The following is a 70444-nucleotide window of genomic DNA, read 5'->3' on the forward strand; positions in this document are numbered from 1 at the left end:
TAATGTCCTTTTTACTTTTTGACATATTACAGTACAATCAACTTTTACTGAGCTGTGAATTTTTTTTTTTTTTCCCAAGGACTTTTGATTTAGAGTTTAGAGTTTATTTATTTAGCACACAAATTTCAATGGTGCAAGGAGGGAACGAAGCTGGTTGGCTTGTACATAGGTTCCACCCCTATAACAAATTACAACAAGACAAATTTCAATGGCTAACAAATAAACAAAGGAAAAAAAGAGATAAAGTGCATACATAATCAATGTTATATGAGCAAAAATGAACAGAAATGAGAAAAAAATAAAGAAATAGAGTGCAAAGTGATTCGGTAACAAATAAAGACAAGAGAGATAATATACAAAAAATTAATTAATTAAACTCATAAAAAGACAAAGTAAGGATGTGGGATATGGAGAGAGCGAAAGAGAGAGAGGAAAGAGCGGGAAATTCAAGAGAAGTTGAGATGTATTTTTAACTGCTTTTTAAAAAGTGAATAAGAAGAAATGGATCTTAGTGAAGGAGGTAGTCCATTCCAAAACATAGGACCTCTCTATAAGTCATATTAAACTGATGGTGTGATGTGCGGGTGAAGGGTAAATATAGAGTAAGATTATTACTGTGTCTAGTGCGGTGAGAATGTACATTATAAGTGAAGGTAAAGAAATTTTGAAAAGTGACAGGGAGATCTTGGTTCCTGTAAATAAACTCGTCAATAAACAAACAAATCTGATAGTTATTCAATTTGTGAATTGGTAGAAGATTTAAACTATTCATTATTTCAGAGTATTATGAAATAGTAGTTGTATCCTATATAGCACTGAATCACTGAGTGGTGGATGTGTGAAACTAAATTTCGTTTTCATGTGACACATAAAAATAATAATAAAGGAATCAATCAATCAAATATTTCTGGAGCTCCAGGCTCTCAACGCTGCATCTTCTATTTTTCTATGCAGTGTGTAATGAAGCAGTGGTGTTTTTATTCTCACTGGCTTGTGTATGATCTAAAAAAAAAAAAACAGGAGAAGAAGCTGTTTGCACAGTGGAGACATCAACTTTATTTCATACAGATGTTTGAATGTTTTTTTGTTTTTTTTGTACAAGACAGAATGTATTTACACTGACGACCCTGCAGGGGGGTGTATGTACAAACAGAGGTATGACAGCGTACAGTATCATCGTTAATGTATAAATTATCTAATAAATACACAGGATGGATCAGAGACAACAGTTCGTGGGTTGTGTGTCATATGGAACAAACAGCAGAGGACGAAACCCCGGTCCTCAAACAAGGCACTGATGTGTTTCACCGACACATCTGTTATTGGTCAGAATAAGAAACTACGGTCTGACTGCAGCAGAGTGCTGAGGGGAGCTAAAAGGTGTCAGCACACTAAGAGTTAAATCACTACACAAACTAAACTCTGTTACACTTATCAAACACCTGTCACTCTGCTGCAGCGACACATCTGGTCGCAGAGTGAAGGTCATACAGCTGTTTCTAAAACTAAAATATATCAGCTTTTCTCCGAGCGTCTGCGCTCCTCAAGACATTTTACATAAGAACTTTTACAGGATGTGAATCCTGGTGAACGAGATACAAACATGTAAGAACAAGATGGATGTATATACGTATATCTTAATACATGAACTTAGACTATTATCCTGTTTACACATGGAGATAAACACACACACACACACACACACACACAACATGATCAAGAGAACTTGTTCAACAAGTTTTGATCTTTTCCACATTATAAACAAAACTGAAATCCGACCACTTGGATTAAACGTGAACTAAAATCATTATGATGTCAATCTCAATTAAACACACTGAGTTCTGTTGTGAGGCAGCGCGACTGAAGGCAGTGACCGTTTTCTCTTCAATAATAAAATATATTTCCTGTTTGACACTGAGCAGAGTGGAGCTGAGGTCTGAACTGGCAGATATGTGATCAAGGGTACGTTTAAGGCAGAGTCTGATATAGTTTGGTTTTGTAAGTTTCATGTTTATCAGGAGCATCAGCTGTTCCTCGATCATGATCCATGTGGTGCTGCGCCAGAGTTGTGGAGCCGCTCCTCCTCCGGTCCTGATCCCGGTACAGCATCGTCCATGTGTCCGGGAACTGATTGATTACAGCTGTTTGTTTCACCTCACTTCAAACTGACCTGGCACCAGCTGCTGATAAAAGGCCACACTCTTCCTGTGAACGTCACAGGGTTTCACAGCAGAGGAGTCAAATTCAAAGGAAAAGCATTAGATGACTATGTTGTTATGACGTTAACATCACACGGGAACGGGATCCAACACCGGGAACCAGCAGCGGATCAGTGTTCACAAAAAGGTCCACGGGATGAAAACGCTCGTGAGCTGTCGCTGCCGAATCTTCAGTCAACTCTTTGTCAACTTCGTCATCATAGGAGTTCAGGTGCAGAGTTCAGTCTAGTAGTTCATCTCAACACATCAAAGATAAATCAAAAAAAAAAAAAAGCTTCAGTCCAACTGAAATTTACAACACTAACAACATCTGGTCCCTGAAACATCTGGACTCTAGCCCCTTCAGGACTGACAGAGCGAGAGTGGGACACAGAGAAGGAGACTTTAACTTTTTACTTTAAACACTATTAACTATTGAAACAGTTATTCGTCACACAGAACAGATGATCCCAGCTGAGCATGAATGAATGTGAAATGAAACAGGCAAAAAAGCAGATTTCTCCACTGGAGCAAAGAACTAACGCATCCAGTTTATCCACTGACTGATGAGAAACATATTCAACATTTAGGACCAATCTGTGCTCTCTAACTCTCCACCTGCTTCCTTGAAATTCAGCACATCACAGACACACCTTTATCCTCACCAGCTATTTAGGACACCATGAGTCTGGGGTCCTCAGAGATAACCTCCCAACAGCCCACCACAGAACCCAGAGACTTTTCACGCTGTAACGAATCTATAATATCTGATTGATATGGCGTCCTGAAGCTGTTGTGTAGTATTGGTTCCTCCAGAAGCCACATGCAGGGCGACACCAGCATCTCTGATATGACTCAAACCCCGCCACACCTCTTCTAACCTGAACAGGAACAGTGGGTTAGCCCAATGGTTCCCAGGGGTCCTTGAGAGGATTCAAGGGGGACCCCAACTTTTTCTTGAAATTTTACCACTTTTTTCTAGAATTTTTAAACTTTTTTTTTTTTTTGAGAAATTATTTTTATTTATTTATTTATTCTAGACATTTTTACCAAATTTTTTCCACTTTTTTCTAGAAATGTCTCTACAATATTTCCAAAAATTAATGCAAAAAAACCAAAAACATAACGTTATATTCAGTTTCAGAACAAATATTTGTGTATTTCTGGTGTTTGCTTCAAAATTTTGTCCAATGGGGGTCCGTGGTCTAATTTGTGTCAATTTAGGGGTCCTTGACGTAAAAAAGTTTGAGAACCACTGGTTTAGCCCATATGACAGCTGAGCTGAGGGATAATAGTTTGACGGCCTTGCTCAAATCTTTCGCCACCTCCTGGTTTCTATTAGGTTTTCAAAGTCGTCCGTACCCAGGTTCATTGTCACGCTGTTCACTTTTCACTGCAACCCTAAAGGAGGAGTGGGTGTCCTGCCTCACATCCAGCCCAGAGAACTGAAGTAGCGGAGAGGCTCAGACGGAGGCAGTCCACTGAGGTGCACACGTCTGTTTGGACAGTGATTTAATATTGACATCATCGTCCGAATAAACAGACTCTTACTGGCACAGAGACAGTCCTTTAAGTTTGTTCCTGACTCTACAGAATAATGGTTCTAGGTCCAAACTGTAGCGGACCAGAGAGGGGACAACCCTGTCTTAATCCCCTTTGGACCTGTAGAGGTCTGCTCAGCCCATTGCCCACTTTCACCACACAATTTGCACTGTTACATGACAATGCTATGAACATCTCACTAACACCAAAAGCAGAAACCAGTGATCCACCCTGTCAAAATCTGGTTCCCTGCCCCTGATCCAGCTTTGTCCACAAACTGTCTCTGGTGAAAGTTTCCAGGCTGCAAATAATCTCCAAATAACAGCACAAACTCTTTCTGTGTTAATGTGGCTGTGAACCTGCTGCTCCAACCTATGAAGGTGTGAGTTCTTACACAAAGGGAACGTCAACAGATTGCCAGTCCCTGAAAACCAAATTTCAACCGTGTGCAGGATTTGTTTTTCATGGATGAACAGCTGGGATCATCTCACCTGTAACATCATGTCAGTCTCTTAAAAACAATGACATCGTGGTGACACCTGTGTGAGGTGATGGTGTCGTATAGGTCCAGTGACCGTCTATAGAAAACTGCCTCGCCTTAAGCTCGTTCAGTTTGAGTCTTTGCTTCGGAGGAACAACAGCTGTTTTTAAAGCAGCTGTTCCTGGTCCAGACCGCTGTCACCATAGAGACAGATCTTAACCAGCTCATCTGATCTGGATTCATCAGGTCCTCACTGTCTTTACGTTTTTATGGGTCAATTTCTCCACAGCTGATACTCCTCCTCAGAGCTTAAAAAATATAAAGGGAGCTGTTGGGACTGAATAATGAACAAGCTGTTAAGGTGAAGGTCTTTTTTTAATGGTGTTTTCGTGCAGACGAGGCCAGGCGTGTTGTCTCAGCCCACTCTCTGGCTCTGGTCCTCTGCAGACAGAACACCTAGACCTCCACCTTCAACACCCTGGATGCTGATTGGTTGGTCAGTGAGGTGACAAGGCACTAGTGGATCATCTGGTCTCACTGTGAGGACGTTTGGTTCGGTCTTTGGAGGGTGAGCACTCAGCAGACAAAAAAAAGGTCCGGGGTCCAGTCGGAAAAAAAGTCTTCATGTATAATGTCAAAGACCCAGTTCTGGTTTAGGGTCAGAGGTCGGCACTCAGATGGGGTTGATGAGGTGGTCGATAGCAGCGGAGGTAGGAGAAGAATAGGCAGTGGTCACTACAACAACAAGAAGTTAGATCAGTGAACTGAGACAGAATATAAAACAAAAACATCTATGAAATTATTAACAGATATTATATACATTCAGATGTTGTATTAGTGAGTTTTTCACAGACCTGTGACTATAATGGTTAACTGCATGGATATGTACTATTGTTTGTCTTACTATAAAATGTGTTGTATTATATGCGTTACTTATTCTTTGTGCCTCTCAAAAAGCTCTTCAGCTTCCTAGGGTGTCCCGTTTCACATCATGTAAATGCAGCTGAATGTTTTCAGACCTGGCTTTTTAAATAGATATGTGAATAACTAAATGAATGAATATGATTGGCTGATGATGCTGGCTGACTGACCTGGCAGCAGTCAGGCCTCGCTGGCACTGCTGTTCCTGTTCAGCTCTCTGATGCCCTGCAGGATCCTCTTCATGTGACCCACCTTCGTCACTCCCAGGTCCTAACACACACACACACACACACACACACACACACACACACACACACACACAATCAAATGAGCTCCAAATATCACAGAACTGTCATTCCATCCCTCAGTCCACAATCGTCCCTCATACAGTGAGTCCTCCATGCAGCGTGCGATACCTTCAGGTCCCTCCTCTCCAGGTGGATAAGCTCAGCTCCGCGGACATCGTGTCCGATGAAGATGTCCTTGTACTCAGTGAGACAGAGGAAGTCCAGCCACGTCCCCACCTCCTCCGTCCCCCACTGGTGAACTAAGACACCGAAATGAAGAGAAACCAACAGGAAGTGGTTCAGACCGACAGGGAACAGACCGGCACAGAGAAACAACAGGCAGAGACAGACAGGGAAGGAGAGAGCTCACCTGGCAGCGAGAGAGTTGCACACGTCTCCTTGTTCTTGTTGTTCTTGTCTTTCTTGAACTTGGGAACAAGACGAAACTTGGCACCGCGGCTGCGTTTGGAGAAGTCGATGAGAGGACCCTGAGACACGCAGAGGGACGGGGAGTTTTTAAACCAAAACTTAACACAAAAAAAAAACATGCAAATCCTGCAAATCTCAGCCCAGATCCTGCTTCAAGTCCAGGACTCAGGTTCAGTCTGACAAGTCCTGGTTTACCTCGTGGTCTGAAGGGTCGATGACGGGACACAGCCAGGGAACTTCAGCCAGACGACGGAGCTGCTGAGCCACAGAGTTCAGAGCTGCGTTCAACTGCTCCTGCTGCGGAGGATCCAGCTGCTGCAGACACACAGACACACAGACACACAACGGTGAGGAGCAGCACCAGAGCAGAGGGAGGATGAAAACCTGTGAGCCCAGAATCTACAGCAGAATACGTGAACTCAGTGACGGTGAGCGGTGATTGTGTGTGTTGTGATTTAAACAATGACCACACAGTTTACTTTGTCCAAACACACAGACAGAGACGGGACATAAAGAGGATCCAGAAGTGACGTTACCATTGACATCTTTCCAGCCAGGAGCAGTTCAGTCTCACTGAGCAAAGCTTTGACGTTGCTGACCATGTGAACCACCACACTGCAGCTCAGAGCCTGCACACAGACAAGAGACAAGAGGTCAGACCTCAGACAGCTCAGGACGGGAGGGACAACCAAGGACCAGGACCAGGAGAGTAAAGACCAGAACAAGAGAGCAGAAACCAGGACAGTAAAGACCAAACCCTTGTGTCTCGTACCCCAGAGCTCTTGGAGTTTGCGTAGACCACGTCCATGGCCTTTGAGCTGGCGTTGACAGCGTGAGCCAGTTCCTGTTCCATACTGTGGTGAGACTGAGCAACCTCACGGATACTGAAGGGTCGAAGCAAAAACAGAAAACATCATCATTATTATTATTATTATCAGTATACACACAAGAGAATCAGTAATGGACAAATATCCCACTGAGTCTATAATAAAACTAAAGTCTGGTATGACTTAAACAATTCAAAATACACTGATCTGTGGTGATGATGATGATGAAGATTGTCTGTGACACTTTTAGTTTTAACAACAAAGTTATTCTGATACTCCTCACATATACACAAATCTTCCAGCAGATTCTGTCCCATCAGTAAAATTATTTGATCAGTTAATGGATCATTTTAAGATAAACAATAATTGAATAGCTGATGAATCAGTCATCAACCCCCGTGTTTACCTGTGTATGAGCGCTCCTGCTGCCTGACCAAACTCACTGACGAGCGACGCTTCTTCTGCGGAGACGATCTCGGGCTGAGAGGACAGGGGGGGCTGCGGGGGCTGCGGAGGGGGAGTCCGTGGAAACTCACATTTCTGTTTGTCCTCCCATGACTTCAGGGTGCTCTCAAAAGCCTGAAACACACAAGATGTAAATAATAATAAAAAAACACTGCTGACTGATGAATCCTTCTCGTTGTGAGCAGCTCAACTCTTTGACAGTGAGACGAGTCCCATGAGTTCTCTATGATGTAACAAAACAATTTATTGAACTCAGATGTCTCAAAGAGTAGACTTCAAATGATAAACACCTCTCTGTATTTCAGGGCTGATGGACTAGTCTGGTTCTGGACCAACTAAAACCGGACGATGAAGAGCCTGAGGCCTGAACCAAACACACACATGAGTGTGGTACTCACCCTGTCTCTGGTCAGGGTCTGGGTTCGGTTCTTGTGGATGATCTTTATGTATCCTGGAGGTTGGATCCACGCCTCCCCGTCCACCTGAACTGGAACACCTTCATCTCCCAGAATGGTGATCTTCACCATCCGACACTGGGGACAGAGAAGACCGCGAGGAGACTGTGAGCCTGCTCCGATGGACAGACAGAGCGGGTAGACAAAGACAGACAGGGGGAACAGTCAGGCGGGTATGGATTTACCTGTGCAATGCGGTGGTGTTGCAGGTTGATGACTCGGGACACGGCCATCTGCATGCTGCCAAACACCGCCACCACCTCCAGGATTTTATCATCAAAGGACGGAGCGGTGAACGTCTGACGAGAGAAGGGAGAGACAGAAGTGTTGTGACATCACAGACAGGTAGAGGAGGCAGGCGGCCAAGGTGGCGACAGGCTGGAGCTCATCTTACGTCATCCTCTTTGGTTCCTCCCCAGAAATTGGTTCCTCCTGCGTAACTTGGGATGTTCAACACCGCAATACCCTGTAGACTAGGGAGAGGGATGGGACGCCCATCACACTGCAAACACACACACACAGCACTTTTACACACAGTTGTGTTGGAGTCCTGTCACATTGACAATTATTTAAATACAATCGATTGGCCTGTTACTTTTTATTCTAAACTGCAATCATAGAAAAGATCTCATCTGTACAGAGTCTCACAGAGAAGTCAACACTGGTTGTTTCTGGATGAGAGTGAACCTACTTTACTCCTACTACTGTACTTTCATTTGTGGTTAATGGTGTAAATCAAACCTCACCTCCAGTAAAACTCTCTGCTCCAGGTTCTTGTAGGTCCTGTGCAGCAGCTCTTTGGTTCCCAGGACTCCATACCACATCATGTTCTTTGTCCGGCTCCTGGAAATATGAGTCATATACGTTAGTGTTGAAGTGTTTAAGTCGGTCAAACAGAGAAGAGTTTTTAAAAGTGTTTCTTTCTGTATAAGAAGTAGACATGAAGATTGATTTGTTTGTTGCTGTACCTGCACTTTTCTGGATGTTCATCCCTCTTGTTGTTGAAGTCCAGAGAGATTTTGGCATCCAGTCCGATACCAAAGTAGTTATTCATGACACACTTCTCAGTGTAGCAGTCCCTACAGAGACAGACACACACTCTGGGGTTAATGTCAATCAAAAAGGTAAAGGACAGTTTATTCACACAGCAGCTGATGATAAAAGCAAACTCATTTGAGTGAGCAGTGCTCAGATTTACAGTGTCACCCACAATGATGAAATATAAACATACAATACAAGAAGACAAATGTTTGTCCATGTAGTTGTTTGAACCTGTTTGTATCAGTAATAGATCATTATATTCTCTAAAGTAGAACTGCCTCCTTTACAGGAGATGTGACTCATGCTTCATTCAAAACATCTCAATCAAATTAAGGGTAAAATTAGTTCTACCTTCATTTATGGTTTAAATTAAACTGTTATAATATAAAATGTAAGAAGACAGACTCACATGTTATCAGGGTCACAGCTGAAGGGGTCGGCGTTCACCAACAGTCGGCTGATCACAGAGCTGCTGGACAGCGAGCCTGAGATACCTGCTCTAAGACCTGCACACAGAGACGAACATCAGACTGCTGCAGTGATGAACAGACGCTGCGTTCATGTCGCACGATTTAAAACAGTTCTCGTCAAGTTCTTGGTGAATGAACCATCTTTCAGCATGTCTACAAATGCAACACCACAAGAATCCAACATTAGCGCTCATATAGTCAGTAGCAGTTTCTCCGGCCTTAGAGCTTCTTACCAGGATAGAGGATCTTTGCGTTGAGCATGGGCATGGTCTCTCTGCTTCCTGTCTGGACAGGAAGTGACGCTGAACTGCCCAATGACAGACTGCCTTTGCTGATCAGCTTCTCGCAGGGCGTCTTGCTGACTGAGGAGACAGACAGACAGGTTCACACCGCTGGACAAGACTGGACAAAGACAATCAGAAAGGTGACGTGAAATGTCAATCACCTCAGATACACTGAGCTCGTCGTTCTTGGAAAGCACATGCACACATAATATCCAGTTACTGGTCTAAGTTTCATGTTTGCATCTCATAGTGATTAATAATATTATTGATGACAAACTGATTTCCTGTCTGTTGCGCAAAAACAAACCATGGATAGGAAGTTCATTCAGCTGTGAGTGACGGATCTAAACCTGTGACTCCATCTGGTTATTACACCTATTACAGCTGGTGACAGAGGTAGTGCAGCGTTTTTCACCTCTGCGTGTGTTGCGGTGTTTGCCACTGTAGGACGAGTGCAGGGACATCTTGTCCTCCTCCAGCTCTTCCTCCTCGTCCTCCTCCACCAGACCCTCCTCTTCCTCGGCGCGACTCAGGGAGAACACCTGCTGCTGCTGCTGGGTCTGTGCGTTCTGCTCGTCCACAGCTGGAGAACAGAGAACAGGTGTTTAATGACCTCCTCCTCCCCGAGACGCTCTGTGTGTGTGTGTGTGTGTGACGTCTGGAGGCTCTCTCAGACCTTTCTCGGTGTGTTCGATGATCTGTCTGATGGCTTTCTTCAGGCTGTTGGCTCTCAGCATCAGCTGCTCCCTGGGCTTGAAGAGGGCGGCGGACGAAGAGGAGGTGTTGGTGCGCGGGGAGCACTGGGCGGAGCAGGGTGGGGCGTGGACAGGGGGAGGGTGATGGAGAGGGGGAGGCAGCAGGACTCCCTCACCCTCCTCCTGCTCCTCGGCGATGGTGGGGGGAGGCACTGAAGGGAGGACGGTGGTGGCCTGAGACTCCTCGTTCAGAGTCTTCAGCAGAGAGTCCAGTTTCTCCTTCAGGATGCCACACTGAGACAGAAAACATGACTCGTCAGAAACAGAAAAGGACTCAACATAAGCATGACTCGTCAGCAACTGAAACATGACTCGTCAGAAACAGAAACATGACTCATCAGAAACAGAAACGGACTCAAAATAAGCATGACTCGTCAGCAACTGAAACATGATTTGTCAGAAACAGAAACATGACTCATCAGAAACAGAAACGGACTCAAAATAAGCATGACTCGTCAGTAACTGAAACATGATTTGTCAGAAACAGAAACATGACTCATCAGAAACAGAAACGGACTCAAAATAAGCATGACTCGTCAGTAACTGAAACATGATTTGTCAGAAACAGAAACATGACTCATCAGAAACAGAAAAGGACTCAACGGAAACATGACTTGTCAGAAACAGAAACATGACACGATATAAAACAAACATTTAACACTGACTCAACAGTATAAATTCAGACGACAGATTGCTGTACCTTCTTGGCCATGGCCTCCGACTCCTCTGAACTCTCTGTGTTCTTCTCGTAGGCCTTACCAACACGAGCCACAAAGTCCTTAACCGTCTCACACAAAACCCTGAATATAAGGAGACACACACAGATGTTAATTAACAAACTAGGCATAAAAAGATGAAGAGTACAGTAAGCAGATTGACCACAACAGTTGGTCTTACTTGGCGGAGGAGATGACAACAGAGTGCTGGTCTGAGGTGAGGATCTTGGACAGGTGAGCAGCCACTGAGTCCTCATATGTGAGGATCTGCTGGACCTGGATGAGAAAACACCAGGGTCAGGACAGTCTGGGAAGGTTTAAAACATCTTCCTTATTCATACCAGGTTGACTATTTCTCTTCTCTTGGTTTTTATTTTTTTGCTTTTGTTTAAGTATATTTTTTGGCTTTTTTGCCTTTATTCGATAGCACAGTGAGATAGACAGGAAAGGGGGAGGCAGAGAGGGAGAATGACATGCAGGAAAGGTCTGCCCGACAAGGGATTCGAACCGGGGACGCCTGCGTTGAGGACTGTAGCCTCTACATGGGGCGGCCGCTTTAACCACTGCGCCACGCACCGCCCCCTCTTGGTTTTTAAAATGTTGTATAAACTATCTTAACGTCAGACACTGGGTGCCGGTCTCTGTGTTCGTGCATGTTAAAGCACTGAGTGAGACTCTGAGGGACAAACTGGATCCAAGTTACAGAAGCTGAATGAATCATGACACATCTGTTATTTTCAACACTTTTCAGCATCCTCACTGCACTCTGAAAACATGATGTCATTTCCTGTTACCTCAGAGTCATCGCTGCAGTCCTCAGTGACAGTGGAGGCAGAGTGTTGCCGTGGGAACTTGGTCTCATAGACCATGATGCTCCACCTGCAGCAGGAGGAGATAAAAAAAAACAAATACAGTTTTTAGGGCTCAATGTGAAGGTTACTAGTCCTGATGTGGCACCATCATATAACCAGTGTGACCTCACATTACCTGTCTAACATCTTGGTGCTGGCTCGCTCCAGTTTCTCCAATATCTGAGGCAGCTGAGTGTCGTCGTCACAGGCTGAACCCCAACCCAGAACCCGAGCCAGATCGTTCCCTGTCCCCAGAGGGAGAACGCCCAGCTGACACTGAAACAGACAGAGACACATGTTTAAACTCACACGTTACAGTGCTGAGCCATATTTCCTGTCATTTTCTTTGCAAGTGTTTTGTGCACATCACAGATTATTCATCTTTAAACAAGGTTTAGACTATTTAGGATCAAGTATGAATATATACAGTATATATTTAATTGTCTAAAAGCAGATGTGACAGCTTCTCAGACTGTCCAACCATCAGGACACTGAGGATCTTTGGAGGTCGGACAAAACCAGAACAACTGCTACTCATTATAACTGAGAAATAACCCTGAAACTGTGCTAAGTTCACACAGAGCTGTGTTAACATTGCATCAAAAATCCTGTGATTATTCTAAGTGAAGTATGGCAGGACGGTGGCGGGGCAACAGGTGGTGCTGTTGAGGGAGCACAGACATAGAGCTGAACCTTCTGGATCACAGAGCTCTGAGTCAGTGATTTATTTGTCTGTAGAGCGAGACTGTCAGGTGACCTAGCACTCACACTGACAGAGTCCTTTTCTGTCTCATCAAAGTGTAGCTACATGTGTAACCGTGTGAGGTCACAGTTACTCGTTCCATGTTGAACTGTTACAGACGGACTGACACTGTAATGGACATCAGGTGAGACAGGTGAGGAGGACAGGTGTGGGTGTGTCCTCTGGATCTGGATCATGTCACATTCAACTGTTAAATTTCTCTCTTAAAGGGACAACGAGGAGTTTTGGAAAAGCGAAGTGTTTTCACACTACATTTATGAGCCTCCGCGCGCACCGTAGAATTCTTCGACCGGCGCAAGACAGACTCATGTTTTCATTCATCAAGAATTAAAGTCAGAGGTTCAAAGAGGTTCACATACCGTGGTAGTTCCGACCATAAACAGCGATTCGGCGGCGTTATTCTCATGAGCGTCCGCGAAACCGAAAGTAAGGAAACGCTGGTCGGCTCGACCAGCATTTCCGCCACCACTAATAATAACAAAATAACGATAGAGACAAAACGATATATTTATCGAAAATGGGCCCATTAACAAGTGTGGGTAACGTAGATTCATCCACATTAACGTGAGACTTTTTTTATAACCAAATAGAAACTCCTCGTTGTCCCTTTAAGATCTAAAGTATCAAACGTGTGTGTGCGTGTGAGTGTGTATACCTGCTTGTGTAGCGTTAAGGCATCAATCTCTGACAGCACCCACCCGACGCTGCCATCTCCTCCACATACCAGGATCCTGAACGTATCAAACTTCTGGAACAGCCGCAGCCTGACACACACACAGACAGATTATAATATATTATATACAGAAGACAAGTTGTGGACTTTTTTTTTTGCCTTTATTCAGATCAGACAGTGAGAGAAAGACAGGGAAGAGAGAGGGAGAGGATGATGCTGCAAAGGACCACTGGTTGGATATGAACCCAGACACATTGACTTTGTCTCACCCCAGGTGTGGTCCTCCGTTCATCAGGTCAAACACCTGTGCTGGGTTCAGTAGCTGTTTGAAGCGCCGCAGGAACTTGACGCCCTGATTGTCTCCACTTTTGGAGTTGACGAACACCAGCAGAGGACTGGTGCAGGACGGAGGACACGACGCCTTCCAGAAACCTGAGGACACAGCAGTGGATCAGTGTGAGCCTCAGTGTGAGCCGTCGACAGACTCAGATGTGCTGATGATGAGTGTGTTTGTCGGACGCCCACCGTCAGAGTCGATGCTGTTGAGCGCGGTCGGAGGTATGACGGACACTTTACACTGTCCCAGAGGACACTTGGAGGACAGCTGCTCCTTGCAGCTCGAATGCACCTGGAGGACAGAAGGACAACTTGAGACAGAAAGCATCACCTCTGTATACCTATATGTAAAAAGACACTGAAAAAGAGACACATGAGATTTAAAAATGGATTTTAAGTCAGGAAGCAAAGAGTGTAGCTCGGTCTCTGGTCTCTGTCTCTCATCAGAACCCACACGGAAAGAAGGTTAGGTTTTAATATAGGTTTGAATATATGTGACATACATACAATTGGCCGTTTTCATATATGCTGCATATGCTAAAATATATGCAGCATATATGCACAGATAAATTGCATATAGGTTTCATATATATATATATATATATATATATATATATATATATATATACATATATATTCATATATGCACATATATATTCATATATATACATATATGTGTATATCCTCATGAGGATATATGCGCATATATGAAACCTATATGCAGTTTATCTGTGCATATATGCTGCATATATGTTGCATATATGGTGCATATAAGCACCATATATGCAACATATATTTTAGCATATATGCATATATATGAAAACAACGGCCAATTTTATGTATGTCACATGTATTCAAACCTATATTAAAACCTATAGGTTCTTTCCGTGTGGGAAGAGACAGAGAAACCTGTGACTCTCCAGTCCGTCCATCAGTCTCTGCTCACCATGGCTTTACACCACAGACACCTCCAGTCCTGAAGACGCAGGACGCTGCCGCACGTTTTATCACAAATATTGCATTTAGCCGAGACTGGGAGGTTCCCCTCCAACCACTGATGAGGCATTGACACCTGGGGAGAGACAGCAGGGTTCAGAGGTCAGAGGTCAAATGACGCGGCTGAATTAGAAACAAATGATTGCTGAGCGTGTGACCTCACCCCATCCTCGTCCTCAATGATGTCCTTCCCAATGGAAGCCAGTGTGGTCCACTTACAGTTGTTGGTCGCTCTGACTGCACAGCGTTTATGGGCCTTAAATTTACACACTGGAACGAACACACACACAGAACACACAGTTTAAGGGCCGGGATGATATGCTTTTCTCCCGATTCGATTTTTCTACGATTTTTTGGATGCCGATTCGATTTAAATTGCGATTCTACGATACTGCAGATTTTCTCGATTTTTAGTCTGCATTTTTAACACCAGTGAAACAGTTGAATGATTATGATTGTCTACAGACTATTCCAGGAACCATATTTCCCCACAAAATACAAATCACATGTAAGTAAGTTTTTAATATATATGTTTACTCTCTTTTCAAAAGCCTGGACTGCATAAAAGAGACAAAAATAAAAGAGTATAGAAAAAACTGGCTTCTGAAACCTTTCTGACAAAATGAGATATAGACTGAGGTAAACTGCTACATTTTAACATTTATCTGCACACAAATACTGTAGGAGCCTATACTCCATTATAAAGTGAACTTAAACCCTTTTCAAAACCTGGACTCTCTATATGTAAAAAAGGCTAACAAATGCACATTGCACAAAAAAAAAAAAAAAAAAAATCGATTTTTGAAAAAAACGATTTAAAAATCATCAAAAAAAAAATATTGCAATACTTATGTGAATCGATTTTTTTCTCCCACCCCTAGTGTGTGTGTACCTTCACAGGACAGGCCATGAGACGTGACTCCAGATAGAGCCTCTCTGCAGACGTTGCAGTACGTGGGCCTGGCGTGGGAACAGGCGTACCAGTTGTGCATCCCACTGAAGTGGTCCATGCTGTACTGGGTGGACTGGAGGAGAGAGCACACACACACACACACACACACACACAGAGTCAGTGTGTGTGTGTTCCCGGGGCTACGACTGGTCTAACTGCTAACACCACAGACACACACACACACACACACACCTCATAGTTCTGTCGGTTCTGGACGCTGCGCAGCGCTGCCATCCACTCCTCCATCTCCTTCCTGTTGTCTGCGCACAGAATCAGACGTCGACACGGGGTGATCACCTGCACACACACACACACACACACACAGAGGTTAGATTAACACAGAGTACTTGCCCCTCATGTTTGTCAGAGTTATTTAAAACATGAAGCTGGTTCCTCTGAGCATATGACTGGAATAACACCACACGCACACGCTCACGCACACAGCGCCACTCAGTGTGTGTTGCCTTTTCCAGAGAAACAGACGCGGATGTCCACTTCCTGTTCGGCTGCTCCACAATGAACCTTCTGTTCCCACATCGACAGGAATAGACCCAGATGCCCCCCTCCACCCCTCCACCCCTCCACCACACACACACAATTTTCTGCTCAGTGTCTCTAATGACACAAAAAACTTTGTTTTAGTTTGATGTTACACACTACATTTACTCTGAGAGCAGATGGTGTGTTCGAGGTTCTTGTACTGTAGCTGAGGATTTTCTGCTCAAACAGATCCACTGAACACTAATGTGTATAAACATACATATGTATTTCATATGTTATATATGTATATGAGATAAACCTTTACACTTATTAATCTGTTTCATCTTTAAATACGGACTGAAGCAGGTTTCCTGTCTGGTTGGTACAGACTGACTTGAGTCTGGATTCCTGGTTAGATTAGACCAGTGTTTTTCAACCTTGGGGTCGGGACCCCATGTGGGGTCACCTGGAATTTAAATGGGGTCGCCTGAAATGTCTAATAATTGATAAAAAAAAAAAAAGACTGATAAAAATATTTTTAACTAATTATTATTATTTTTTAAATTATAATTAAAAACACCACACACAATCTTAAACAACTGTATTCTAAACGTTCACTTTGTCGAATATAAATTGAGTTCAAATAAAGTGCAACATATTAAAATGTCTGAGCTGGCACGTCTTGATTGACGGGGTCGCCTGAAATTTGTGAAAATTTGTCAAAATGGGGTCACGTGCCAAAAAAGGTTGGAAACCACTGGATTAGACCCTTTTGGAAACAGACAATATCACTGGTCGTTGTCATCATCATCATCATCATCATCATCATCATCATCATCATCATCGTTATTTGATTTGTTTCATCGGTCCAGATTCGTCCTGCAGCAGGACAACGAGTTCAAAAGAGTAATAACAACTTTCTCCAGAGACCAGAAGAATCAGGAGTCCTGGTCCCACAGAGTCCAGGTCACAGCATCGTGGACTCAGGTTCAGACATTAAAGGGATAGTTCACCCAAAATTGAAATTGCACTCATTATCTACTCACTCTCATGTCGACTAAGGGCTGGGAGAAGTTTCAGAGTCCTCCGTGGCTTCTCTGAGTTACAGGGAGTCTCGGCGTAGCAGTGCATGTCCATATAACGGTTGCAAATGGATACCAACTGTCTTCGTAACAAAAAGACACACCAAAAAACATCCAAATACCTCCATGCTGCTCGTATGTAATGTCCGTCTTGTATTGAAGCCCCGAAATGTGAAATTGTCCCGAAAAAAATTAAATAAGTCTATATTTCAAGCTTGTTTTGTAGCGGAAGTTTCTCGAAGCTCCTCTTTTTGTTACGAAGTCAGTTGGTATCCATTTGGGTGACATGAGGGTGGGTAGATAATGAGTCAAATTCCAAGCTACCTGAAGACAAGAAACCTGACCAACTGTGAGCAGCAGGTCAACTGGAGAGAGAACTGGAGCTGGTTTAAAGGCAAAGGAGGTGTTTAATAAACCTTAACTGAAGTTCAACAAAATAACAAACTTCCCGTCCCGGTTTTATTTTGAAAGCATCTTCGCCGACCCTGTTGCTCAGACCTCAACATGCAGAGCTCTTAAGCATGAAACAGAGCAGGTTCATTCTGATATGTCTCTGCTGAAATCTAGTCTGCAGCCTTTTGGTTGTTTTTAGCTCAACTCAAGACTGTAACGTTCAATGTGTTTTTTTGTTGTTTTTTTTGGTCCTAAAACACTTGATGACGTGTAGAGAGGAGCACTAGAAATAAAGCGGAGCTCAGACTCTGCTGTCCTCTAAAGTAGCTGCACCATTAGCTGATGAGGAGCCACTCAGTGTGTCAGTGTGTGTGTGTGTGCGTGTGTGTTTCAGAGTGAACCTGCAGGTAGCGTCACCTCCACCTGCAGCTCCTATCACATTAACCATAAACAAACAGATGATGGCGCTGAACTGGTGCGACTGGAAATAATGAGCAAATATTTAAAGAGCTTCATCTCTGAGCTCAGCATGTGACGGTGTGGAGCCGGAGGCCGGAGCCACCACTCTCATCCCTACGCACAAACACAACCACAGCCACACAAAGCTAGTACACACTGACTGACACACACACACACACACACACACACACACACACACACACACACACACACACACACACACACACACACACACACACACACACACACACACACACACACACACACTCTCTCTCTCCTGACTCCACCTCTCTGATTCAGCTGTGACTCTGCTGCTGTGATGGTTCACACTGACAACATGTCCAAAAAGATTTACAGGAAGGAACCAATGCGATGTCATGTATTCTGAGCCGCTCTCCCACCTACTGCATTTTAAAATTCACTGAGGTGGACAGTGACTCTTACTATGTAGAGAAATATAGACGCTAGTTTCATCAATTTGACATAAAGTGAGTCTGCAGTCATTTTAATGATCAGTTTAGCCTTTCACGTGTATTTCTAAAATAACAAATATGTGTTTTCCAGTGCCAATTAAATATCACAACCAGGAATCTCTCTCTTCCTCCGTAAAAGAACATGTACTGGAAGTACAAGGACATACGTCTTACATCATCGTACTCAGAGACACTTTGTATGGTGAGTTAGTCTGTAACAACCACAGGTGTGGAGAAGACTCCTGTGGATTTGGCCACGACCACCTCTGTCAAGCCTGTGTGACTAAATCAATCCACACCTCTCAGCCAATCAGAATGAACAACAGTGAAGATGTAAAAGCCAGGTAACGGTAACTCCCTCCACATTCAATCAACAGACAGCAGTAAAATACAACTCAGAACGACGGCTGCTGTCAGTCCGTTTGAGATGAAATGTCATCACTGTGTCTTTAATTTGCTCCATCCACCGCTCGCTGGGTTTAGTGAAATCTGAGAAACGACCCTGAACAGTCAGCGGTTGTCTACGTGACGCATTTCTGACGTCCGAGACACAGGCGACCTCTGACCTCCCTGCGCTCATTCCACTCACCCGCTTTTAAAACTCCTGTTGAAACTCTCACTGCGTCTGAGGAACGTCCGTCTGAAGCTCAGCACCAACACACAGACCACATTCTTGAGTCCTGAGACCACACACACACGGGGTTCAAACTGGGATTGAAGTCACGGCTGATCCCTAAAAATCCACTTTGAAATCTGGTCCGGGTCACTCAGTCCTGGTTCGAGTCCTGATCCAGGCAGAGTCCGGTCTCCAGAAGCTCTGGTTCTGGTCTTTAGTCCACTGTGATGGTCTGTCGCTCGTCTGCTGCTCTCTTTCTGCCTCTCCCTCTTGCTGCTCTGTAGCCCCTCCCACATCCTCTCGTATAAATCGACCTACTTCCTGTCTGTCGTCATGCCGACCCCCCCCCCTCTCCTCTGGAGAGGGGGAGGGGGATCATGAGGAGCAACACTGAGGAAGATGCCCCGAGATACAGTGAACCAACACACAGATGTGTAGTATACATAGGTTCCCTATACCATCACACACACACAATGAGATGTATTTAATAAGAGCCGGTCAAAGCGTCATTCACATTTCCTATAAATAAACTCAGTCACATGTTTACAGTTTGATGCAGCCTGACCGTTGAAACACACACACACACACACACACAGCCCCACCCTGCAGCTGAACAGCCCCCAGTCTCTATAAATACACATCAAAGTCAACTCTTCAGCCTCACTGACAGGAAGTGACAAAGTTTACCAAAATAAGACGAGGAGGAGGTGGGGGAAACTCTGAAGAACTTTTTAGTGTTGGATCCTTTCCTGAACTTTTCCCCTCCAAAAAACTGGGACAGAAAGAAGTCTCTAAAACCTTTGAGTGCAACATGAAACTGAAAACGGAAAGTGTGAAATGTCTCCTGGTTCCTGTCACACATGAAGATGCTAAACTGAATCAATCAGATCCCATTACCGACATTTTATAGAAAGATGGATTCATGTTGCTCCATATCCCCGTGGAGCTCCTATCAATACGCGGCTGGTCAAGGACACACTCTCATACCGACTCACTCTGGGAGCTTAGGAGAGCATCACAAAACTCTGGCCGTTTGACGACACAGAGAAAAGCGAGCAGTGAGGCGTTCAGGGTCTGCATGTGTTTCTATGTGGGCACACAAGTTGTTTTCAGACTCACAGTGAAGCTGTTGTTGACGTTCTTGGTGCTGGACTCGGCGACGCTGGCGTCAGTCAGGTCCACCTCGTCAAAGATGATCGACTGGAGACAGAGACAAGACGCACACTTAGGAGTGAACCTGAAGACTGAACCCAGATCAGTCTGTCCTCTCGTTAAGGATTAATGGACAGGCAGTAACACACCAACAACATTCACATCAACATCGCCCTAAAACTTATCATACAATTATTTGTTTGATTGATTGATTAAAGCTGGGGTAGGCAGGATTTATTCTGAAAACAGGCCTATCTTTGACCAATCAGATCAGGAACCCCCAGACCAAAACAGATTTGATTATTGATAGCTGAATAGGAAAACATTCTTTAAAGGGATAGTTCAACATTTTGGCAAATTGGCCCATTGCCATAATTGCTATAGTCATAGCAGTAGGTTCGTTACCTTTAATTGTAGGTGTAAGTTATTTTTAGTACAGCGGAGCGCAGCAGCAGGCTGCTCAGAGCTACGCTATGGAGGCTAGGGGTGCAACGGTACAGGTAGCCCACGGTACGATATGTACCTCGGTTTTTGGCCACGGTTCTCGGTACAGTTTCGGTATGTGTTTTGTGCAGAGAACTTTTTTTTTCTCCCAAAATAATGTTTATAATTTATAATATTTCTAATACAGCTCTCCTCTCTCTCTATCTCACTCTCACACACACACACACACACACACACACACCTGAACTGTCTGTGAACAGCCCCTAGCTCCTCCCTCTGCACACTCCTTTAGTCTTTCAGTAGGTGAACACTCTGAAGCCACTTTCAAACAGAGATCGCGCTATATTGCCGTCACTATGCTGCAGCCACAGTCTCTCACTGGGAAAGAAGGAGTTAGTCTATTGTGTTTTTTTTAAACAGCCTTTCACCACCTCTCATCTCTGTCAGTCAACTCCTGCTCGACCTCGGTCTCTCTATCGCGCGCGGGCACGCGGGCACGCGGATACGCGACCACACACATGCAGTGTGCATGGACAGAGTCCTGCTGGAACTCTAATAAAAGCTAAATGTGCTAAATCGCGCTAATAACTAATTAATTTTCCCCGCGATTGCGATCAGCGACCGCTCATGCTGCCGCCTGTTTGTTTTTTTGTTTTGTTTTTTCCCCTCTTCTGCGTGTGAGGCTGAGCTGCTGCACTTTCAGTTGCAGGGGGGGAGTCACTGTGAGTGTGTGGAGGCTCAACAGTGATTGGACATCGACTCGCGGGGGCGGGCTTTCGCCTTAAACGGCCAGGCACACACATACACGGCACAGCTGCCTGTAAAGCAGGAAGAGCTGATGGAAGCTGAATCTGAAATACCGCGGTCCAAGAGCGTATTGCACCGTGCAGGCCGTACCGAACGGTTCGGTATTTTACCGAGAACCGTTGCATCCCTAATGGAGGCTAAGGGAATTTCTTGGTTTCCCTCATTAAACTCATCAAATACAAAATCCCAAAACTCCACAGCGCTTTTGTAGACAAGTTGTGACCTGCACAACCACCACGCTATGAGATAATGACGGAACGATACGAAACGGAGCCGTTTTCGAGGTAAATTCATACAAAACCGCTGATGCGCGTTGCGTTCAGGGACAGTTTTTCAGCAAGCAGTCTCCGTATTTACCCTGTATTTACCTCGAAAACGGCTCCGTTTCGTATCGTTCCGTCATTATCTCATAGCGTGGTGGTTGTGCAGGTCACAACTTGTCTACAAAAGCGCTGTGGAGTTTTGGGATGTTGAATTTGATGAGTTTAATGAGGGAAACCAAGAAATTCCCTTAGCCTCCATAGCGTAGCTCTGAGCAGCCAGCTGCTGCGCTCCGCCGTACTGAAAATAGCTTACACCTACAATTAAAGGTAATGAACCTACTGGCAATGGGCCAATTTGCCAAAATGTTGAACTATCCCTTTAAAATAAAGTTATTATTATATATATATTCTGCCTACCCCAGCTCAAATTCTGTGATTGACATAGAATTTACTGCCAACTATTTTGGTCATTCTTTAAAATAGGCAAAAAAGAGAACTGGCAACACTGTCTTCTCCCGAAATAGAAAATATATTTATTCAAGGGCTACATAATAAAAAAGACAATGGGCCTCATTCACCAATATCTTCTTAAGAACCTTCTTAGATTCTTTCTTAAGTTGTTCTTAAGAAGTTCCTTAAGAAAACCCTACGTCAGATTCATCAACGCGTTCGTAAGCCTCAGAATTGTTCGCAGCTGTGTTCCTACTTGATGAATGCCATCTCCTCGTAAGTTGAGGGCGTGTGCCAGGTGAGTCCAATTAACATATGATTAGCATAGGTAACAGCCCCATCAAAGCCCGTAAAAGGGCATGAGACTGCAGGGCCGTGTGCACACAGCACCCACAGGCACTGAGCAGAGGAGGTGAAGTGAGAAAGAAAGTTGAAATGCGCAAATGAAAATCTGGGAGGGAGCACCAGACTCCAAACGTAAAAAGAACTTAAGTAGTGAAGTGGCGCTACTGCGGCAGGAATGAAACAAAGAAACAAACAAAAGGCTTATATTTAGTTTATATTTTAAATTTATATTTAGTAGCGTCAGCCGTGGATGCAGCTCTTCGGTTGTTATCAGAGAGATCACACTCTCACATGTGCCACCATAAATATCATCATATTATCACATATGAAAAAAAAAACAGTTGTATGTAGTGTGAACACTTACAGTAAGTAACTGTTGCAGCCCGCAATTAGGAAAAAAAAAATCATATCGGCAGCTGTATGCCCCCCCCCCCCCGCCCCCAAAGAAAAGGGGGGAAAAAATGATATGAATTAAGTGTCTATAATGTTTTTTAAGAGACTGAAATGATTCGTCAATTATTATTATTAATATATATGATTATTAAAAACATCATAAAAGATAAGAAAATAATTCTTATTCAAATCATATAATATCATACAACTGCAGAACAAAAGAAAACGCTATAATCGGTTATTTTTGCAGAAGTCTCAGCACTTAAAAGTGCGTAAGTATACTCCTGACTGTTCGTAGATTTTGTTCTTAGTTAAGAACAAATTCTGGATAAGAAAACATTCATGAATGCCACAATCTTCGTAAAAACTTCGTAAGTAGGACTTAAGAACAAATTTGTTCTTAAGAACGGTTCGTGAATGAGGCCCAATGTTTCAAGCAACATACATATATATACAGCGACATATATTTCAAGAGACAACATTTTGAGCGACTGGCTCATTGTCAGGAAGAAGAGCCAGTCGCTCGAAACGTTGTCTTTTTTAATATGTAGCGCTTGAATAAATGTATTTCGGGAGTGACAGTGTTGCCAGTTCTCTTTTATTGCCTTGTTTAACTTTCTCAGATTCAGCAACTACTGCATTTTGGATGTGTGTGGGTATTTTTCTTTGTTACATTCTTATAAAATGCCAAACAGTTGATATGTAAGGTCACTTTATGCTGTTTTACATCTTTTATTGACAAACAGTGGGGACTGATGGGGAAAATAACCGCTGGATTAATCAATAATGAAAATAATCAATGAATCTGACTAAGCGGGGTGTCTGAGTCAGCGTCCTCTGCAGCGGACTGGGAGCAGTCACCTTGGCGGTCTGAGCGTAGTACAGAGTCCTCCCTCTCAGTTTGAAGTATCGTCTCTTCCAGCGCTGGAACGAGTTGGTCTGTTTCATCAGGTTTCCCTCCTTCAACACCGTCTGAAACGCACGGGGGGTTCAACATGAGCCACGACACTGACACGGTTTAATCAACAGCAACCGTTTCATCATTATTTATGAGCCGGTGTGTGTGTGTGAGTGTCTGTCTGTCTGTCTGTCTGTCTGTCAGGACCCTGTGTGAGTGAAGCAGCTCCACTGACTGACACCTTGTTACAAACAGAGTGTGTCAGTGGTAAAACAGAGTGAGACATCTTCTCTAGAGATAACATCATATTCACAGCTTAAAACCACATCACGCTTTGTTGTTATGTAAAACATTTGAAATGTTACTGGTGGTAACAACATGAGCGTGCACAAGCGTAGCCAGTTACACACGCTGCTTTTTTGCTGCTTTTGGTTATCTGTTGTATTAATTTCCTTTTACTTCATGACAACATGTGGACTGTGAGACTTCTGGTGTTTTTGTTTGTCGTGGAACAATCTTTTTTCAGCGTGGTGCCACGCAACAACTCCACGCAGCCTGCATTGTTTACACCAGGGCTGCTTATATTTTAATAATAATATTTTTATTTATCTCTTTGATCCTTTCCAACTTCTATGTATATCATATTTTTTTGTTGATTTTTCTTTACTATATTCTGTTCTGCTTCTGATATTGAAATTTTTAATTGTAAGCGCTTTGAGACTTGTTAATCAGGTGAAAAGCACTCTATAAATTACTATAAATGTATTATTATTATATAAAAATATATATCTTAGTTTGAACTCATTTGTACAAGTGTTTCTGTTCATGAATAAAGTGAACAACTCCACTGCAGGAGACAACTAAAACTTCTTTCTTATGTTTAAACTGATATCAACAGAATGAGAGTGATCATCACCTGACAGGAGCTTTGATCACATGACAACAGGTGAAAACTACCGGTCAATGTTCAGTTTGACCATTTGAACAAGTTTATAACAAGCTGTTTCCATCTGATCTTTAAGAACTCAGACTAGACTGTGACCACGTTTGGATTAAAACTGTTCAGATAACAACTCAAACCTGTTCACACTTTGTTAATGATGTGATGAAACCGACATAAAGCTCATACCAACGTACATCTACACCGCTCATCAGTGCATGGTCATACTGTACCACAGGGCCAACATATAGAGACAAACAAGCTCACACAGTCACACATTTAAACAGTTCAGGAATTACAATGTGTTTTTACATTTTTAGTAGTGTGTAAGGAAAAGTTTGATTTTGAGCTCAGATAAAACTGTTTTGAGGTGTTTGTTTTGCAAGAAGAGTCAGAGGTTTGGTGAAATAAGTTAGAGTAGTACGTAGTTTTGAGAAAAAAAGCACAGGTTTTAATAAATGTTAGTGAAGAACTTTACTAAGGTGTAACGGTGATTCAGAGCTCAGTAACCAGCTCGCTTTCCTCTCCTCCCACATGACTCACTCCTCATGTTTTTGACTCTCACTGTGAAATCTCCCAAACAGGAGCTTTAAATAGAAACTGAGTGGCTCTGAGCAAAACTCTCTTCCTGTGACTCAAAACATCCACGTCAGTGTGAACCAGCTGCTGCTGCCTTCAGGGCCCGACAGAAATACGGGCATTCAGCACACAAAACAGCCATCTCTCCACAATAACACTGGTGCTGTTGTCTTATCTGGAGATGATTTGAATTATTGCACAACACTTCTCAGATTATTATAAAACAGAGTGTGTGAGGTAAATAAATCAACCACCATGTTATTACTTAAGTCTCTCTTTTTTTTATCAGTGAAAGCTTTTCAATTGTTTTCCCTCAGTGGCTGCAGTGGTGATGGAGGGCTTAGACCTTTTACTTCAGTAAAACTGCAAAGGGGAAAGTTCTGCATTCAAAATGTGACCGTTACTGAGTGAAAAACTGAAAATCTACTGAGAGAATTTACTAAAACTATAATACCAGATTATTATTCACACTATGCAAGTCACTTCACAGACTGGTGGTCGATCAACAGATACTCAACACTATTTAAGTGATTGATTGATCATTGATTCAAGGCCCTTTTTTTTTACGCTAGGATCAGTTTTTTAAACTCGTTTTTACTTTTAATAATGTGATGCTGAAGTGTGTAAATTTAAAAAACATAATTGACAAATTAATTGATAATGACAACAATTGTTTGTTTGAGTCCAAAATAATGAATTTTATTTTGTATTATAGATTTGAATTGACACATTCACAGCAGCCTTGTGAATGCAGTTGAGAGAGTAGGGCCTACTTGGTTGTTTTCCACCTGGCTCTGTATCTGCTTATTCACTACAATTCCAAGCTTTTGCCGTGTCCTTAAAGGCAACACAATGCAGGTCCATGTCTCCTGTCAGAGACACACCAAGTGTATCAAAGTGAGTCTCACTTTAATCACAGTTTAATAAGAGATTTATATATGGGTACTATTGTCAAAGCAGCAGGAATTTCCATTTGTGTATGTTTCTTTGTCACTTGGTGTTTCACAAAACATCATTAAAGACAAAGACAGGGTGATTTATGATTTCTGTTAAAGAATAAATCTCATTATTCAAGGAATGGCTGACTGTGTGACACCAAAGACTGTGGTGGTCTGGAGGTTTTAGACTTTAGCTCTCCCACTTGAGATCAAGCAGATTACTGAATATAAAAACAACAAAACAAGACAAGCATGTGTAATATTTCCCCCAATTATCTGTTTGATCCAGTTGATCATATCAACTCTCAACTAAAATGTTGATAACAAAAAAAATCCCCAATAGGAATAGGAAACATTTAATCATCAAGTACTGACAGCTTGTTTACTGAGTTGAAAACATATTTTTCTCTCCACAGAATGGAAACTTGACTGAACATGTTGTAGGTAGAAATTTTAATTATTTTGGAAAATCCCACACTCAAAGGTAAAGAGCCAAGCAAACTACACTGCAACAACACAGCACCACTTTAATCTGATTATTCACATAAAACAAACACATTTCCAGGGTGAGTCTCCATAGTTACCAACTCTCTGCTCTTATCACCAGGTAACGGTCGAACGCTCAGAGCAGGTGAACACGGAGCAGGGACCGTTACATCCCACGGAGCGGACGGACCGTTAGAAACCGTTAAAACACAACAAACCGCTACACAACAGAACCAAACCGAGCCCACTGAGCCCTACCACCGGCCGGGGAAAGAGCTCTCTCTCCGGCCTCAACTTAACCGTCCTCCCCACTGTGTAGCCCTCCTCTGGAGGGGGAGGGCGGCGGTGGGAAACAGCGGGGCTCATCGGGCCTGAGGACCTCCGGTTAGCAGGAGCTAGTTAGCCGGAGTTAGCCTAGCTTTTCCATGACAACCCGGGATATAATATATTATGTATTTATTAACTGTGTCCGGGCTAAACTTTACCCCGAGGCCACAGTCTGCTTTTTGTTTCTTTTACTCGGGGGAACTTGAAGCCACACTTTATGGCAGAAGAGAGACAAGTTTAGACCCGAGTCTTCACACGATACATGTCTCCTCTTTTGAACCTGGACATCAGACTCAGAGTTTTATTTTACTTCTCTTCGTGTCATTTAGTGGGAGTGTTAGTTCAGCAGCTGTGTGACTCAGATCCACAACGATGAGCTCGATGGACTGAGGCTCAAAAAACTCCGCTCAAATCACTTAGGATTTTAATTTTACACAGCTAATTAAAAAAAAAAAACTACTACTAAAAAAAAAAAAAACTATCCAAACCAAAGAGTGAAGAAGATCAAAGTTCAGACACATCCACTATTTCAACTCGGGGGGATTCATCACATCCACCAAAGCTGCAGCTCTGATTTTCAGTCGCATGCCTCTGATTTTAAATATTTTCACTGGTCAAAAGAGGATGTGATTAAGTTATAGGTGTCACTCAACAAGTTAACTTGTTACAAAAACAACTCCTCGGTCTGGTCTTATGCCGTTTAAAAAAAAAAGCGGATCCTTATTGTGCGTGCATTGCCTTATCTGGTTTATAACACCAGATTTAATAGGTCCAAAAGTGAAAGTGTTACACTTTAGTAAAGGCTTTATGTGCATCGTCCGGTCCGTGGCTCACCGTGGTGTAGCCCGTGGCTGGATGTGGCCCACCGCCGCTGAATGAAAGCCGACACGGACCACAGATACAGCGGGTGGATAAACGGCGGGATTTGGACGCCACTCACCTTGCTGCGGATCTGGCCGGACGTGGACACTTTTCGGATGAGTTTCTGCGGCGTTCCGGGCTCCTGCTCCGGCTCGCTGTCCGATGACTCGTCCGGGCACCGGGCCGCGGCGGACTCCGGTCCCCCTGCCTCCGCCATCCTGCCATCAGACCCCGGAGGAAGACCAGTACAGGGAGCGCCCCCCAGCGGCGCACAGCGGCCAGCACAGGGACAGCGTTCAGGGGCGACTACCGACCTCTGGTGGCCACACAGAAACATTACAACAAAACATTACAAGATTTTCGCGAAAGCTAAAACACATTTCGTCAAAGCTTCTGTGCTTTTCAGAACAGTTTTTATCTGAGCTCAACATCTATTGAAGATCATACATAACCAGTTAAAATAAAACCAAACCTGATCCACAACTCCTGCCTGTACAGACGCATCAAAAGAATAAAGTGATCAGTTACAAACTTTTATTTACAGCAATAAACAGCAGTTATACGTTTTTGTTCCTATTCTCTTTGTTTATACATAATTTTGATTATCCAATTGGGATTTTTAAATTTTGATATGCACATATAATTTTGCTAAAAAACCTCAGAACAGACAAAGCTCTGTGCTGTGGACCCCCTGATCTGGGGTCCTGACTGGGAACCAATGGATTGTAACTGTTATTCTTTATTGAAAATGGAATAGGAATTTAATGTTGTTGTTTTTCTGTTTCTTTTTCTTGAATCTGAGTGTTAATGTTACAGTGTCAAAGTGTCCCTTTCCCTGTGAAGCAGAGGAGGCTCAGAGGGTCTGGCAGGGTCTCATAGTGTGTCAGGGTTTCACAAGAAGCTCAAAAGGTCTCAGATGGCCTCACAGGAGTCTCAAATGTAGGGTGCCAGCAGGATGTTTCTGAGGGTCGAGGTCAATAAGAGAGCAGCGAGATAAATCCCTTGGGAGTATATAAGTCAGTACATTGTCCACTATGTGTGTGTCTTCAGAAACAGGTCAGTAGAGGGGTGTAGGCTTCCAGATTAGGTTCTCTCTAGGATCCAGTTTCACCAACAGGAAAAAGGGAAAGTTACAAACAGCATACACACACACAGTCTGTCTCTGCTGTGACACTTTCCTCTGGGATCAGTACGGTTACATCTTAACATCCTTGCTTATGTAACAGGTCGACAGGCCCATGAGAAGATTATGGCGCTTTTCATTAAAGAGTTGTAAACTGACTGTAGGAGATGAGAGCTCAGCCTCATCGGGAAACTGCTGATGTTGATACCTTCTGATAATCATGATCAAGTAGGCTATGGTTGCAGTCTTTCCCACGCCATCAACATCTTCTTGGTCTTACCCACATTCAGCTCAAAACAAAAAAGTCATCACAGGAACTCATTGAAGATGGGCCGTAACCCTGTTTTGGGTCTAAGAGCAGAAAGAGGAGCATTGGATTGGATTGTCCTTTTACTGTCTAGCACTGTCTGCGTTTGCAGGGTTAAGAGGACCTCCATCATCCAGGATTACCTTGTAATAATAATAATGGCTTGGATTTATAGAGAGCTTTTCTCGGCACTCTAAGCACTTTACAGAAACCATTATTCATTCATGCCACATCCACACTGGTGGATGTGGGGCAGGCTGACAGAAACGGCCCCTCTGAACACCGCCAAACATTCACTCACATTCATACACATTCACACGAGGCAAGGTGGATAAGGTGTCTTGCCCAAGGACACTATGACAGCCATCGGGATGGAGCGGGATCCAAACCGCCAACCCATGGTTACTAAACGATCCACTCTACCTGTATAGTTTTGGAGCCTTGCAGAGGGATTGTACAATAAAACTAATGATAGGACGGTGAAGTGTCATAGAATAATAGGAGTGCAATAAAATTATTTGTACAATAAAATTAATGATAGAACAGGGGAGTGCATTAGGACAAAGGGAGAGAGTGTGTATACTGTATCTGTGTGGGGTTTGCAAGATGGAAAGCCTGGATATCTGGTGCTATGTTTCTATGCTTTTATGTTGATATATGGATACATGTCTCGTGTGTCTATGTGTTATAGGTGAACAGACATTTTGGTAACCCTTTAATTTACAGGCCGTAAATTACGCGATCATGTACAGAAACAGCCAAGAAATAACAGTCAATTTTCATAGCGTAATGTCATGTTTTTCACAAAGGCAAAAGATTGCACATGTTTTTCATGCTTTGAATTTTATGGGAAAGGCCAGAATCTTTCTCCACCAAGTCCTTGCAATTGACCATTATTTCTGGGCTATTTCTGTGCAATCGGTCATTATTTCTTGGCTCTTTCTCATCATGAAATTGAGGCTATTTCTTGAAGCAATTATTTGTTAGCCTATATTTCTTGGTTATTTCTTGACATTATCACTTAATTGACGGCTTACCCACATATTTCTCCCAAGGGAGACAATAAAGTAGCTAAACTAAACCAAACTACCTCCTGAGTCACTATCGCTATAGGTCGAAGCAGTTCAAAAGTTTAGTCATACAGTGAGGGTGTTGAAGGCAGATGAAAAACATGTGTGTGACAAGTTTAGCATCAGCAAACCCTCTGAGGGTCCATGCAGCTTGGTGACCCGGTTAAATCCTCTTAGAGGTCTTTATGATGAGAGAGGTTTAAGGTTTTGCATCAGTGATTCAGTGATTGAACCAAAAACTACACAATAATCTCAGAACAAAAGGTTAGAGCTGCAGCTGGGGTGAGACAGTATAACACACCTGTCTCACCTTGCTCCACCTCTGTCATGTGTTCACCAGTCCCACAACAACATGAAGCAGTGAATATGTTTATTTGTCAGAGGAGTTTCAGGTGTTCAGTGTGAGGTCTGGTTTAAACTGCTGCTCAGTAAACACACACACACACACACATAGTTGTGGTTGGATAATGAAGCTCAAGTGACCTACATGACCACACAACTCCACAGGTGACCCACATTGACCAACATGAGTCGTGTCATCCTAATTCCCAGGATTCTGCATTAATAAAGTCACACCTATAGACTTTGTCTGTGTGCAGGATCCGGTGACAGTCTTCAGTCAGCCCGGTGGACTGATCACAGTTACAGTTGTGTATTGTCAACTTTTTGAAGTCATGGCCAGGTCACCTGAGACCTGAATGAAACTCAGAACGAACAAAGACCAGGAGGATCCTATCTAGGGCTCACATAAACATTTATAGTGTGAGACCTGTCTTTGTCTTCACCACATACCAGGGGGCAGAAAGGATGAATGGTGTCCAGATGGTTCACTAATGAAAAAAGGAATAAACCACCAGTCAAACTGACCAGAAGTCAGTGGTTCAGTTCCTTTCTCCTCGCAGTCTATGGGCAGGACGTTACAGTACATGCTCCTGCCTGACACCCATCAGCAGAGTCCACTCCATCTCCACAACATCACTGGTCTAATGGATCAGTTTGCTGAGCCCATTGGCCTCCACAGCCGTCAACCTGTTGACCCACTTCACGATGTCATCATCTTCTTTTCTTTTGTCAGAAGATGAAGTACCTCAGCTTCTTCAGAAATTAGATACAACTTTAACCTTTCTTATAGAGGACACCAGTGTTCCTGGATGGAAACAGGATGGACTTGGATGCATTGTTCCTCTGAAGGTCCACCACTCTTTATGTCTGTCACATTGAGCTGCAGATGGTTCTGCTCAGTCAGGACACATGGGGGGCATCCAGCTGCAGTGCTGTCAGTTTCTCACCCACCCAGGCATCCAGCCTGATGGGGTTGAATGGAAGTCAAAGAACATGGCCATGACCCTCGTAGTGCTCGCACACTTGTCCATGTGGCCCAGACATGGACACAGCAGATAGATGGTGTCCTCAATCTAGGCTGGTAGACAAACTGGAGGGGGTCTGGGGGTCCTCTGACCATGAGCTGACCCAGGATCAGTACAGAGCTAAGGGTCTCTACATGGCATGAATAAGGGGGACCTTCTGTAGACTCAGGTTCATGCTGCCACGTGGTGGAGGCCTCTTGGTTATTCCTGATGTAAAGCTAAAAAACCGAGGTGATAGAGCCTTCGGTCTAAGCTCCTGTCTAAAATGTCCTTTTGTTATTGCTAGGGTATCATTGCACATGCCACTGTACTAAAGTTGCTACATTTTTGGAATGATATATTCGACACACTGACTAAAATCATGGATATAACAATTCCATTAAATCCAGGACTTTATCTTTCAGGAAATGTAACAAACATGAAACCAAGTCAGAGTTCCAGGAAATTTACTTATAGCTTTTACTGTTTCCAGAAAATGTATCATGTTAACCTGGAAGTCAGATTACACCCTTTCTATATATTAAAATGGATATCCGAAATGATGACCTGTTTGCCCTTAGAGAAGATTACGTGTCTTGTCATGAGAAACATATGATGCCCTTTTAAAGATCTGGCAACCTTTTAGTGAATATATAGAAACATTACCCCTAACAGCTGTGGACTCACTGTAAACTTTGAATAAACCAAATACTAATGTTTGAGATGTCTTAGATGTGTTAATGAATATGTTTTTTTCTTCTTTTCAAAAAAAAATTATATTATTGTTTGTCCCTATTATTTATATTACTTTGTCAATTTAGTTACTGTTGTTATTTTACCTCAGTCCTTTGTTATGTATTGAGTTTCTAGTGGGAATGAAGTTTACTATTCTTGTACAATTGAAAACTTCAAAATAAAGTATTTCTTTTAAAAATTACTTTTATTGTTATTTGCCTGATTTATTCAATCGTGCTTGATTTTATTGACTTATATTGTTCTTACTGACATCTTTTTATTTTTTGGTGTTATTGATTTCTACTGATTTCCCTACTGCTAATGATAGGCTACTGCAGTGTATTTCCACTCGGTTGTTTCAGAGTTGTGATGTGCATGTTTTTGTTCGCTGCCTTGTGTAAATCACTGTGTACTAACATACGTTTACAAGAGTGCTCCATGAATAAATCTTATTATTCCTATCATTATTATTGTGTGTGTGCTGTGATGTGACACCTGTGTGTAGTATTGTAATGAGGTCACAGTATACATTAAAGACAAAAACACAGGCCTATGTCTTATTCAACAAAGACACACGCACACACACATTAGTTTAGGTGGGTCATCAATTGTTGAGCTGGGTGGAGTCCAGGTGCTTTATTAACAGCTGTGAGGGTGACGGGTGAGATGAACTGCAGGTGACAGCAGACCTTGAGACAGATTGAAGCACTGACTGCTCGGTGAGTAATTGATCAATCTTATTTTTAAAAAATATAATTTCTTTCTTTCTTTTTCCAGAAAAACTGAAAAAAAATGAATGCAAATCTAAGATTGAAATAGTAAATGGAAAATTTATTTATTGTTTTTATTATTAGAAAGCATTTCACATGAGCCATAATTATTATAGCCTAACATCAATGTGGCCATTCACTTTATGGAAAAAAGTGTAAAATAGAATAATCCTGTATAAATATAAAATATCTGATTGTTTGAATTATCATCATCTTGAGATGAAATTAATCATGATACTATGTTGAAGATAATAATATTGAAGCTTCATGGTTATATTTTTCTGTCAGGAATTCTGCTAAAAAATTTTAATTGATTGATGATAACTGAAACACTGAAATGCTCAGAGATGCAGTCTTTCTTTGTCTTTTGAGAAAATATAATAAATTAAATAGATTAAATACATGGTGGATGAGTGGCCAGAGAGCATGTCCCATATGGGCTCTAGCTCTTATGCAGGAGATTGCTGGCTTGGCTCCTGACTGTCATGATTATTCACTGCGTATCTGTTCCCTCATTCTCTCCCCTGTTTCCTGTCATGTCTCCACTATCTAATAAAGGCAAAAATTAGAATGAATAAATAAATAAAAAGCACCATCCTTTTAAGAAGATCATAACGGAATAAAACAAAAAAAAAGTCTCATGCTGATCAAATGGCCTGCTGTGACCAACTTCAGGGTGACTATTTCATTGATTAAAAAAAAAAAAAAGTAATAAAATCATTTCCTTTTGCAGCAGTGCCGTGACACACATTGTGTTGTGGTTAACACACAGCACATCAGTAAACAGAGTAAATGTTTAGTGCAAGAACGTGATCCAGTCTCTGAGCAATTTGGTTTATAAATCAGGATTAAGTCTTAGTGGTGATGAAGAATCGGCTGACATTCACTCAGTGAGGCTGTGGGAGGAAGAAGATAATAGTTAATGGTCCTTTAACATGTTTGCAGACTGAAAATGGCAACCTTTCCTCCTCACTTCTTGTTGATGGTGGCGTCCTTCCCTTTCATCATGGGGATGCCTGAGCCACTGACCGAAGACGGCTGGGAACCCCCCCTTGAACCTCCTCCTTCGCTCCCATTCCCACCCATGGATGGATCGGGACGGACTTTTAACGTTGATGGAAACGATACGTCGCTGCCTCCTGTTGGGGTCATGGAAGCCTACTGTCAGATGCTGATGCAGGGCCCGATCCCCATCCCTGCGAGCCAGTTACCTTGGTACTGTCAATGCACAAGCTGCCAGACCACCCCGGGGCCCAAAGGAGACTATGGAGAACGGGGACTGCCAGGTAAAGGAAAAAATAACACAACTCTGCAACACTGGGATCTCTATTCAGAGGTAGGACGTTTCAAAGCTCCTCCTGGTCTCATGTTGACAGAGTAACACGCCGAGTCCTTAGTCAAGCTTCAACCGTCAATGGTTAGACCTTGTATGATCTCACTCCCACTGACACTTTGGATAAAAGTAGCTACTATAACAACAAACCCTGAAAAAGAGATTTCCTCCTCACCTTTGACTGGAGGTCTATGATTGATCCAGTAATGCAGATTGTGGTCATCAGGAGGTTTTGGGTCCCAGGAAGTGGTTCTTACCCCAGACGTATATGAAGCATAATCTAAGTGTAATATAACTACTCTCAGTCTGTCATCGGCAGCACTGATCCATCTGATGATGCTGAGCTCTGGAAGTGAGTGACCTGTGTTGTTTGCTACCTGACACTATACACTCAGTTCATCTCTCTCCCTGTCTTCCATCAGGTAGCCCTGGTAGTCCTGGAAGAAGGGGGTTAACAGGGTTCAGAGGCCCTCCAGGTTCTGTGGGCAGACCAGGGATCAAAGGTAAGCAGCTACTTGGATCCTGATTGTGCACAATCAGCTTCAACTGCAACAATTACTTTGAGTGTTTCTGTTTGTTCAACCCTCAGGACAGAAAGGAGATGAGGGTGAGAAGGGACAGCGAGGACCCTCTGGACTGGTGGGACCCAAAGGAAGCCAAGGTTTCAAAGGTAAGGGCAACTACCTTCATCATTTCACTGGCTCCTCAAGTCCAGTACCTGACCTGGGCTCTGTTGAACTGCAGGTGACAAAGGTGATCAAGGTCTGGTGGGAAACCCTGGGCTCATGGGTCCTAAAGGAGATGACGGTGTCTGTCCAGAAGCCTGCGAGTCCAGCCTTGGCCCACCAGGAAACCCAGGTCTGCCTGGTCCTGCAGGGCCCAGAGGCTTGTCTGGTTCTGCAGGACCAACAGGGCCCAAAGGCTACAAGGGTGATATGGGTGATATGGGTACTCCTGGTGCCCCTGGATCGTTGGGTATGAAGGGGGAACCAGGGCCCCAGGGGGAGTGTAACTGTACAGATGGGATGGACGGGAGTCAGGGGCAGAGGGGAGAGAAGGGGGACAAGGGGGAGGAGGGCAAACCAGGACCTCAAGGGGTGATGGGTGTAGCCGGGGATCAGGGAACTATGGGGCCTATGGGGATGATGGGGCCTCCTGGTCCCTGCATGCCCAGTATCCAGTCTGCTTTTGCTGCAGGGTTGGCGTCCAGTTATCCCTCACCCAACGCCCCTGTGGTCTTCCCCACTGTCCTCTACAATGTCCAGGGGAGTTACGACCCCACCAGCGGTCTCTACACTGCCCCCATCAACGGCACCTATGTCTTCAGCTACCACCTCACTGTCCATGAGCGAGTCCTCAAAGTCGGCCTCTTTCATAATTTTACCCCAGTTGTTAAAACCACAGACCCCAAAGTGTTAGGCACCACATCGCATTCAGTTGTCCTTCACCTGGCTCGGGGGGACCGGGTGTGGGTTCAGGTGAAGGACGGTGTCACTAATGGCATGTATGCTGGTCCTGAGGCCAGCAGCACCTTCTCTGGCTTCTTGCTCCACCCTGATACTTGTGATATGGCCTTACTCAGAGCACCCGTGCCCCAAATGACAGTACCTGCTGATGGATACAACTGGGGAGGCGAATAAATCCCAACTTCACCTGCTGGTGGAGGATCCAACCGAATGATCCAGCTAGCTACATGATCCTTCTTCACCTAGAAACTGCAAGATTAAACTAAAACCTCAACTTTTCAGCAGAGATGAAACTCGTCACTTACAATTAAATGAGTTTCAGCTGAATCATTTGTTTTTTTTGTCTTCTCAATCTATATATTTTTTGTTTTAGACAGTAGTTTAATGTTTTGGCTTTCCACTGTTTGTTTCAGTATTGTGACCTTTTTTTAAATTTTTTTTATTTCGCCCTTACAGATTCTGTTTCTCTGTATTGTTTTTGCGTTACATTATTGTCATTACAAAGCTTTGTTCAGTATCCTGGTTCATTCTGTGCCGAACAGAGAATGGGCTTTTGAACAGGAGAACATGAGTACCTCTGCTGTTGTAATACCCCACAATTGTGTGTGAAACCTTTATCTCCCATCTTGTCTGTGTGTGTAAATTGCTGAGATTTTCAGCTTGTGTTAAGAGTTGTAAGGACAGAAAGTCATCTGATAATCCCTGGACACTGATCCTACAGCAGCAGTGTAAAGTGATATACCTCCTCACTTTAGATCCACCCAACCCCTTAAGGCCAGAGTTTCCCTGAGGGATCTCTGTTCTCCAACAACGGGACAAAGAGACTATAGAATCCATCGCACCTGAGGAGTCATTAAGGGACGTTCTCACAGAAAGAATCCAGCCCAACAACGAATAAACGTCTGATGTACTGGTGTCCATCCCCTCATCTGGAATCTGAGGGTAAAACTAAATCCACAGACATCTCAGAAATCCAATTCTGGGCAAAGATGGAGCTTTTTTGTCCCAGAAAGTTGATCAGAAACTCATTTTGTTGGCCTTCGGAGACTCTGTAGGTTTTGTCTCTTGGTGTGTAGAGCTTGTTTGTTTATGCAGAAACAGTAACAGCAGCTTCGGCTCTGAACGAGAGATACACTCTGGGCAGCATTACAGTGTTAGTGTGAGAAAATTACACTCAACCGCAGTAGAAAGCATCTCTCCAGACCCACAACATGTTTGTTGGTTTTCTTTTTATCTACAGCAGCTGTTAGTCTGAGATGTCCTGCTGTGTCCCACGTTAACAGAGCAGAAATCTGAGCAGTTATTGTTTACAGAAATTGTGATTGGGGGGTTTCACTCAAAAACAGCTCAGCCCGTGTTGATTCAACTGACATGAATGTGAGCACCATATGTGTTATTCTGCAATTCAGTCCACAAAACTATAACGTGAATGACTGTAGCAGTGACCCAGCAGCAGTTTGTATCAAACTGTCCACAAACACAAGTACATCTACAGCTACAAAGCAGAATTTAAGGTTACCAAGGTAACTTTGAAGTTACAATTTAGTGATAAATAACAACCAGCAGCCCACCCTGCCTTTTTTCAAATAAATGGAAATCAGAGAGGAAAACCCCAGAGTTAACTGAGCCAGTTGATAACCAGCTTCAGAGTACGGATAGTCCAGGATGGTTTCATTAGTTTTAATTAACCCAGATAACTAACAGTTATCCTGGATATGTTGAACATGCTTCGTAATGCAGGCGTCTGGTCACAACATCCTGAACCCGACCATGTTAAATACAGGACTCAGTGGAGAGTGAATGAGAAGTGGTTAGTGATAAATGAATTTCAGGTATGTGTGTGTTATATAAGTTGACAGATGGAGGAGGAGGTGTGAGGGTCTCCCACTGCCTGGGCTGGTTCTCTAAGTTCAAAGGACTAGGTTAGACAAGGATCTGGCATTGTAACATTTAGAATGACATGACACAAGGTGTATTTAAATCAGAAACTTTAACTAGCAGAAAGTCTTTTGTTTGTGATAGTTTTGAAAATAAATCATCTGATTGTTGATTATTTGTTTCTGAGAAAAAAAATCTTCAATAAAACATTGAAAGAAACGTTTGTGTGTGTGTGTATGACACTAAAGCTACATGTTTCACACTGATCTACAGCCACTGCTTCCATTTCACCATCCACAGAACTCACTAAAGATCAAACAGGCCGTCAATGGCTGAGACTGACAGTGGAGCAAACAGGCTGTGGCTCTTCAGGCTGAGTCAAACTCACATTCAGACTGGTGGAAGGACTCACAACCAGGATCAGACTCACAATCAGACTCAGATTCCTCCAACTTTTAGACTCAGACTCCTCCAACAGAGTTTGTTTTATTCTCAGACAGGAAGCTCAACACTATCAGTGTATGCTAGACAAAGCTTCATCTGTTACTATGACTCATCACAGTTTGACCTGTGACCCTTCAGCGATTATAGGAGATAGAATCAAATAGTTTTGTAAAGAAAATAAAGACAGGCGTCATGACAGACTCCTTTACATCTGCCCTATCCACTAGACTGTTTTGAGGTCAGGAGGCCAACAGATTTACATTGGCAACACATGGCCTGCATTGCATGTGCTTGGTGGCTGATGTTGCTGACTGCTGTGGAAAAGTGTGTGTCTATGTTCACACTGACTTTATCTGTGCTGCGATACTGCTGCTGCAGCTCTGTTTCTAGAGTTTACAGGGTTAGTGGATGGTTGGACGATGCTGCGCTGTACATATGAGGAAAGGTTACTGCTATGATGTAACTATGACATCAACACATCTTTCTCAGTCTACTTTTACTTGGAGCTATGTGTGACATGCATGAAAAGTATGTGAGAGGTGGAATTCCTAGATCTCACACCAACACACATCTACTCTCATCTGCTAACAGAGGAGCCAAAATGAAAATCAACATCTGCCACAGCTCCCACTGCATCCAGTATGCTCTGGGCCTTGGGCCAGTTTTTATTTAATAATGGCAAGAAATCAATTCTTCCATTAGCCTGCTGCGAGCTCTATGCAGAGAGGCGGAGCTGGCAGGAGCAGCACTGCAGCAAGTCAGTGACATCGGCCACCACCACACTCATGCAAAGCTCCCTGTGTTGCTTAAAAACAGCATCATTTACACTGTTGTTCTACTGCAGCAGTTACGTCATCACAGGACTCATTAACAGAATAGGAACTACACATCAGATTTGTTTCTGTTGAGTAGAGACTCCCTGATCTCTTTGCATGGTTTGATGGAGAAAGAGGTCAGACGGTGTCATGTTGCTGTTACAGTCAGTTAATGTGAGTGACAGAACCAGGACTGGGACAAAACTAGAGGCTCTGCTCTGGATTCAGGCTGAGACCCTGTGGCTTTGAACAGAAACACAGGATGCAACACTGTGTCATTGTCTGATCTACCGTGTCTCATGCGTCCATGTGACATGCGACTGATATGTCCCGCTTCACCACAGGATCCCCTACAGAGTGTCCTACAGTCAGACTACAGCCGAGCAGAAGTCATCCTGATGATTGAACTGAGGGCGGCACTAGAGGAAACATCGCTAACATTAGAAACCATCGAGACTTTGGACCAAAACTGTGTTTGTGTTCAGTTCTGCACAGTGACGGACGGCAGGGACAGAGCCGGAGGTCTCAGGCCTCGGTGGGGGACTCGTCGTCAGAACCGTAGACCACACCCTTCAGGTACGCTCGTTTGAACTCCTCAAAGACCATGTCGTCTGTTTCACTGTGGGACAGACAGATGGACAAACAGAGAGACAGAAGGACCAATGACTTGTCATTAATTAAAGCCTATTTTCAATGATAATGATGGAATACATATCAATAATAGATCATTATACTGCCACACTGTTGATCTGAAAATGACAGAAACAGAAAACAGAACTCTAATCTGTAGTCGAACTCTGCCAGTGAAGTAAAAGTGGCCTCACCTCGCCTTGGCTGTTTCTTCAGCCCAGTGCACACAGGACATGAGGACAAGTGACGGGAAGACAGAGACAGAAAACAAGTCAGTGGTCTGGTAACTGGTAAAACTAGTCAGTCAGTGACTATAAAAACTGGGGTGAGGAGTACCTGGCTCAACAGATTTAGGATTCATCAGTTTGAAAGGAAGCTCCAGAGACACCTCACTGTAAGACACACACATACAGAGAGACAGAGACTTAACACTGTGTCCAGTGTGTATATCATCTGTTAGTATCTATCTCTATCTATCTATCTATCTATCTATCTATCTATCTATCTATCTATCTATCTATCTATCTATCTATCTATCTATCTATCTATCTATCTATCTATCTATCTATCTATCTATCTATCTATCTATCTATCTATCTATGAGACAAACGTACCTGGATCCAATGGTCCTGTTGTCACCAGACACAGAGGAAACAGACAGAGATTCAGAGTCCTTGAACATTTTGTTTGAAATATTTCTACAAACAGACTTAACTGATGAAGTCACAATGACATTGAGATGTAAATGTTTGACTGACTGACTCACCCAGAAGCCGTCATCCGCACCACCACCTTATAGGAGACCAGCATCCCCTGGACCTCCTTCAGAACCTCGTCTTTCACACTGACACACGGAAACAAAGACATTTCAGTCAGACTAATGTGTTCATAATCACTGTCTCACTGTGTTTTTATCAGTGTGTGTGTGCGTGTGTGTGTCTCACATGCTAGATGAAGCCAGGTTGGTGTCCTCATGCTTGAGTCGTCCATCAAGTGCGATTCCTCTCCGGTCTTTGTTGTGAGCCAGCAGAGGATGCAGGGTGTAGTTCTTCTTCAGAGTGGTCCCAGAGGGAACTGAATCACTACACACACACACACACACACACACACACACACACAAACACGTACGTTACATTATCACAAACTTTACTTTTGATCAGTTTTACTATCAAGTTACATTTCCTTGCTTGTTTTCCATTTTCCTTTCAAATGCTGTTGTCAGAATAAACACAGAAATACTGTGTGTGTAGGTTCAAAAAAAGAGTCCGACTCACTCTGTCTCCTCTTTGGCCACCGACTTCACATATTTGTCATTGGAGTAAAGAACGACGTTGGTGACCTGATCCACTAAAAACACACAGACAACATGTTTATACCAACTGTGGTAACATTACGTAACTCTCTCAGGTGTTTCCACCTGTATGATCTGTCATGTGACACCATCGAACACAAACACAGGTCAGACACACACAACACGTATGACCTCACCTGTCACACTGATGTTTTTGATATTCCTGCTCGATGAGTTGTTGATCTCGACGTTCACTTTGACCGGCTCACCGTGGTAATAAGTCTGTGGACAGGCAACACAGGTGAGACAGGTGAGACATGCAGGAAAGCAACAACATGTACAAGCAGATGAGTCAGGGGAGTCAGGGAGGAAGGGACACACAGGTACACACACACAGGGACAAACAGTTCTGTCATCCTGCTGGATCAGGGATCTGTGCACTGCAAAAACTCAAAAAATCTCTCCAAGAATATTTGTCTTATTTCTTGTCAAAATGTCTCATTTCTAGTCAAAACTAATCTCTTTCCACTTAAAATAAGACTCATCACCTAAAAATGAACTTGTTTTTAGATCATTTTCACTTGTTACAAACAAATTTTCACTAGAAATAAGTAGAAAAATCTGCCAGTGAAAGCAAGTTTTTTGTGCTTGTTATAAGGAAGAAAAACTTGTTCCACTATCAGATTTTTCTACTTATTTCAAGTGAAAATCTGCTTGAAAGGATAAAAAGTGTCTAAAAACAAGCTACTTTTTATATGATGATGAGTCTTATTTTAAGTATAATGAGATTTGTTTTGACTAGAAATTACATTTTGACTAGAAATAAGACAAATATTCTTGGTAAGATATTTGAGTTTTTGCAGTGTGGTGAAGGTCTCAGGAGAACCAGGTGTGTGGAGCTGGTTTTGTGGTCTGTTGATGACCTGACTGATCTGAGGACAGTGTGAGTCAGTCTCACCTCTTTGGGCAGACTCATCTTGACCTGCAGAGGTTTCTCAGACATCAGGAACTCAAAGTTGGTTTCTACAACCGGAACCACTTTACTGTTTTCTGGACTGAACTGGATCTTACGGATGCTGAGACGAACTGAGCTCCTGCAGAGAAGATAACGTTTGTGAATGAAAAACACAATGGCTGCTCACTATTTACATGGATTCATTCAATAATGCTGAACAGGACCTGGACCTGATGAGTGTGTCTGATGAGACTCACTGTTTTTCTATCTTCATGTCCTGGTTTTCACTGCAGAAAGCTTTCACCTCAAACTCCACCGCACATTTCTGTCACACACAAGAAACAACTCAGTTATCTGTGGAACCCTGAACGGACCTTTTGCTCCAGCATCAAAGTTCTGGATCTGAAAGTTGTTTCTTTATCACACGATTAACTCAATGTTCACATCTAATTAAGTTGAGACAATGATAAATGTTCTTCTCTCAGCAAGTTCTCAGAACCAAAGCTCTTTAAACTCGAACCACAAGGTAAATCAAAAACATGAGAACCCAAACTCGTCTACAAAGAAGATGCTGCAGTGCAACACGATGAAGCTGTGATTTACCTTCCCCTCATCAGATGGTCCAGGCTGCAGCGCAACAGAACACGGCAGGTTGTCGGGAAACTGAAGCACAAACACAAACATCTGCTTAGATACCCATTCAAAGTGTTGGAGCATTTTCTATTCAGCTACAACACATCACTGTGCACTGATCAAAACATCTACAGTAAGAACCCAGACACATGTAAGAGGGTTCATGCTGTAGGGATCGGACGGACTGGTCTCAGGTCAGAGGGTTTTCATCTGATTAGCATTGACATCAACAGTATTTCATGGAGACCCTCTAGTCTGGACCTGAGACTACAACAGTCAGAGAGACTTTGGTTCAGTGTGTTCAAGGGTCTTGTTTGGGAGTGATGCTCCTAATGAAACCAGGCTGTTCACCAGTGTCTGACAGCAACAGAACTGGGGTGGGGGAGTTGCTGACCATGCCTGATATGAGGCCCACTGGAGATGGAGCTGAATTTAAAGTCTGAGCCTTGACAGGAGTTTCCTTGGCAGGGTGTCAAACAGACCAGCTGAGGAGCTTTTATGATGAAGGAAGTCCAGTATTTGAAAAGGATGGCAACTAGACTCCCTGCAGTCCCCCACTGGGGGGTTAGGGGAGGCTGAATGTGGGGTCTACCTGACAGTCTACCCTCACCTCAAAGAAGAAGGGGAAGGCGTTGTCTCCCAGCTTCTGGAGGAGTTTCTTCTGGACCTTGGTGTGGGTCAGGGTCTCCTTGTCCTGCAGCTCGGGGTAAACCTGCCGGGTCACCAGGAACAAGTCCCTCCTGAAGGACACGCCCATCACATCCATGTCCTGACGGCCGTACCGAAACGTGCACGACAGCATCACGTACACTATGGACACAGGAAGGGTTGAATTAAGGCGAAGTACCACAAATAGCAACAAGATACTGGCTATTTACTGCCACACCGTTGAATATTATGTTCACAATCTTTTTGTTTCAGTTGCACATTTTCTTTTATGTTATTAAAAAGAGAGACTCCCTCCACTGTCTGAAAATGTTTTGAAGAAACAGATTCAGCTTGGATTAAAGCCATTTTCGTTATTGATTAATACAATTCCCTGGTCTAAAAGAGAGCTGCTGAATTAATGATTTAGGAGAAGCTCCTACTACTAACTGTAGGACTCTGCATTTTTCTGACCAAGAACCATTCGCTGAACCACTCGGCACTAAATGTAGCCAGAGGAGAGGAGGGTTAGAGGTAGTGAAGAGTCCTCCTGACTAAAGGCAGCTTCATGGCAGCGCTGCCATACATGGAGGACATGGAAAAATCTATCGCAACATGTAAAGGGAATTGTGAACAGGACAAAAACACACCATCAACACACAGGTTGTGTTTGATGCTGCAGTTGTAGACATTGGTGGTGGAGATGACTGAAAGATCTCAACCCACAGCTGAGCTGCATTACCACAGGAAAGAGGTTTTTGTGATTATAAAACACTTTATCAATACAAGCTGGCCAGCTTTTCGTATTCTTGATTAATTTATTTATAGAAATGTATTATAGAAATGGTGCTGATGTTGACAATAACAATAACTGAGTTGTTGCTATGGCACAAAGTGGACCAGCATACAGGAATCACTTTGTCCATGTGCACTTTGGGTAAACTATCACATTCACACACAAATCAGTGGTGCTTGATGTTTTTTTAATCCATAGACTTTAGTACTATGTCTGCTCATGTGCATGGACACACACACACCAATCTCTAAGATACGTAAAATGTAAACCTAATTAGTTTTAATTAAGCAAGTGAGGAAACACTAGAGAAGTCTAGAAAGGTTTAAAATGACATAATGTGAGTGCATGGACACCCGTGCTGTCCAGCTCAGTTTGTAGAGCAGAGATCACTTTGTTGTCCTCATCATTTTGTTCTCTCTTATGGCCTCCTCTTCTCTTACACCTTAGCTCCTACTATCAGGTTTCAGTTCAGCTCTTTACCTGATCACATTCACTCAAAAAACAGATGTAGTACTTATTACTACAAAGGTCTGTAACCGCACTGTCGCTTTAGTGACGTCATAGTAACGGTCTCTCAGGTTACATGACAGATCAGGATGCTTTCAAAAGAAAGAATAAAGGCAGGTCAAAGGTCAAACACACTGACCTTTCTTTCCTTTGAGCTGCACTGGGTCGATCAAGATCACTCCATCTGAAAAAAAGCAAAGAGGCACTGTAGAGTCCAGGTGACAACATCTGGACCACAGCTGGAACCACATCCACTGATTTCCACCCTGATATATTAAAGGAACATCACAACACTTTGGGTAAATTCTCAGATTGAGATGACGTCAGTTTCATAATAATAATAATTTATCACTGGACAGACCGTGTCACCTCAGGGCCTCAGCCAGACGCCGGCGCATGGACATAATGATACTAGGTAGCTGGTGTTATGAGTCTAACATCATATTAACATGCAAATGTCCTCTGGTGTGTGTGAGACCATCATCAAGTATGAGAGGTTTTCAATTGGTGGACTTCCTGTTGGGTGAATCTAGGAGAAGCAGACAACAGGAGTCACCTAGTTAAAATCTCCTACATCTCGTACATGTTGATGTTTTCATATGAGGCCCCTTAAATGAGCAGTTTTCATTCATGACTAATAATAAACCGAATCATTTCAATATGTTTCTCACACACCTTGGTGCTCAGGCCCTCATAATGTAAAACGGTGGTGACCTTGAGAGCTCAACTCAACTGACTACACAACACACTGCAACAGCACAGTGACAACACAGTCTCAGAGAACTGAACAACTTGTTCTGACCTGGTTCTTCAGTGTTTAGTGACATCTGTGCTGCTACCTGCAGTGTGTGTGTGTGTGGTTTTGAGTGTTTACACCACACATTGTTGCTGATGTTTTTCATTTCCATTTTGTCTTTCCGTTTTATTGCAGAGTGTTGAGTTCTCAGGGTCTACTGTACTTTTGTTGATTTTTATCTATTGAGCCTCCCTTTATAAACAGAAACTGTTTGCCTATCTCTACACAGAGAGAGACCTCCAGGTCTGACCGACTGACGTGTTGTGATGTAAGATAATGAGCTCATGAGCTAATCGCAGATCCACCTCCCACAGCCAGAGTGAAACTGACCTCCACGTTCAGGAGCGTTTCCAGCTTCAGTTTGTTTGTGTCTGACAGAACTCACCGACTGGATCCACAAAGTCACAGTGATCCACAAAGTCTCTCTTGCCCATGTAGACCGCCACCTGGGGGGAGGGAGGAGGGGTCAGAGAAGATGTGGTGCCTGGCTCAAAGGTACATCAGCAGTAGAAACATCTGATTCTGCTGCTCTGGGACCAGAACCACGACTTTCACTACCTGAAGAATTCTATTTTTTTATTGCAAAAAAAGGCTATAACAATCATCAGTAATAAATCTTTCCGTGAGCCAACCAACCCACTATTTAGTCGCTTGAACATTTTTAAATTCAGGGACTTAGTTGATTACATTACAATACAAACCATGTACAGTACAAAGCAAAAAATAAAATTCTTCCTCAAGATATCCAGAATCTGTTTAAAATGAAGGACTCCAGTTATAACCTGAGAAGACCACTATTATTTGAGAAACCAAAGACTCGAACTACTGTACAAAATCACTGTCTTTCTGTTAGAGGGGTTAACATCTGGAATAACTGTCCTGAAAATATTAAATTATGCTGTACTCTAGTCGGCTTTAAAAGACTTTATAAGAACAACATAATTTCTCGTTACAGTATGGAAAATTAAGTTTAATGATTTTGTACTATTTTGGGTTATGCGCTGTGTACAGTACTATTCTTTATTTTGTTGTGATCAGAAATTTAAGTGTACTGCTTAGTTTCAAATGTCTGTGATCTGATCCTTTTGTATTAAAGAGTATATTTTTTTAAGGTAAAAGGGGTAGGGGTGTATAAGCTTTGGCTTCAATCTACACCCTTTCGGTTATATAAGCTTGATATAAACCGAAATAAATAAATTCATTCATTCATTCAAGACCTTTCCCAGTTGTTTAGTTCATCTGATACCAGATGCTTCAAACACACAGTTGTTCAGTCCCACACACTCATTCCAATACAAGGTAAATAATCCAGCTGCAGTGAGGATGTGGCTGTTTAAACCAGTGAATACAACAAGTATCATCCTCACTTAGTAACAATCTGATGAAGGTGAACTCTCAGTCCACCTACAGTTCACACACTCACACACACAGATTAAGCTGCACTCACCGACTTATCACGGGAAACTTTCTTGAAGACGACATGTTTGGGACTCATGTTGACGCCTCGTTATCAGGACCTGCAGAACACGACCATCCAGAGGTGAAACTCTGTGGCTCCCCATCATCAGTACAATCAATACGGGATCAATAAAGTATATCTATCTATCTATCTATCTATCTATCTATCTATCTATCTATCTATCTATCTATCTATCTATCTATCTATCTATCTATCTAATACAAGGTCACACCAGTCTGACCATTATATCACACAAGACCACTGTCTCTTTTCTTTCTTACAACATTTACAGCTAGATAGATATAGATGGATATATTTGTCCTTTTCAGGGAAATTGTTTTCACCTTCCATACATACAGCCTCGAGAAGTACAGACAATCAAAAAAAAAGACCACAGGAGTGTATCTTGAGACTCGAGGCAACAAGCTGTTATGTTATTTTACCTAATAAAACTCCTGTGACTGATCTTAAAACACCGTCCTTCACCGAGACACTGGGTGTGTTTACACTGAGGCTTTAGCAGTTATAGTTATGTATTTAAATGTATTTCAGTGAACTTACAGATGTGGTGAGTGTGTGTGTTGTTGTTGTTTGAAGACAAACAGAAAGCAGAGACTGACCTGTAGCAGCAGTGATGAGCTTCAGCAGCAGGTTTCAGCTGATCACACTCACTGAGCTGCATTTATATTCTTACCACACACAGCGTGGTCAGCACGCTGATCATTACTGACTTAACCTGCACACACACACACACACACACACGTAATCCCACATGTGACACACACATACATAACACAGAAACTTCCATCACATCTATATTTAATACAAACACACACATAAGATGGATGAGGCTAAATAACAGGTGCCACCTCAGCTACGACCCTTTCTGTAGATGAAGACCATGCGATGCTGTTAAAAGCTCCAGAAAACAGGCAGTAAGTAGACACTGAGGGGTTTTTTTCTGCTCCGTGTGAAGCTGTTTCAGCGCCACCTGCAGGCTGCTGCACTCATAACAGACACACAACACACACTTCTTCTCAGATGCCAACATCTGCTCAATGGAACAACAGGAAAGGCTAAAAACCATGTGGATGTTGTTTTTTCATTGATGTCATATCCTTACTGAAATAACAGCTACAGCTTTTACTTTATTAATATTTATACTAACCCTAACCCTCAATTAGACTCTCACAACCTCATCACTCTAATTATGATTCATGCTGTCAGTATAAATTAAATATGAAGCATGATTATAATGTAGACAGCAGCTGCTCATTTCTTGGTTGATGGTGTTTTAAATAACAGGTGCTTTGCATTTCCTTCCTTCACTTCCACTGTTTTACCTTCACCTCACCCCGTCTCCTCTCCCTCTGTGTGAGTCTGTGTGTAGGTGACGAATGTGCTTCAGTTGTCGTCCCTCTCTGTCCTTCGCCTGTGAATATTCGACTGCAGCCATTGTTCCCTCTCTTCTTGCTGGTGTCTGTCGTGGCATGTGCCTGTCCTGTCACATGATCAGCAGGAAGAGAGTCTCTGCTGAGCTGATAAGTCGTCATCAGTCGGACTCAGCAGTCTGTCTGCTGACATCAGCGGTTTACACACCTCAGCACACGGAGCGGGGAGGGGCCCGGAGGTCCCTGAATGCAGCACTGAGATTCGTACCCTCGCTCTGATCTCTGGAGATAAAGGCTTCCTTTGCCCGTCTCCACAACATGTCTCTGGTCTGATCAATGTGTCTGAAACGTAAACAGTTCAACCCTCAGCTGGAGAAGAAAGAAACAGTGAAAAATAAACCATGTGAGACGGAGGGGTAGAAAAACAATGAGCTAAATAAGTTTGGACAAGTGAAGTGCAGACACGTCTTTATTTTCTCCTTTTTTTTTTTACTTCCAACATCTCAGTGGTTTTTTTTTCATCAAAGTGCTGCAGAAGATTAATTAAACTGCTGAATGAACTGAGCTCCAGCAGCTGAAGTTGTCTGACCCCTGCTGGACACGTTAGTGTTGGCATCAAACACACACAGAGGTGAGGATGGGTCTGTTGAAATGTTTTCCTTTGTGTTTCAGCTGCAGACGTCCTGCTCACTTCAGCTGTTACAGAAGACTGTGTTTAAACCCTCTTCAGCGTCAGCAGGATGAAGTTTGTGTCTCAGTAAACTGTGTGAGGGCAGTTTAGGGTTCTCACTGTCAGAGAAGAAAAAAACACCACAGAACATTAAAACGTCTGAACCCAAACAGAGAACAGGTAAACATGATTCAAGCCGTTTCTTGTGGTCGACATGAAGGCAGATCAGAGAGCGGCGGCTCTCGGCATCTCGTTTCCTCTGACTGACATGACACACATCTGTCCACAGCTGTCTCAGCTCAATAGCAAGCTCCAAACATTTCATATCGTCCGGCTTCTGAAAATCCGTCCTCGCACTGGACAAGAGTCTCTGTCTCCATCGGTGTCCAGCTGGGACACAGTTCGGCCAATCACATGTCAGACCACAGGATGGCTTTGCTGCCTTTCTCCACACTGACCACGTAGGCTCCCGACGGCGACCAGGACACCGAGTTGATGGCAGAGCTGCACACAGAGGACGACACCGTGAACACACAGCAACAATTTACTGTACAGGAATCTTTTTGTTGTTGTTTTCATCTCATTTGGTTTGTTTTGACCTGATTAAATGATGTGCAGTGAGAGTTTTGTACATTGTCCCTGATCCTCTACCAGTAAATACAGAATCATGGGTTTTCACCTGGCATCAACAATCACAGGCACCAGATTGTAAAACTGTGGAACAATAATTAGCCATGAGAGTTCAAAGAAGCACAAAATAAGAAAATAAGATTAGCGTTATACATCTAATATCCAAGGTGAAGATCCCTGGAAAACCTTGAAATACGGCTGTAGACTCGATGGCTGATTGTACATGTGGAAGAAATCCCATCAAATACTGTGCGTGTCAAAACGATGCTCACGTGACGTGGGACGAGGGCGGGGACTGCTAACTCCATCGGCTGACAGGAAGTTAGCCCAAACCACCGGATCGCTTACTTCTGCTTTAAACCTGTCTAAGTCTTGTTCTTATTACCTATGTCCAAACATTTATTAATGCAGCCACAGAAGACAGGTCACTCCTCAACCTTTCACCTATATCTATGCATATGATCAGCGTATGATGCCGTTTCTTTCTCTTCATGCCGTTCAGTTGTTAGTCATGAGAAGGAAACCGGCCTCCTCTCCCTGTGACTTTGTTTGGTCTCTGCTCCTGTTCTCAGTTCCCTTTACAAAGCTATTACTCAGTTACACTCAGTGTGTGTGTGGAGGCTCCTTACCTCTATGTTTCATTGTGTGTGGTGCTTGCAGTTTGTTACTCACTTGTGGTTTCGGTCCAGAGTTTTGTCCACTTTCCCCGTCATGACATTCCAGATGTAGAGAGCGCCATCAGCTGACCCTCCCGCCACGTAGCAGCCGTCAGGACTGAGAACAAAAACAAACACAGTCGACATTTTAATCATGCAGGTTGAGACGGGCAACGTGTCTCTATAGAGAAAACGGTGCTGAACCCACCTGAAGGTCACTCTGGTCCAGTCAGCTCCACACTTGAAACCCTGAGCGCTGGAAACACACAAACACACACACGGTTAATACAGCGAGTGAGGGATCGTCTGAGAGGATCCACATGACGGGTCCAGACAGAACTCACCTGAACGTCTGTCGGACAGAGTTGGTGCGCAGGTCGATGATCTTGATCAGGTCGTCTCTGGAGCAGGTGAGCAGCTCCGTCCGGTCGTGGTTCAGGTCCAGAGACGTCACTCTGCCCAACAGCTCCAGCTCCCGCACTATACTCTCCGCTCTGACCCATGGCGACACACACACACACACCACACACACACACAGGGGAGAGGCAGAAACACACCATCAGCGCTGAAATGATGAATAACATTGAATAAAATATCAAATCCATCTTTATCTGGTGACTAATTTTCACATTTGCTGAATAAATTTAAACTGGATGTAATTCTCCTGAGCAGGAGGAGCTGAAGTAAACGTAAAATGTAAAATGTAAATGTACTATTTATACAGCCCTTTACAACAATCCTTTCGGTGTACCAAAGTGCTTTACAGTGGGTAATAAAAAAGAAGAATAAATAATAACAATTAAAAACAATAAAAACAGTGAAAGCAATAAAATACAGCAAAATCAAATAAGTTAAAGATAAAATAAGGTAAAAGTGTTGGTTAAAACTCTCACCTGATGTCCCAGAATCGAACTTTCTTATCAAAGTGCCCACTCATGACACACTGCTCAGTGCACACGATGTCGTTACAGCTGGAGCCGGCGAACACCGTCTTCATGCCTGCACACAGAGTCGGTGACAGAGATTCAATCTTACGGTCGTCTCTATGTCAGACCGGATCCAGTACTAGAAAAAAAAAAACTTGAGACAAACCAACCAATCACGTACAGACTTTACTGCGGAGGTCCCACAGTTTGAGCGTCCGGTCGTAGCTCCCGGAGACAATCCGAGCGTTGTCCAATAAGAACCGAGCCGACAGCACCTTCCCACTGTGACCGGTCAGGGTGTGCTGCAGGACACGGACACACAGACACACAGACAGACAGATAGGTGAGTGTTGATGTTGAATGTGATACTGGGACACCACTTGTACAGACTCACTTCCTGCCTCCAAAATAGAAACCTCAGATCCAACCAGTGGAAATGGCTGAGGTCACAGGTGTCAGCAGGATAAATATCATCATATCAGATCATTAGTGACAACCACAGACTGAAATCTTGCTTCGACAATTAACTTGCAGGTGAATTCAGTCCATTAAAATAGACTTATTTAATTTTTTTCGGAACAATTCCTCATGTGAGGGCTTCAATACAAGAGGGACATTACAGACGAGCAGTATGGAGGTATTTGGATGTTTTTTGGTGTGTCTTTTTGGACGAAGAAAAGTGAGGCCCATTCGCTACCGTCATATGGGAGTGCAGTGTTGCGCCGACCCCCCCTGTAACTCCGAGAAGGCACGGAGGACTGAAATTTGGGTGAACTATCCCTTTAATGTCTCCCAGTGATTAATGTTGGCTTGGATCACTCTCCCACCTTGTAGACAGACCTATTACAGTTATGTCACCCTGAACCACAATATTATTTTTATACTGCCTGGTAATAATTTCATCTCATAGAGATGAGTTTCATTCACAAGGTGGTGACACAGATGAAGTCAGTTATACAGAAAGAGATATAATGATGTTCAATGTTTCTCATCTTCTTTATTCTCTGTGTGGACAGGTGTGTTACTTGTGTGAGAAGAACGTGTAATAATTTGGCATCTGGCATCATTTACGTTCAGTGTCTGTCTCTGGTCTCAGCAGCAGGGTGAGATCATCTCTCGGGCCTCGCCCCCTCAGCCTGACTCTCTGGTGAGCGGTTCTGTCTGGATGCAAGTCATCAACGATGAGCTCATAGGATCTCTGTATGAACTCGCTATGATGTCACATCCCGTCTGTCAGCAGCTCCTGTGGTCACCAGTGCAACACTAGAGCATGATGGGGGAGCAGGGGCTGCTGGGAGCCAAAATGGCGGCCGAAGGGGGAGGAACTGAGATTCAGACCTTTTACAGTACATCACTGACCAGCAGATAATCAGCGTTTTCTGTTGATTATCAGATGAAGTTAAACCCTCAGACGCATCAATGATTCATTAATCAATCAGTTGATTGAATGTGTGACAGGAAGAAAAAAAAAAATCTTCAAAGGTTTTAAGACTGACATGTCTGAGAAGCCATGTATCCACCATCTTACCTGTTCAGATGTGTAAAATATCTACTGGATCAGGTAATGAGGTACCCACAGCGCTAGTGGATGAAGAATCTCTCTCATATGATCAGTGTAAGTAATCAATATGAGTTTTCCATTGTAAAAAGAGTCTATCATGTTCACATTTTACAAGGTTTAACCTGAGCAACAACAGTGACCACATTCACACAGGATCAGTAGGTTACTTTCCATACATGTTTCGGTAAACATCAAAAAGACAAAATGAGCCGTGGGGTCAAGGAGCCTGAATAAGCAGCAAAAGGATGTAGAAGATGTGTTTTAATAAAAATAACCTAGGTGTCCTTGGTTCTCACTTGTTTTGAATTAAAAGTAAAATGAGGCTTGACGAGTTGATTGATTGCATCCTGATTTACAGGCTTTTATTTCATCTGTATTCCTGAGACATTAATGCCGTGTCCTGTTCATCCTGGGACTGTGAGATCAACAGAGGCAGATGCAGCAGAGGAAGTTGTTCTGACCTCTAGCAGCCTCATACCAGCTGACCACTACTAATGTTGACAGAAGATGTCTCAAGCCGACACACAACACTTTACTTGGACATGTGACGTCGCGCTAGCCAACCATGTGGACCAGAACAGAGCACCGCTAAATGAGCCAATTAAAAACAGTAACTACACAATGATGCAGCTTCATGTTCAAAATCAGCGTTTTGGCCGCCGCAGGACGTCAGGAGGGACAGAGGAGGAGCAGCGCTGATGTCATGAAAGACTGTTTGGCTTATTGGTTCTGTAAGGAGCAATGTTAGCCTAATAGCTTTATTGCCACAATTAGGCTATAACCAGTAAATTGTCATAAAACTAAATGTAACATAAAATACAAGATTCAAGGGTCTTATGAAGAACAACAAAATAAAAACATTCAAGTAAATCAATAAACAACAAAAACAGAATATAAATAGTTGTTCCAATCCACTTCATGGCTCAAGTGAAAGGTTTGTGTACTAGAAACAGACATTTTTTATCCACCTTCAATACAGAAGATGAATGTTGATTAATCTCCATCTGTGTGAACATTAGATGTTACTGATATCTGGGCCTTTACTGTGGGTTGGAGACGACAACATATTGAACACAGCACATTCTTTCAAACTCACGCTGTGTTGGAGTAAATGATTCATCATAATTTTCTGGTGCTTCTTCCGCTGCAGGAAATATCTTCTGCAGGAGTTGCATTTTGTTGAGAAGTAAAACTTGTGAAAACAAAACACTCACTGCACTTTTGGGATTGAAAAGCAGAACGATAAGACCTGTGTCTTAATGAATCCCAGTTCTTTTGAACCAGCACTTCACACCCAGTCCTGTTTTAGATCACCTAGCGTGTTGCTCAGTCTTGTCCACGTCTGTTTGGTGTGTTACTAACCTATGAACAAGGGGGGGAATGTATCCCATGTTCATGTATCAATGACTAATCGCGTTAAACATAAAATAAATCATACATCTAGTTTTAACATAATAAAGCAGCCCTATGTGATATGAAGCAAAAGGCTGAGCAGTCATGTGTTTGCACTCACCCTCAGTCTGTAGTCGTCCACCGTCCATATCCGGCTGGCAAAGTCATTAGAGGCAGCGAGCAGGTACGAACCCTGAAGACACAGTAGGAAAAATTAAAACAAAACAAAACATCGGAGCGTTACAACAGATGCTTATTGAATATTTTAACACGCTTCGGGGCTGGAGAATATTCCCTCTCTTACAAAAGTCAGACACCAACACTTAAAATCAGCAAATCACCCTGCAATTGTTTTTCAATGTAATTGTATTTATGCTCTGTTGCTGCTTGTAAACTCATCGTCTGTAAATGAGGGAAACCTCAGTGACCAACAAGTTGAAATAAAGGTTTAAATAATTTAAAAAAAAGAAAAGAATTGTGACAAAAAGGAAAAAATAAATAAAATAAATCATGCAACACTACAGGTCAGGACTACATAGTGATCGCCGAGAGATGCAGACTCACAGCACTGTCAAACTCGATACTGGTGATTCCTGCGTTGCTGCCGGTCAGAGCTCCTTTCGGCTCACAGTGACCTGCACACAGAGAAAAAAAATAGGCCCAAGTCAGCGTTGTTCATCGGCACAAGGAAAACCTGAGACACAAGTGGTTTGTAGCAGTTGAATGATGTTTAATGGCCTAGTCCAGAACTAGGAGAAAATCAGCAGTACTGTAAAGACTTCAGAAAAATGTTCTAACGTGCGAGCAGCGATTGTTGTCATGGAGACCTCACCTGCAATAACCTCCCACAGCTTCACCCTGCGGTCCATCCCTCCTGTCGCCAAGAGACGGGAGCCAGGACTGAACCTGACTGCATTCACCTCACCGTCATGGGCTTCCTACACAGAGAGCAGCAGGAAAGGATTATGGGAAGTCAGACCTTCAGTGAACCTTTGACCCGAGTTCGGTCCCTGTTTTCAGCTAGGAAACGGCCGCGTCACTGATCAGACCTCTGAGAGTTTAACCACTAACTGCAGCAGGATCGACATCGAGTCCCCTGTGGTTTCTGCTGGTTCTGAGGCTGCAGGTTGAGTTTGAGAAAAACAACTGAGGCCATGTTTCCATCCATTTGACGATCGAATTATCTCAAGATCGATAAAAATATGAATGCAAATAATGCCAGTTCAACTGCGTTTCCATGTCAGACCTTAAAATCAAATAAAAAGCTGTGCTTAATGACGTCATGTGCCGTTTGCGATCATAGTACTGTATCGAATTGTTTTCTTGCAATTTAAGGTGTTTCCATTCATTTTTCTACTAAATCGCAAAACAGAAGGACATCCATCCTTCATTAACCGATTATCCAAGGTCAGACTGCAGACAGGCCAAGTGTGATGAGCTGCTGGAGTCGTTGCCTGGAAACTACTGAGCCATACGCACGCTATTATATTACCCGGTATTATATTTACTTGTAGGCTAAAGGCTGGTGCTTATAATGCTACATGCCTATCATCAGAAGACAGTGGGGTGTAAACACTGTTTTGATGCAGATGCACCGCATGTTAAATCTCACTCACATTTATCCGGCAAATTACCATTTCCATCAGCATTTGTCGCATTAACTTTGTATCAATCAAGAGAAAATCCGATGATATCGACCGTATTAACTTTATCGATATTCATGACATTTACCGGTAATCAAATTTTACTGTTTCCATAAGGCATTTTTAATTTGATATTGCTTAATGTGAATGCAGTGTTTCCGTATCTGTTCCTGTTGAGTGATCAATACATCAGTCATTCCCAGCTGATTGATCTTAACTCCTGTTTTGGTTTCCCTGAGCCTATCCCAGTCAAACCATGACATCTGTTCCACTGGTGAAGAAGTTGAGGTACTTACAAACGCATGCAGAGCCGTGGACGGGACTCGAACCTCTGCACACCCGCCTGACGGAGCCTCTGTGTTTTCAGGCGACGTGCTGAAAGAGTTGGCGGTTCGACGCCTGCTGAGAGAGAGACCGGAGTTACCAACAGTTTACAGAGATCAGGAGGTCAGAGGTCACTGAGCAGCGACAGTCTGAGGTTACATCAGCCATCACATCTGTAGGAGGTGAAGGACGCGGGGACCACGGTGATGCCAGACAGGCGCATCATCACTGTCTGTCGATGAGTCAGTTACTTGTAAAAAGAGGTTCACAACTAGGGTTGCAAAATTCCAGGAATTTTCAAAGTTGGAAACTTTCCATGGTAATTAATGGGAATATATGGGAATAAATCTGAAATTTACCAAATTCAAGATTGGCCCTAACAGGGAACTTAACCGTCCTGCTGTCCTCCTGGGTCAAGGAAGGAAGGAAGGATGAAAGGAAGGAAGGAAGGACAAAGGGAAAGAAGGAAGGAAGGACGGACAAAGTGAACGATGGGAGGAAAGAAGGAAGGAAAGATAGATGGAGGGAGGGAACAGATTGGGTCAAAAAAGAAGGAAGAAGTAAGGACAAAGGGAAGGAAGGGAGAGAGGCAAAAAGGATTGTGGAAAGAAGGAAGAGAAAAGGGAAGGAAAGAAAGATGGAGGGAGGGAACAGACCAGGTCAACTGGATCAAAAGAGGAAGGAAGAAGTAGTAAGGACAAAGGGAAGGAAGGAAGAAAAGAAGCAAGGGAAAAAGGATTGTGGAAAGAAGGAAGGGAGAAAGGAAGGAAAGAAGGAAGGATGGAGGAAGTGAACAGATTGGAAGGACAACAGTTTAATTCCCATAAATTCCCAATAATTCCCATAGAAAGTTTTCAATTTGGAATATTTCCAAAATTCCCCATCTTAACTTCCCGTGGAAAGTTTCTGGAAATTTCCCGCCCCTTTGCAACCCTATTCACAACTCTTAATCATGAAGACGATTAGACATAATTAGCTACGTACAATCATGTTTGACTGAATGATTTCAATATGATCCAACAATCATGAGTGACAGTGTGCGTGTTAATTACATTAATTAATTAATTAATATAACTGTGCCGCTACTTCAGATTATTCATGATGTGACAGCTGATGTTTGTGTGAGTGTTTGAAGATAAAACATCAGTGTTCAAACCGCGAAGTTCAACCTGAGCTGGACTCTGCTGGGTTCATGCCGTGCACACGTCAGAAGCTCTGCAGCCGATGTCCAGCTTTAAAACAACCAGCAATGTTTGGATCTGATCAGACCCCCAATCCACTTCAGTTTCCAGGTCACGGACGGACAGCGAGAGCAGATTTAGTGAGAGACCTGGTCCCAGCGGCTGAGTTTAGTCCTGAGGGACGGCTCGTCTCCGAGGAAACCTGAATCTAACGACACCTGGTTCCAGAAAATTCCTCCTTCAGTTTGTCAGAGCTGCTGCATCCTCTGATCTCAATGTCACACACACGTCATCTACTTTTTAATATCCAACCTGGTTTTTACTTGAATTTTATAAAAACCACAACAGTGTGTGTTAGCCAGATTAAATAGAGGTTTTTGATCAAGTTAAAAGCTGGGCTGTAAAGTCCATCTATCAGCACTGAGAGGTGAACAGAGTTGCTCAGGTGTAATCACTGGGGTGAAATGGACTTTACAAACATCTCGCACTCAATTTGTCAAACTCACCCCAGAAGAAACAAATGGATTATAACTTAAAGTGAAATTCCGGCGTAAGTGTAAACCATGGTCAAACACACCGTAACACTGAGTTAGACCCCCCCTCGAGAGATCAATTTGCCCGACCGCTACATTCACGAGATCCACCAACTTCAGCAAATACCGCAATATCGCCACACACGGCGCTCTCCGGATCCACTGTCTGACCGCAACCAAAACGTCACCATTTGCCCAAAATAATGCTCAGAACTGCACCAAATGTCATCAATAGTACACACAGGGTCCCAGCACGTAGTACGAGTTGTCAAACATCTGCTAGCTTTGCCTGTTTTCTTTAGCAAGGAGATGCAACTCAACTCACCTACTTCTCCTCCGGGAGCCGCTCGTTGGTGAGGAAGCCCTGACGAGTCGATCACCGAGTGCACCGGAGTTCCGCAGCTCAATCAACAATTACCTCATGGAAATACAATCAGAGTTTTTTTTTTTTTTATCTTGCATATCACTTTATAACTATTATTATCGAGTGCTGGCCACGATATAGGCGCAAATGAGCATTTTTAAGAGCTGCGGAACTCCGGTGCACTCGGTGATCGACTCGCCAGGGCTTCCTCACCAGCGAGCGGCTCCAGGAGGAGAAGTAGGTGAGTTGAGTTGCATCTCCTTGCTAAAGAAAACAGGCAAAGCTAGCAGATGTTGACAACTCGTACTACGTGCTGGGACCCTGTGTGTACTATTGATGACATTTGGTGCAGTTCTGAGCATTATTTTGGGCAAATGGTGGCGTTTTGGTTGCGGTCAGACAGTGGATCCGGAGAGCGCCGTGTGTGGCGATATTGCGGTATTTGCTGAAGTTGGTGGATCTCGTGAATGTAGCGGTCGGGCAAATTGATCTCTCGAGGGGGGGTCTAACTCGGTGTTACGGTGTGTTTGACCATGGTTTACACTTACGCCGGAATTTCACTTTAAACCCAGACACGACATGGGAGCTCAGTCAGTAAAATAGGTGGTTCTTTAGTTAAAGTCACAGTCAACTCCTGCAGCTCTGGACCGCGAGGTTCGACCATGACGATCACATGTGATGTTACGGGGTTAATCAGGACAACAGTGGGAGCAACAACTCTAAACTACAGCCTCTAAAAAAGAATCTGATTACTGTTGTTGGGATTATTGCCAACCATCACATCAACACAAACGTCAGTGTTCACACTGCCAGCAGAAACATCAACAGTCTGCAGACCTTCCGATCAGAGCTAAAAGAAAAAAAAAAAAGAGCCCGAGTCGGCTCACGTGGTTATCAAGGTTGTCTGTTCGCTTTGTTCACTGACAGCCAATCACAGGAGATCTTAGTGAAGGATTAACACTGGTCTTTACAATCTGAACAGACTACAGGGACACACAAAAACAAAAACTAGGAGAGCAGGACGTATCAGGAGTGGGTTCTTACTGCTCCTGTTTCTCCTCTCTCATCTGAACTCTTGAATTCAGTGTTTGTGTCACTGACGGAGCAGGTGGACAAAACTACCAAACACAAGAGCTGTGTATTGTGCGTTCACACCCAAAAGTGTGCAAAGCTTCAAAAATGCCAGAAGTCATTCATTTTCAAAGAGAGCCTGGTGACCTGAGCGACCAAAGTGTCAACTGGCGTCAGCCGCGCTTCCAAAGCGTCTCCAGACGAGAAGCTGAGCCTTGGTTAACTTTATGGTAATTAGCTATGACGCGGTCCGGTGGCAACCAGTCAGAATAGAGCTTTCCTTCACCTCCTTTAAATGACCAGCGCGATCAAACTTTGACGTCAGTAACGTGAAGAGCGACCAAAGCGGCTAAAAAAAATATTTTGCCTTTAGCTTTTGGTGTGAACGCACAGTAAGACTTCAGCGCCAAGACATCTGTCCATAACACAGACCTCATGGTCCTCACTCATTACAGACAGGAGGATTGATCTCTCTCACACACACACACACGACATGTACAGGTGGACATGCAGGTATTATGTAAAGACCAGCTGGGTGAAAATAAAATGATCTCTGGCTCCACCCACAGTCAGTCAATGATGTGTCAATGAGAAACTGACAGTGTGAACAGGTGAACACACACAGTCATTCACCTGGCGTGTGGTGGGAGGAGTCCAGGCTGAACACACTCAGACACTCTGCAGACAGACATAAGACAGATAGATAGACAGACAGGAAGATAGACAGGTGGTCAATCACAACATGGACAGTCCCAGCCCCCCTTTACAGAGACCAGGACAGAGACCGAGACCAGATGGCGTTATAGCTACATACCCAAATATGTTGGAGATGGAGTCGAGCAGACCACCAGGAGGAGGCTGGGAGATTTTCTTACTGCAGGAAGAGAAAAGAAAACTTGCTAAGTGTCCAGGTCCACTGATGTCTTCAACGTCTCCATCTGTCCACAACCCAAACCAGGCATGGGCCGGTGTGGCTGCAGGTTTCTGCTCCAACCAACCAAGAACACCACAGTTTGACCAATCAACTCTCTGAAGACTGAGATCAGCTGATTAAATGAGTCAAGGCTGGTGTGCTTGTTGGAAAGAAAACCTGCAGCCACATCGGCCAATTGTGGAAAAGGTTGCCTGTTTCCAGCAAACCTATCGAATTCCACCGGAGCATGTGGCTGACGCGTGTTGTCCAAAAGAAAAACACAGAAAAAAGTGTGTCCTCTATGATAGCTGGCCTTAGAGGTTTATTCGCCAAATACAAAAAATAAAAAAGCATACATTCTCCACGGGCACTGTAATCAACGATACCTGTCCACACACACGCACACTCCAAAACACAGCTTCCAATACGGTCAGAAAAACTGTGTGTTCCTGTGGCTCTCCCGTCATCCACACAGCCTCGTTCCTAAACACCGCGCCTCCAACAGCTACTTTCTTAAAGATACAGGCGCTTATTTTTATCTGTCTCACCAAAATTAATAACATTAAAAGGGACAACGAGGAGTTTTGGAAAAGCGAAGCGTTTTCACACTACATTTATGAGCCTCCGCGTGCACCGTAAAATTCTTTGACCGGCGCAAGATAGAATCATGTTTTCATTCATCAATAATTAAAGTCAGAGGTTCGAAGACGATCACATACTGTCGTAGTTCCGACCATAAACGGCGATTCGGCGGCGTTATTCTCATGACTCGCCACGAAACCGAAAGTAAGGAAACGCTGGTCGGCTCGACCAGCATTTCCGCCACCACTAATAACAAAATAACGATAGAGACAAAATGATATATTTATCGAAAATGGGCCCATTAACAAGTGTGGGTAGCGAAGATTCATCCACATTAACGTGAGACTTTTTTATAACCAAATAGAAACTCCTCGTTGTCCCTTTAAAAAAAAAATCTGTGTTTATGTGCAAATAATAATCAAATAATAATGATTACTTCAATTAACTTGTTCTTTTAAATGCAATTAAATTAATAAACTAATATGAAATCCTAAATATATACTCCATAATGAACTGATTTTATTATTATTATTATTATTATATTACCATCAGTCATATGGTACCTACATTGCTGCCCATTCCTGACCCAGACTGTTTCTGCCTGTTTGTTTTGACGGACCGACAGTTGATAGGAAAACCCCGACACTGACTCGATCAATCTCATCAATTCAGTGAACTCTGGTGATGACAGGACTGGTGGTCTCACCTGGGAGTCCTGCTGAGCGGTCTGTTGGGTGAGGTCTCGCCAACGCCCTTCCCTCCGTCCTCGGCCAGAACCTCGATGTCGTCGTCCCTGAGGAGAGACACACCATGACCAGGTCAGAACCGACTCACCTCAGCCATGATTGAAAAAAAAAAGAAGAAGAAGCTGTAGGTTGAATCTACTGACGGGTCGATGGGAAGAGGTTCTTTGGCAGCGTCGGCCAGCTCCTTCTGCAGTTTGGCCTGTCTGCGTCTGAAATCAGGCAGATCGGTCAGAGGAGTGAAATCAAAATCAGAGACATTGTCGTCGTCCTCCTCCTCCAGGTGTTTCAATCTACCTGCTGTCTTTCTCGTTCTCAGCGTTCAGCCTGTTGGCCTCCTGAGCTTTCTCCGCCATCCAGCGAGACACCAGCTCCTGGTTGTCCTCTGTGGTTTTCCTCAGCTTCTCCTCCAGAGCAGAGAAGGTGATCTGCAGGGCGTCATACTCGTCCTTCAGGGTCTGGTTCGCCCTCTCCAGGTCCTGCAGGAGAAAGAAGATCAACAGTCACAACTCTGGGCTCCTGAAGCTGACGGAGAGTGATGGAGGACACACACTAAAAGGCTCCGACTAGTTACTGTACACTTGATAAATACACAGCAGACACCTAAAGGTCTGACAGGTCAAAACTGACTCCATGTTTTCTGATCAGATGAAGGTCTCAGCTTGAAAACTTTAGATCAGCTCCCTCCTCCTCCTTTAGCCTGGTGCTCCTTGCTGATTGGTTCTGTTGGATGCCAGCCATCACACTGAGCCTATTGGATCTCTCTATAGACTCACACTGATGTGACTTCCTGTCTGTCAGCAGCTCCTGGGGCCACCGCTGCACAGCTAGAGCATGATGGGAGAGCAGAGCAGGAGCTGCTGGGAGCCAGAGGGCAGCAGGGGAGGATGTGGGTGGTCAGACCTTTTACTGTTGTTCATCATTGACCTTCGATCACTAACGGTTCAGTCCAAAGACACATGAGCACCTCGCATGACGTTCGGCAGCATCGAGTGAACTTCAAATCTTTCAGTCTGAGTGGACCTAATCCTGACTCCTTAATTAGTTTCATGGACGTAATACTTCTACATTGCTGCATTTCCCAGGATGCTTTGCGCAGCCCCAGATAAGCGGAATCCTTGAGGCATGCGTTTGCTCAAGGTTATCTATATTTCTACCTGCAGGCAGCTCCTCAGCTCCCGACAGTCTCCCTCCAGGTTGGCAATCTGCTGCTGGTACTCCAACATCCTGAAAACACACAACACAACACATTTCAGTCTGCTGCTGGCGAACCGACCTCCACTGAGATGTCGCGCATACACACAGGTACAGATAAGAGTGTGTGCAGATACTGACTTGGCTTCGTTGCTCTGGATCTCTTTGTCTTTCAGTTGAATCTGGTTGTTCAGCTCGATGACGCTCTGAGCCAGCTGTAAGGGAAAAAAAATAACACACCTTCATCATCTGTCTGCAGATTATAAAATATGAAACACAACAGAAGTAAAAACCATAAAGACAAAGTTTACTGTGAGAACTGTGCTGCCTGATCGACCAAACAGTAGTCAATGTGCCGAGTCTCAGTCAACCAGGTGTTTTGATTGGTCAGTTAGTCGAAGAAAAAAAGTTTGCCTATAGAGATATTTTGTCAATTTGCATATTTTGAAAAAAAAAACAAAAAAAAAAAACTGATGTAAACAGATGTAAAATTAGCAGCAATACCAAATTATTTGTACATTCCTATTGCATGAAAAACACAATGGGCTCTATGCACAGCTCCACTACATCCCAGTGTTAATTTCGTCAGACGAGACGAGACGAAAAATATTCATCAACGATGGTTTTTTTCATGACGAAAACGAGACGAAGACGAGACGAAATCAATGCCCTTAAACACTGACTGTGACGAAATTTACACGCATTTTTTGTTGGTGAAAAAAGACGAGACGAAATCTACTTAATCAAATAAAAACTTAAAAAAATGTCTCTTTCTTTTTTCGTCACAGACTTTTTAAATTACGATCCAAAAAGTGCCACATCACTGGATGCATGTCAGGTTTTTTCTCCTCCTGCGCTGCTGCCAGGGGTGTGTGTGTGTGTGTGTGTGTGTGAGAGAGTGTGTGTGTGAGAGAGAGTGTGTGAGTGTGAGTGTGTGTGTGTGAGTGAGGCGCACACACACACACACACACGCACAGTCTGTGCTAAGTGCGGCGAGTAGGCTACAAACTGGCTAGGGGGGGCGCATGGCCATTGCAGGGGGGGTGCGGGCGCTGTAAACCGGCAGCGGAATCGCTGCAAAGCTCCGAGCAACGGAAATCATGTGCGAGCCGGAGCCCTCCCGTTCACATCATTGCATTTGTCAATCGCTGTGTTTTATTTTGAAAATTAACCGGATTCTCTCGCTTTTTCTTTGTGCGACTTCCTGCCCGGCTTGACAGCATCTCTGGCTCTGGTGTGAACGACACAATCGTTAACATCAAAGTGCTCCGCTTCTCGGTGCTTCTCGGCTACTCGCGGCGCTTCTGCGGCCGGTGTGTCCCTGGCGTAGACGCGTCTCCGCGCTGGTCGGTCGCTTCTGCGCTGTGTGTGTGTTCACCTCTGTTGAGATACTGACAAATAGCCTACATAAACGCACACACAAGCTGGAAAGTTGGCTCATCTGACAGCTGTCAATAATGACAAATCTTGTGAGATGAGTGAGAAAAAGACTAAAATGAATCTATTGGTTTGAGTAGATTAGTTGTGATTAAAGCAGAAGTAAGTGATATATTTGTGTTAATATAAGTCTTAAATAGTTATATCTTCCGACAGCAATCACTTACATAGAGTGTTTGGTCTGAAACACGGGTCTGTCAGTCACTCTGCTCTGCTCTGAGCCGAGGAGAAAACTTTTCTTGTATCCTACAGTTTTTATCCAATGAGGAGAGAGAACGGCATGCAGGGCTGTGTGTGCAGCCAAGGGACGCCGTGAATGTGGTGACGTAGGGACGAGGGCTGTTATGGTGCGTTCAAGGAAACTCGTATTTTTCCAACCGTGAAGTCGTACCAGTTCGATCTGGTACGAGTTCACCGGTCGGAAGTTACGAGTGGCCGTTATAGTGACTTTCACCGGTAAAACAGGTCGGAAAAACACGAGTGGGTTGCCTGGAACGCTACAAAGTCGTAAGTTGTGACTTGAAGCTGTAATTTACGATTTCAAAAGCCTGCCTGGAACGCAGCATTAGCGAAAACGACCGGACCACTTACTTCTGCTTTAACATTACTGTCAATCTGCTTTCAAAGACTAAAAAAAGACTATTGACTAAAACTATACTAAAATGCTTTGGATTTTAGTCGACTAAAACTAGACTAAAATACTTTGGATTTTCTTTGACTAAAACTAGACTAAAATGCCAAGACTTTTCGTCGACTAAATTGTGACTAAACAAAAAAGAATACAAGCTGACTAAATATGACTAAAACTTATAAGGGCATTTGACACAAGACTAAGACTAAAACTAAATTGAAAAATAGCTGACAAAATTAACACTGCTACATCCTGAACTTCATACTGCTCCTTTGTTTCAATAATGTAAGACAGGAAACAAAGGAGCAGCATTAAATTCAGGACGTAGTGGAGCTGTGCATAGAGCCCATTTCTGTCATGAACGAGCAAATTCAAATGAAAAACATGGCTGCCATCAACAAAAATATCCTTGGAAAAACAGTGCTTAGTGAATATTGGTGATAAATTACTAACCCTTGGTTCAATCATCATACAATTTGGTAGGTGTGATCAGGTTGTGAAAGGAAGCAGGCAAACCATACAAGCCTGACTTGGAAGGTATACTACAGACAAACACACTAAAAGGCTCCGACTAGTTACTGTACACTTGATAAATACACAGCAGACACAGCAGACACCTAAAGGTCTGACAGGTCAAAACTGACTCCATGTTTTCTGATCAGATGAAGGTCTCAGCTTGAAAACTTTAGATCAGCTCCCTCCTCCTCCTTTAGCCTGGTGCTCCTTGCTGATTGGTTCTGTTGGATGCCAGCCATCACACTGAGCCTATTGGATCTCTCTATAGACTCACACTGATGTGACTTCCTGTCTGTCAGCAGCTCCTGGGGCCACCGCTGCACAGCTAGAGCATGATGGGAGAGCAGAGCAGGAGCTGCTGGGAGCCAGAGGGCAGCAGGGGAGGATGTGGGTGATCAGACCTTTTACTGTTGTTCATCATTGACCTTCGATCACTAACGGTTCAGCCCAAAGACACATGAGCACCTTGCTGAGTCGAGTCCGACACTGACACTGAGTGACATCAGTAAAAAGTAAACTGAACTATTTTCAAGTGATTCTTACAATGACGTTTTTTTCAATACGCACAAAAACAAAACCACGATTTGTGTGTTATTTGTTTAAATGGGTTGTGTTTGTGTGGATGAAGATCTGACCGTGTTCCAGTTGGACAGGTGTTCGTGTCATGTCTCCGTGTGTGGGCTAAAGGTCACTGACCTCTCCTCTCTTCTTGTGGAGCTCCGTCAGCTCCTCCTGGTGTTTGATTCTCATCTGAGCCATTTCCTGCTGCAGAGCGTCGCTGCGATTCGAGTCGGCGCCCGAACTGAAACGCAGGACAGGGACAGGTGAAGAGCTACGTTACACAAGGTTCCCCCGGGGACGTCCCCACCAACTGAACATGCCAGACGTATAGAGCTTTCACAGACGAGTGTGAAATTGACTTATTTTACATTTCAGCAACACAGGCCAGAAATGATCAGTATTGCCGACAAAAAACACATGATTCTGTGGTCAGTGTGGTTTCCTAGGTGATCAGTGACTAGAGGCTTTAATGCTAATCTACCAATCACATTTTCTCATAAAAACTATCAAACCGTGTTTAGCGGCCAATCAATCACAGCATCCCTAATTCCCACCTTTTCATTCATCTCTTTTCAGGATCATCTTCAGGTCATGTGGTCGTGCCTACCCGGTCCGTAGACTGGGGCATTATAAATTTGTCAGTTGTTTGTTCATAAAACATGGAGGGAGATGGAGTGTATATAGAAAAAGGAAGAGCTGTCAGCAGCTTAAGTCTTCGTATACAGTGTAAATTTGAGTGGAAAAAAGTAACTCGCAGGAAGCAGCACAGATAATTCTGTTCGATAGGGACGCACTGGGCGATACCAATGTTTAAAATAACAATCTGGCCGATGGTGGATACTGGTACCAATGCTTTTTCTCTGTAATTTATTCCTCCATTGTGTAAAGAAAACCAAGAAATCTTCATTACTCCCACACAACTGACATTTTCGCTCACTTTAACAAACTGAACGCGCCCTCTTGCATCTCGGCAGTCATATCCCACCCAAAAAGAGGAAAAACAAAAGAGAGAGCAGGCTTCCCCGAGTTAGCAAAATATACCACTGAACACAACACAGTACTTTCCAATGGCCGATGTCAGTCAACCAGGTGCATCCCTACTGTTCGATTATTATTCTGTTTTTTCCCCCTGTATCACTTTCAGCGCTGCATGTTGGGAGGATCACACATACAGATAGAAGAGTCAAGGTGGAGGCGAGTCCCCGCTGAGCTGTGCCTCAGACTGTCTCACCTGGCCTCGTGTCCTCTCTGGATGTCATATTTGTCGGCCTGGTATCGCTCTGACAGAACGGCCTGCAGGTCTGACTTCTCCAGCAGACGGTTATCTGAAAGCAACAGAGCCCAGCCAGTCGTTAATGTGTCTGAACTGAAAGGTCACACAGCAGCTGGATTACAGCTGTGACTCTGACAGGGTGTAACAGTCTGGCCTGCACACCAGCGAGGGTGCCGGATGAGCTAGGAAGTGAGATGGAGAGAGTTGAGGGGGAGGGAAAACACCAGAGATCATCATGTCTGTGGCACAAAACAACAAAAAGTGACAATTCATGCTCTCTGCTCATTTACTAAATTTTATGTGGAACAAACCACGACATTTTATCACCCAGCTCCATGTGCAATGTTAAGAGCCTCTGTTCAGTGCAGTACACACATTTTTAATGACTCAAAAGACCCGTCTCTACTATCACCTTCACTTTCCCCATGATGTAACATTTAAATGTTTTTGTTGTGTTGATTAAATCTAAACTGCACTGTGTGTGTGTGGTGTGTGTGTGTGTGTGTACAGCTGGGTAGAGCTGTTAAGATAACCTCTCATTCATGTGCAGTCGTGCATGTGAGGGGCGTGAGATGTGATGAGATGTACTCACACTGGTGGATGATCTCCTCAAAGGCTTGTCTCTGCACTCGGTCCCTGAGCTTCAGCTGCTCTGAGATGTGCCTCTTCCACGTACGCTCTGCCATCACCACTACACACACACACACACACACACACACACACACACACACATTAGGATCACTTGACAGCACAGCCTCTGATGACTGGTCAGGTGAATCAACACCTGTAAACATCTGTAGAGAATATGAACATGAGACTCTTCAGGAAGGAGAATGTATCAGTCATACTGTTGAAGCACCACAGCAGAGGACTGTGAAGCTGTAGTGTCCAAAAATGGGAAGTTGTGTTTTGACAGCTCCATACTATCTCACAATAAAAACACTTTACTCAACAGATATTTTATACAGTGGCTCAAGTTTGTTTGATTCAAGCCTCCGAGTCGTTCTGCTGTAAATCACAGGTGACTTCTTGTTGCACAGAAGCAGGCGGCTAATCTCCAGACACGGTCAGGTGATTAGTAGCCAGTGTAAATGATAATGCATTTAAAATAAGAAAAAAAAGGTTAAAAACCTCGGCTAGGAGTGATCGCTGTTCACACGGACGGATTCCCAGGTAATCCAGGTGACTAACCCCGGTGACGTCGGAGAGGTAAAAAGCACGAGGCGGTTGAAAACATCCTCAGTTACTGTGTTGTTGGTGTTGTGGCTCCGTTAGCATTAGCTGCTAAAGGAAACGCCAGAGAGACTGAATGGTGACGCCATGCTAACAGGGCGACGGGCTACAACAGCAAATGTCTCCGATTAGACCCGTGCTAAACCGACTCAGTTACATGTGAACCCATCGTGTCGCGGCTCCGTCAGTCTCCCTCGTCGCGGCTCCGGTGAGGAGGGGTTACCGGACAGTTTCCCGGGACGCAACACCCGTGACTCGACATGTTTGTATGCTAACGGAGAGGCTAGCTCCGGTGCTTTAAAATGAAATAATAATAAAACTTACTCCACCCAACCGAGTTCCGGGCTGTAGCTCGTTTCCTCTGACGCCTCCCCGTTGACCTCGACGTTGCTGTCTCTGTTATCGGTTTTAATGGGCTCGGTTTGTCTCTTTAACCGACATCAGCTTCTTCCCTTAATTCGCTCCAAGTAAGCGCCATTTTGGCTCCGACGGCTTGACTTCCGGGAGGGTCGCACGAAAATACGATCGGGTTTAAATAGCAGCCGGTAGTGATACTGATAACTTGTAGGTAATGTAATTTTCACTCTTTTCATCCGCAAGTAAATTAATTATTATTCTGAGTAAAATATATATACATATACACACATTTATAGTAATGTAAATATTATAAATATAACTTTGTTTACTGTCGACACATCCAGATGATGATGGAGGAACCAGGACTCATCAGTGCATTTTTACATTTACTCACAGAATCTCCTGCTCATCCAATAAGCTTTTACAGTCACAGTTGACTAATCACCCATGTAAACACTAAAACTATCAAAATACCTCTAATTTAACCTATTGATATCAGTAATAAAATAGTTATTTAAGTACAATGTGAGATTATTATTTGGGATTTTAGTAGGCTATTAAAATGACCATAAGTGGTTTATGATTTAGAGTATTTATACACAAAGACTGACTGACTGTCACCTAGAGAAATCACCAGATCCCCTGTATGAATGTTTCAGCTGCTGAATGACTGATGCAGGTTAAGACCATTAGAGATAGTTTTATTTATTGATAAAAGTTAGTACAGAGTTAACAGTTGAGACAGTGTAACCACTGCAGGTACAAATCAGAGCTCAAATATAAAAGCGGTCAAAACAGTGCATCATTAATAAAACACATTAAATTCAAAGCCACACTGGGTCAACATTTTAAAAAGCACTTTGTCACATGAGCATTTAAGATTTGTTATTTCTGTTTCTCTGATATTCTTCACACAGATCAGCTGTTCTCATCTTCTGTTTGTGTTTCACATTTCATCCCAGAGTCTCAATAAAATAAAAGAACTTCAATCTTAAAACTTCACGTCAAGTAAAATAATCATCTCGCTTGTTTTGTTACTTCTACATCTCTGCTACCATCACTACTTTGATTATCATTAAGTCATAATTTTTTGTTTCGGTGCAATTCAAAGAAAAGTTTCCCTTAATAATCAATAAGATGATTTATAATGAACATTACTGCCGTTTAATCTGACAACTCGGTAGTCTATGTAACAGTATTGTCCTGCACTGCACTCCCCCTTCCCTGACTGAGTGCATCCCACACCACCGCTCACTTCATTAACAGACTGCTTTGAATGGATATTTAATTGTCTCATTTGATGGTCAGAGATCAGAGTGACACCTGATTTATCTGATATACTGTATATTGCAGTGTTTGGCTTCAGGTCAGTAAAAACAAAAGGCAGAGAGCCCATTCCCAAGCTGCAGAAACATCCCTGTAAAGTGAACAAATAAAAACACATCACTGATAAAAATCCACCTGCTGCACCACGGACGAAGAGAATTCTGATAATTAATCTAAGGAGCTTGAGAAACAGCTTAAGGGCAGATACAGCAGAGGCCCAGTCTTCATGTTATTAATAAACTAATTTCCCTCTGATGATGGTTTTTACTGGACTATTGTTGTGTTTGGTTCAGTGTCCTCTGCTGACTCTGAAATTAAATCATTTAATCATCAAATCACAGGAATAACATCTAAAATCAGTTCTGAGGTGCAACAACCCTTCCCCTGTCTGCCGACCCTCCGCAGGTGCACTGGTGAGTCGTGGCGTCTCCTCAGGCCCTGTCAGGGGTGGGACTCCCTGGGATGGACAGAGACTCCACAGAGAGCTGTTCGTATGTTTCCGGGAGCAG

General features: G+C 43.5%; 5 protein-coding genes and 3 non-coding genes across 17 annotated transcripts in view; 1 reads left to right on the forward strand and 7 right to left on the reverse strand.

The window, feature by feature from the left end:
• Positions 1 to 4821: 4821 nt before the first annotated feature.
• Positions 4822 to 28139, reverse strand: dgkd (diacylglycerol kinase delta). 3 transcript variants are annotated; one of them, XM_085795567.1, is made up of 31 exons: positions 27908 to 28137; positions 23661 to 23771; positions 20065 to 20145; positions 15635 to 15739; positions 15383 to 15515; positions 14654 to 14760; positions 14441 to 14566; positions 13684 to 13786; positions 13428 to 13590; positions 13141 to 13249; positions 11859 to 11998; positions 11666 to 11750; positions 11053 to 11147; positions 10856 to 10955; positions 10077 to 10389; positions 9816 to 9983; positions 9350 to 9478; positions 9056 to 9152; positions 8574 to 8684; positions 8352 to 8448; positions 8000 to 8107; positions 7791 to 7904; positions 7549 to 7683; positions 7092 to 7264; positions 6631 to 6742; positions 6395 to 6487; positions 6054 to 6173; positions 5800 to 5917; positions 5559 to 5689; positions 5313 to 5412; positions 4822 to 4956 (listed from the first exon to the last, which is right to left on the reverse strand). In XM_085795567.1, exons 1-30 carry the CDS (start codon positions 28043 to 28045, stop codon positions 5323 to 5325), a joined length of 3705 nt encoding a protein of 1234 aa, XP_085651693.1. In that variant the 5' UTR covers positions 28046 to 28137; the 3' UTR covers positions 4822 to 4956; positions 5313 to 5322. The 3 variants fall into 3 exon arrangements, with proteins under 3 accessions (XP_085651693.1, XP_085651694.1, XP_085651695.1); XM_085795568.1 differs by lacking the exon at positions 5559 to 5689 and having other exon boundaries at positions 27908 to 28139; XM_085795569.1 differs by lacking the exons at positions 20065 to 20145; positions 23661 to 23771; positions 27908 to 28137 and adding an exon at positions 18919 to 19440.
• A 5992-nt stretch (positions 28140 to 34131) lies between these two features.
• On the forward strand, positions 34132 to 36152 carry LOC146976051 (uncharacterized). Its single transcript, XM_085796678.1, has 4 exons — positions 34132 to 34465; positions 34935 to 35015; positions 35102 to 35182; positions 35257 to 36152. Exons 1-4 carry the CDS (start codon positions 34132 to 34134, stop codon positions 36150 to 36152), a joined length of 1392 nt encoding a protein of 463 aa, XP_085652804.1.
• A 3219-nt stretch (positions 36153 to 39371) lies between these two features.
• Positions 39372 to 47518, reverse strand: LOC146976052 (S-arrestin-like). Its single transcript, XM_085795570.1, has 16 exons — positions 47448 to 47518; positions 46816 to 46885; positions 45754 to 45814; positions 44712 to 44756; positions 43235 to 43434; positions 42595 to 42654; positions 42249 to 42316; positions 41995 to 42130; positions 41234 to 41318; positions 41020 to 41092; positions 40690 to 40827; positions 40512 to 40589; positions 40360 to 40374; positions 40082 to 40137; positions 39940 to 39949; positions 39372 to 39734 (listed from the first exon to the last, which is right to left on the reverse strand). The coding sequence occupies exons 2-16, from the start codon at positions 46861 to 46863 to the stop codon at positions 39641 to 39643; spliced, it is 1167 nt and encodes a 388-aa protein (XP_085651696.1). The 5' UTR covers positions 46864 to 46885; positions 47448 to 47518; the 3' UTR covers positions 39372 to 39640.
• A 1151-nt stretch (positions 47519 to 48669) lies between these two features.
• Positions 48670 to 68747, reverse strand: atg16l1 (ATG16 autophagy related 16-like 1 (S. cerevisiae)). 8 transcript variants are annotated; one of them, XM_085795573.1, is made up of 21 exons: positions 68577 to 68747; positions 67612 to 67710; positions 66978 to 67071; positions 65882 to 65987; positions 62743 to 62816; positions 62565 to 62634; positions 61705 to 61886; positions 61554 to 61619; positions 61371 to 61457; positions 59984 to 60043; positions 59803 to 59847; positions 55993 to 56095; positions 54886 to 54991; positions 54618 to 54688; positions 54175 to 54246; positions 51282 to 51402; positions 51068 to 51173; positions 50519 to 50668; positions 50383 to 50430; positions 50191 to 50292; positions 48670 to 49392 (listed from the first exon to the last, which is right to left on the reverse strand). In XM_085795573.1, coding segments are annotated over exons 1-21 (1857 nt in total). In that variant the 5' UTR covers positions 68578 to 68747; the 3' UTR covers positions 48670 to 49298. The 8 variants fall into 8 exon arrangements, with proteins under 8 accessions (XP_085651699.1, XP_085651697.1, XP_085651701.1 ...); XM_085795571.1 differs by having other exon boundaries at positions 55993 to 56098; XM_085795575.1 differs by lacking the exon at positions 68577 to 68747 and adding an exon at positions 68151 to 68551.
• LOC146976054 (small Cajal body-specific RNA 6) lies at positions 52189 to 52460 on the reverse strand. The gene has a single exon (XR_015037519.1).
• On the reverse strand, positions 62061 to 62335 carry LOC146976055 (small Cajal body-specific RNA 6). Its single transcript, XR_015037517.1, has one exon.
• Positions 65337 to 65611, reverse strand: LOC146976056 (small Cajal body-specific RNA 6). Its single transcript, XR_015037518.1, has one exon.
• Positions 68748 to 69593: 846 nt separating the features above from the next.
• Positions 69594 to 70444, reverse strand: part of spint2 (serine peptidase inhibitor, Kunitz type, 2) — an 8987-nt gene continuing 8136 nt past the window's right edge. Inside the window, exon 13 of the mRNA XM_085796680.1 lies at positions 69594 to 70444. This exon is cut by the window's right edge and continues 13 nt beyond it. Coding sequence (XP_085652806.1) covers positions 70367 to 70444 — 78 coding nt within the window. The 3' untranslated portion in view covers positions 69594 to 70366.

The sequence above is a fragment of the Trachurus japonicus genome, chromosome 13 (assembly GCF_045865225.1).
Source record: "Trachurus japonicus isolate A0001 chromosome 13, Traja_1.0".
Classification (NCBI taxonomy): Eukaryota; Metazoa; Chordata; class Actinopteri; order Carangiformes; family Carangidae; genus Trachurus; species Trachurus japonicus.

Excerpts from the sequence above, each read along its gene's own strand:
- dgkd (XM_085795567.1), bottom strand. The coding sequence starts at position 28,045 with ATGGCGGAGGCAGGGGGACCGGAGTCCGCCGCGGCCCGGTGCCCGGAC. Across the intron at positions 9,153-9,349 it reads CGCAAAGATCCTCTATCCTG|GTCTTAGAGCAGGTATCTCA; the intron begins GTAAGAAGCTCT and ends CTCTGTGTGCAG. Across the intron at positions 8,108-8,351 it reads AGCAGAGAGTTTTACTGGAG|TGTGATGGGCGTCCCATCCC; the intron begins GTGAGGTTTGAT and ends GTGTGTTTGCAG.
- LOC146976051 (XM_085796678.1), top strand. The coding sequence starts at position 34,132 with ATGGCAACCTTTCCTCCTCACTTCTTGTTGATGGTGGCGTCCTTCCCT. Across the intron at positions 34,466-34,934 it reads TGGAGAACGGGGACTGCCAG|GTAGCCCTGGTAGTCCTGGA; the intron begins GTAAAGGAAAAA and ends GTCTTCCATCAG. Across the intron at positions 35,016-35,101 it reads GGGCAGACCAGGGATCAAAG|GACAGAAAGGAGATGAGGGT; the intron begins GTAAGCAGCTAC and ends TTCAACCCTCAG.
- LOC146976052 (XM_085795570.1), bottom strand. The coding sequence starts at position 46,863 with ATGAGTCCCAAACATGTCGTCTTCAAGAAAGTTTCCCGTGATAAGTCG. Across the intron at positions 41,319-41,994 it reads AGATGAGTCTGCCCAAAGAG|ACTTATTACCACGGTGAGCC; the intron begins GTGAGACTGACT and ends GCCTGTCCACAG. Across the intron at positions 41,093-41,233 it reads CAAAAACATCAGTGTGACAG|TGGATCAGGTCACCAACGTC; the intron begins GTGAGGTCATAC and ends GTGTGTTTTTAG.
- atg16l1 (XM_085795571.1), bottom strand. Across the intron at positions 59,848-59,983 it reads TCCATCTCCAACATATTTGG|AGTGTCTGAGTGTGTTCAGC; the intron begins GTATGTAGCTAT and ends GTCTGTCTGCAG. Across the intron at positions 54,689-54,885 it reads GCTGTGGGAGGTTATTGCAG|GTCACTGTGAGCCGAAAGGA; the intron begins GTGAGGTCTCCA and ends CTCTGTGTGCAG.